Genomic DNA, 71,687 nt, shown 5'->3' on the forward strand with positions numbered 1-71,687 from the left:
GCAGGTTTCTATAGACTCTTATTCCTGGCTCTGCTGATTGCCACCCAAGTGACCATGGATAGATAACCTGACCCTGCTAAGCCTCTGTTTTATCATCAATAAAATCAAGATTATAATTATAATACCTCTCATATTGTGTTATTGTGAAGATAATTTATGACAAAATATATTAAATGCTTTGTACTATAGCTAGTGTGTAATATGTGCAAACTAAATGGTAGCTAGTGTTTATTCTATTAGACTGTAAATCCCTCCAGGATGGGAAGTATGACTTACTTATTTTTGCTTCCACAGAATCTAGCACAATGCTTGACTCATAAGTACTCAATAAAAGGAAAACATTTGTTGAATGAAGGGAAGGATAAATGGATAGATGGTGGGATGAATTTTTTTAAAATGAACTATGGGCTTTGGTGACATGGAAGGGTGTCATGGAGAGCAAGAGGTGAATCTAACCATGCATGGAGAAGAGAGGAGGGCATTGCAGTGGGAGAGGGCAGGAACCAAAGCACAGAGGCAGGAAGGCACCTGGGATTGAGTATTGGGATTCGGCTGTGGAGGGAGTGGCCTGCCAGGCTGGGGAGTGTGTATCTTACCAGTGGATAGTGGGAGCCAATGAAGATTCGTGAGGAGGAGAATGGCATGAGGAGGGAACTTTTCAGAGGGTTAGCCTGGTGCTGGTGCGGAAAGGAAGGGGGCAATCCATACTAAGTGAGAAGTGGTCAAGTCCCTGACCAGAGTGACAACTATGGAAATAGAGACAAAAGACTGATTGAGGAGAGGTCAGAGGTCCCACATCTCAATTCTTTTGGAATTGGTAAGGTCGTCACTTAAACCATCTACCAACACGCCTGCTGACTCTTGAAAGGCCACATTTTTGGCTGGGCGCGGTGGCGCATGCCTGTAATCCCAGCACTTTGGAAGGCCAAGGTGGGCGGATCACCTGAGGTGAAGAGTTCAAGACCAGCCTGGCCAACATGGTGAAAGCTTGTCTCTACTAAAAATACAAAAATTAGCTGGGCGTAGTGGCATATGCCTGTAATCCCGGGAAGATGTACTCAGGAGGCTGAGGCAGGAGAATCGCTTGAACCTGGGAGTTGGAGGTTGCTGTGAGCCGAGATCATGTCATTGCACTCTGGCCTGGGCAACAAGAACAAAACTCTGTTTCAAAAAAAAAAGAAAAGAAAAAGAAAGAAAGAAAGACCACATTTTTAAAAAGCACTGTGGGTGAGTACTGAGTTAGAGAAGAGACATTGGAGGGATGGATTGACAAGGAGTGTGGAGCCTGCTGCATGAACTGAGTCAAGGAAGGGTGATTGAAGGGTAGGCTTTTTTTTGGTTGTTTTTTTTTTTTAGAGACTTGGGAAGATCAACAGCAGTGAGTGTCAGAATGGGCAATGGAGAGGGAATAATCTATAAACGTGGAACTGAACTCGGGGCTAAACTGCCAATGACGGAGACTCACTTGCCTGAACAAAAGGGAACTGGAAGTCCAGCAACAGGGGCAGAGTCTGATGGCTCTGCTTGTGGTGAGGCCAAGGGCACAGGTGAAGCCTGGTGGTTGGAGCCAGACTGGGCCACTCCCCTTCCCTGAGGAGGAAGCAGAGTTGTGGTCACCTCCCTTCCCTCTCCACCCTCCACGGAGATCTCCCCTCCCTCCTCCACATTCCACGGATACTTCCCTTCCCCTCCACATCCCACGGAGACCTCCCCTGCCCCCTTCAATTTCACTTGACTAGGAAGACACAATGGAGCTAGTGCAGGTGGCCTGCTTCTTTTATGTTCTTGGTAAAGCTGTCTGTCTCTCTGGAGGAAGTTATTTTTTCTTAGATAAAGGGACTATCTCTGGGGGGGGAAATGATTCCAAAAAAAGAAATAAAGAACAAAGAAAAATAAGGATTCTCCTTTCTCCTACCTTGGGGGGAATTCACTCATTCATTACCACATTTAATTGAATTGAAAAAATAGCCACTTTCTTCTTCCAGTAACTACTATTGTCAGTGACTACTTGACGTTGTCTTCTGTTAACCACATGACATCCTCTGTCTGTGAGTTTGTGGAGCACCAGGGAAGAGATAAGAACACCCAACTCAGTACTGCTTTTCCGTGACACAGAAAGATGCTGTTAGGACTAGGTATTCTTGGGTTCTTAAAAACTCTTTGGAGAATTAGATCAATCCAAGAAGACTGAGAAAAATCACATGTAGTATTTCCCCAAAGAACTTTACAAAGGGTAAGATGCTCTGGCTCGGAACTAGAACTTTAGCATAAATCTGGTCTGAAACCTTGGTTAAGGATGTAACAGTTTATATTGGGGAATCTGTATGTGGATCCGAAAAGCAGGCAGCTTTCTAGATTTCTTACACACAACTGGTGCAGATATAAAGTGCTGCCACCATCTGAGATGACACTTTGGCCTTTCTGTGTGTGAAAACTGACTTACTCTATGTGAAAATTCATATATTCTATAGTCTAACCTTCCATCCTTGGGTATACCAACAAGAAAAACCAGGAGACATATCTAAAGATGTTCAGAGCAGACCTTTTTGTAATAGCAAAAATGTATAAATCAACCAACTGTCCATCAACAGCAGAAAAGATAAATCCAATGTAATACGTTCATACAATGGAAAGTTATTAAATCATTAAATGGCAGATGGTCTTATAGTGACACGCAACAAAGTGGATAAATCTGAATAACATAATAGTGAGAAAGTTAAAGCAGGGTGCAGTGGCTCATGCCTGTAATCCACTTTGGGAGACCGAGGCAGGCAGATCACTCGAGGTCAGGAGTTTGAGACCAGCCTGGCCAACATAATTAAACCTGACTCTACTAAAAATACAGAAATTAGCTGAATGTGGTGGCGGGCACCTGTAATCCCAGCTACTCAGGAGGTTGAGGCACGAGAATCACTTGAACCCAGGAGGTAGAGGTTGCAGTGAGCTGAGATCACACCATTACACTCCAGCCTGGGTGAGAGAGCAAGACCCTATCTCAAAAACAAAACAAAAACAAAACAAAACAAAAAAAGCAAGTGAAGTCCAAGAATTACACACGACATTAAGCTCCCTTCACAATGTTAAAAACAACTAAAACGAAACAACAAAGTTTTCCAGAATAGGTATATTTATGATAAAACTATAAAACACACATATACTTAACAGGAAGGGAATAGAAAGCCAAAAACTCAGTATCCAGGAGAGTTCACTCAGGTGAGCAGATGGATGTAAATTACACTCATTTCGGGTGGTGAGCTGGTAGATGTTCTTTATCTTGTTTTACAAATAGAGTGATGGGGAATGCAGGGACTGGTGATGAGTGTGTCATGAGCCATGACATATGATTAATCCAGTTCTGCACATCTGAGTGGGGTAGGGGTTGTGGGAAACCGTCACAGGTCTTGTGGGACACAGACAGACCTGATGACTTTTCAGATAGAATTGCAGGCTGAGTAGGCAGAGGAATGGAGTAGATATATTATTAGAGTTTGTCATCCAGGGCCTGGCAGGATAATCAGTGTCATGAAGGACAGCACTCCTGCCTGGGGGAGTTTTCAGCTTATTCCAGACAAAACAACCATGGAGACATTGAGTCTGAGTTAAACATCACGGCCATGGAGTCTCCTGTTTTCATTTTTCTAATGATAAAGGTATTGTAACTCAAATGTCTTTATTTTATTTTTTCTGTCAAGAAAGTTATTGCAGAGACAAAAATTTGGAAAATAAAGAAAAGGATAAAAAAGAAAATATTATTCCAATACCCAGAGATCATCACTGTCAACCTTTTGGTGCGTTTGCCTCCTGTGGACTGTGATTGATAAGAACCACTAACTACCTGCCCGTTGTATATTTTCTGACCGAGGCAACCTAGCAAAACTGTTCAGAGCTTAGTTCTTTGGAGTAAGAAGAACTGAATTTGAATCCCAGCTTTGCACTTACCAGCTCATGGCAAGTCAATAGCCTTCCGTAAACCCCAGCTGGGTCATGGCACTAGTGGGATTTGTTTTGAGGATTAACCAAGAGGCAACGTGGTGCAATTAGCATTTAGAGTGTCTCGCCCACAGTCAGCCTTCAATGAGAGTTGTGAGTTATTATTAAGATGATGTGCCTGGTTTGGGGCAGTGAGGTTCATTTAGTTAAAAGATGGGGAACTCCAAAAAACACCCAAACAGCGGAAGGGATCCTAGGGTTGTGAAGGTGGAAAGGGCTATGTTATGTGTGATTTGAAGACAGCCTGATGGGTGACTTCCAATATGTGAAGAATGAAGCCTGTCTCAGAGGATTTGAGAGCCCAGAAATAAGCTTAATCCTGCTCTTTCATCATAATAGAAAGTTGATTTATCCTCCTCCAGTGAGAAAAAAAAAATACCTTCAACATGAGAAGAGGAAAGGGCAGTGGGGGAAATGACAGGGACAAGCAGTATCATCTTTGGAGCCTTTGTCTTGGCCACGGCAACTCTCTGAGAATAACAACATGCTCTATTTCTCCTGCACTGAGGGCTGAACAAGAGGGGTATCTGGGTTGAACCCCTCCAAATTTATGTTCTAAAAGTGATGGAACATCCTGACCACTGAAGGTTTTATAAAATGTACAAAGTACCAGAGTGGCTTTGGGCTTCTCAAGAGCAACTCTGCAAACAGCAGATAATGGAGCAATACTTCCAACGCTCTGAGGGGCCATTATTTCCAAACTTAAATTTGATATCTGACCAGGTGATCAATGAAGTTTGCAGTGGAATAAAGACACTTTCAAACACACAGTTTCTCGAAAACTTTACCTCCCGTGTCAGTGGAAGATGTGTGCCACCCCAATGAAGGAGTAAACCAAGAAAGCAAAAGACATTGGACCCAGAAAAGAGAGGATCCAACCAACACGCAGCAGTCAGAGGGGATGATGGTGAAGGAGACCAGGAGATTACAGGTGTGTGCCATCGCGCCTAGCTGGAAGTTAGTGTTTAATGGGGACAGTTTCTATTTGAGATGATGAAAAAGTTCTAGAAATGGATCGTGGTGATGATTACACAACAATGTGAATGTACTTAAGATCACTGAACTGTACACTTAAAAATGATTAAAAAGATAAATTTTATGTTATTTATATTTTATTGCAATAAAATATCTGTGAAGAAAACCCCAGAACACCCTGTAAGGTGCTGTACAAATGAATTGAATTACAATTATTTTTCTCATAGTGATATCAGATTTTAAAGACTCAGTTATTAGTGAGATCCCAATGCCTCACTTTGGTAAGGAAGAGGAAATTACCTTTTCCCAATAAAATCACATATCTCTATTTTTAAAACCTATGATTCAAAAGGCTTACCCTAACAAATAATCCTGTATATCCATCTTCCAGTGATAACCCCTATGCCTCAAGATCACTTTATCTGTGTCTTCTAACATATAATTTTCAGTGTAAAAAAGTCTGACTATGCTACATATATGGTTTAAAAATTGCTTTTTAAACAACTTTACAATATATTTTGCCTTCTTTCCACATCTATGTTTATACAAACACACTCATTTTTGTAACTTATTTTTAATAACTCTGGGATCAAGATATATTTTATATTAATGTAAGTCCCGCTTCTAAAGACAAGTCCCTCTGTAGTTAGAGGTTTTCAAAAGCCTCCCTTTTATATTTTCTACTGTCTCAGAGACACATGAAATAAAAATATTGATTTTTGTTTTAAGAACACAGAAATTCCAATTTTAGATCATGAGATTATTTTTTCCTTTTTCAGTAAAGCAAAATAAAAACTTGTTTAGAGATGAGGTGACGTTTCTTCTGCTGCCTTGGTGGTGGGAAAGGACTCCGAGTTGCTTTGTTCATTTCCACCCGAAGCCAAACTGCTAAGCAGTTAAAACTCAAGGAGCCGTCGGACAGGTTTAACGAGAGTGAAGTGTGCCGCTCCACACCCACCTTTGCAAGACAGAACTGCTTCATGGGTTTGTTGAAACTGCTGTGGAACTGTGCTATAACGTCTTCCTATATTGGAAATGTTTCTGTCTCAAATCGGCATGGTTTAAATGTTTCAGATTAAAATTCTGCAAATCAATAAAAAATGCACACATTGAATCAGGTTAAATCTGCTGTCATGTATATTAACTTATTACTGGAGAAGAAACAATCCCTGGGGCTGTTCTCCTGATTTGCACGACTTTTTCTTGAATCCAGCTCTTGCTGAAGGGAAGCTTTCTCATTTGGAGGTTAATTTATTAAATGGTGAGGAGCTGGTTAAAGAAAGTAGAAGTATGGCGGTTTTCTTAGCGTTTCCTAAGTATGAATGGCTGGTGAATTTCTCAGAGTTTATGGGGGTGAACTCTCCTGTTTCTGACGTTTGCAACCCGCCCTGAGGCTGGGAAGAGTCTACAAGGAATTGTCTGCACCCCACAGGGCTGGATTGTTTTCCTAAACACCATTTGGTGGTGGTTGTAACTCCCACCACTGAGTGATTGCCACTGCCTCACCCCTTCTGTTTCCCATCCATAGCGAATGCTATTTGCCATTGATGGGAAAAGTTCTAGAACAAGCATGGGTCACCCGCATGGAAAGCTCCAGGACTGGCTGGGTGTGGTGGCTCATGCCTGTAGTTCCAGCACTTAGGTGGTATCCTGAGCTCAGGAGTTTGAGACCAGTCTGGACAACATGGCAAAACCCTGTCCCAGAAAAGCTCTAGGATCTGTACCTTGTCACTTTCAGAGCCTTTTTAAAAAATCAAATGCCACCAGAAAATATTATGCACCTTTAAAAGCAATGCTAACAAGACATTTACACGAGGTTGGAAAATGCTCATGATATTATGATGAATTAAGAAGCTGAGGCCGGGCGTGGTGGCTCACACCTGTAATCCCAGCACTTTGGGAGGCTGAGGCAGGTGGATCACCTGAGGTCAGGAGTTCGAGACCAGCCGGGCCAACATAGTGAAACCCTGTCTCTACTAAAAATACAAAAATTAGCCAGGCATGGTGGCGGGAGCCTGTAGTCCCAGCCACTAGGGAGGCTGAGGCAGAAGAATTGCTTGAACCTGGGAGGCAGAAGACATCCAGCCTGGGGACAGAGGGAGATCCGTGTCACAAAAAAAAAAAAGAAGCTGAATACAAATTTGTATATAACCTGACATTGTTGTTAAAATTCTTGGAAAAAATAGAAGAACCTTTCCCTTGTCTGGTTGATAATTTTCTTTGCTTTTCTTTGCTTCTCTCCATTCCCTTCTGCCTTTTCTGAGTATTTTACAGCAAATACGTAGACTTTTATAAGCAGGAGGAAAAAAAATCCTAACTTCGGGTACATCCTTCTAAGCAAGCCTCTTAATTGATTTGCTGAGTGAGCTCTCAGCTCCAATCTGGGCTTTGCCCTGTACAGACTTGGGCCTTGGCAAGTAATGCAGGTTCTTTCTCATGGCCTCACTTTTCTTAGCCAGTGTAGGACAAGATGAGGAGTTTGAATAGGGTTTCTGCTCTGTGATCTGTGATCTTACCAAGCTTCTGACAAAAAACAAAAACAAAAACAAACAAAAAAACAAAACAACCATAAAAACAAAAACAAACAAAAAACCCCAAACTTTTTGGGACCCTAGCTGAGGTGAGTCAGTTGAAACTTGAAACTAAAGATGAACTTCCCCCAGCTCCTGCTCTATTTAAATGATCACTTTCTTTCTTTCTTTCTTTTTTCTTTTCTTTTCTTTGAGACAGGGTCTTGCTCTGATGCCAAGGATGGAGTGCAGTGGTGAGCTCAGCTCACTGCAGCCGCTGCCTCCCAGGCTCAGGTGATCCTCCTGAGTAGCTGGGACCACAGGTGTGCCCCACCATGCTAGCTAATTTTTGTATTTTTTGTAGAGATGAAGTCTCGCTATGTTGTCTAGGTTGCTGTCAAACTTCTGTTCTCAAGTGATCTGCCTGCCTTGGCCTCCCAGTGTTGGGATTATAGGCATGAGCCACCACACCTGGCCTAGATGTTCATTTTCTGTGTGTTGCTATTATGACCAGTGGGTTGTTTGATATTTTGTCTCCTGCTTTAAATGTTAAGATCAGTGAAGACAGAAATCTGGACGTTTTTCTTATTCTTTAGTCTCCCGTATACCTACACCTCTATCTGTAGCAGGGAAACAATGTATGTGCGATAACTAGTTCATGATGATAAGATGCAAATGGTTTATGAAATTTGTTGTTGCTGATGTCTAAGATTTTGAAAGGTGGTCACTTTGGAAATCAGGTTACATTTCGTTGGCATTACAATCATCCAAAGTCAGTATGGCTTAGTGTCCATTTTGATTTCATGTTGTTTAGTATATGAATCTCCAGTTTCATTTTTTCTAAACAATGGAAGCTACAGTCAAACAAAACAAAACAAAACAAATACATGTACTGTGATTTGAGGACACCAAGAGAATCACCACAGCTTTAGAAATACAACTTGAAAAGAAAAGAGTAGCTGGATGTGGGAAGATCACTTGAGCCCAGGAGTTTGAAGCCAGTGTAGGCAACATAGTGAGATCTATAAAAAAAGATAATAAATAAATAAATTCATTAATTCAATAATAAGTGTAATACATTTTGGTGTGACTTCTGCAAAGCAGGCTTATTACTCTAGTGGAGGGAAATAACAATTGAGGTCGGGTGTAGTGGCTCCTGCTTGTAAACTCAGCACTTTGGGAGGCTGAGGCAGGCGGATCACTTGAGGCCAGGAGTTCAAGACCCACTTGGGCAACGTAGTGAGACCTCACCTCTACCAATAATAAAAAAATTAGCTGGGTGTGGTGGCACATGTCTGTGGTCCCACCTACTCAGGAGGTTAGGTGGGGGAGTCGCTTGAGCCTAGACAGTTAGGGTGTGGTGAATCCTGATTGCCCCACTGAACTCCAGCCTGGGCAACAGAGCAAGACCCTGTCTCCAGAAAAAAAGAAAGAAAATGACAATTGATGGGATAGTTTCTTGGTTTCAAGTTGATACCAAATCATTGTTCAGAAATGTGTTCTTTCATGACTGATGGGACAGGAATTTTGACATAATGGAAAGGGCATGAGACTAGAAACAGATGGAATTCTGCTATTTTAGGTATCAAGTAACTCACGGATGTTTCTTAACTTCTCCAGGACTCACTATTTTCTGTTTATTAAAAGGTGGGTTCTGGTTTATATAGTGCTTATGTTGGGAACGTGCTTTCCTGGCCAGAGCACGTGTGGTCCAGGTGCAGTGGGTGGGAAGTGTCCTATAACCAGTCTGGCACCACCATGATCTGTTTCCACTAGTGGCTGTCCTCAGGGGGTTTCATTTGGAGAAAGAGTTCTGAGGCTTTACAAGTTTTTAAATAACTGGTGCAAAAATGTTTTAAGCAAGCTTTTGTTTCTGAAATTCTCTATGGAATATAAATATTGAGTGCCTTCAGTAAAGGATGATTAGCTATTCAAAAGTTTCTTCACGTAACCATTACCACATTATATCTCCATGTGGTGTTTGCTGATAACTGGGTTTACTAGCAATAATCTGCATCTTGCCTTTATATATATCTAAGTTTGAGTAAGTGTTCCAATCCTAGCATGTTCTATAGATTGACAGTCCCTCACAATCATGATAAGCTTAGAAAATTACTTCCGAAGTATTTTCAAAAGGTAAACTTACTTGGCTGTTGTATTATATTTATTGACTGTGTGGCTTACCCATTAAAGTGGGAGTTATTGTTTAGCTTAAGATGTCACTTGGCCATGGGTGTGGGTGGCTCCTGTGTGGTCCATAGCGGTACTTGCTCTCACTGGGAAGTTTAACCTCCAGCCTTGCATCTTGCAAATCTGGGTGCTACATGAAAACAGGACCAGGCAGGAAAGTATGGATGAATCCCCAATATCCATGCTATCCAATGAAAGGCAGTCAAAAACATACTCTATTTTTTTTCTTTTTGGAGACAGGGTTTCACTCTGTCACCCAGGCTGGAGTGCAATCGCTCAATCTTGGCTCACCGCAGCCTCGACCTCCTAGGCTCAAGCGATCTTCCCACCCTGGTCTCCCGAGTAGCTGGTGTATACTACCATGCCAGGCTAATTTTTGTATTTTCTATTTTTGTAGGAAGGGGGTCTAACTATATTGCCCAGGCTGGTCTCAAACTCCTGGGCTCAAGATATCCTCCTGCCTCCGCTTCCCCAAGTGCCGAGCTTACAGGCATGAGCCACTGTGCCCGGCCGAAAAAACATATTCTTAAAGCACAATGGATAGCACAATTTATAAGATACCACCTGTGCAAAACCCAAACCAAATGGCAACAACAACAACAATAAAAATTCATCACTTCAGTGAGAAAAGAATGAGAAGTTCCTCTGAGCTATTTAATTTCCACAAAGTTAAGTACCCTCCCCCAGCAAAAATGAAAAATCACTGCAAACAGAAAATCTCCTCTGTTCCTGAAGGACACTTAAATCAAATAAACCAAAGATAGTTTGGGGTTAATGTATATATTTTACAAACATTTTCCTATTTTTGAAATGGGCTTTGTCAAAGAGCTTTCTTCAATGAAAGCTTTAAATCATTTCAACAATTTTAACTAGGAGAGATCAATCTTATTTTTGTGATAATTCAGATCCTAGATTCATTATTTCTGGAGGATTCTAATTTATTCAGACAAATGGAAGAGAAAAGAAAGAGTAAAATATACGTATCCATTTTATTATTAAGATTTTAATTGTCTGCCATTTTAATAGGCATTTTCTCTTCCTTCACATTATGGTTCCAATCCTAGCTTCTGCCTGTAATTTTGATTTATTAAGATACTACTCCTTGGCCGGACACTGTGGCTCATGCCTGTAATCCCAGCACTTTGGGAGGCCAAGGTGGGTGGATTGCTCGAGCCCAGGAGTTCCAAACCAGCTTGGGCAACAAGGTGAAATCCTATATCTACAAAAAATACAAAAACTAGTCCAGTGTGGTGGTGTGCGCCTATAGTCTCAGCTACTGGGGAGGCTGAGGCAGGAGGATCACTTGAGCTCAGAAGGCAGAGGTTGTAGTGAGGCAAGATCGTGCCACTGCACTCCAGCCTGGGCGACAGAGTGAGACTCTGTCTCAAACAAAACAAAACAAAACAAAACAAAAACCCCAAAACTACTCCTCTATTAGGCAGAACAGTTATTTTAACTCATGGGCTATAAATCTTCTCGTAACGAAGAGATATCATTTACCAACACAAAGATATAGAGAGTTCCCATGGGATTTTGAGCAAGTAAATGATGCTTCTTAATCTCACTGAAATCAAAGTGTCTGCTTTCTTTTAAAAATCTGCTCTGAATATGACTGATTCCTCTTTCCTAACTGCAAGGTCATTTCTAAGGTCAGCCAGAGAGAAAGTTGCCTGTCAGTGATCTGTTTCTATCAGCACAAGGGGAGCTATCTACGAGTGGCAGGGAAAAAATAGCTGACCTTAGGTCAGCCAATGAAGACTCTGCCAGACTTTGGATTCTGATTTTTTAAACCAAGTTGTAGGAAAACAAGCTACTTTTAAACCTCTTTGCTGTGCTTCCAAAATTCTATAAATATACCTTCATTATAGCGTAATGTTGTATTGTAATTATGTTTTACTACTGCAGACTTTGATATCCTGCAGAAAAAGAGTCATGCCTTATTCATCTTCATGTGTCTAGCATTGAATCTGTTGTGTAACATCGTAGATGTTCAATAACTGCTTTCTAAATGAATGCATCTTAAATGTCTCCAAGAGGGAGGTTTACTGATTTACATGTAGTATAAAGACAGGAACATTAATGGTTAAAATTTCACATCCAGCAAAGAACTTTTGGCTTAACAGGCGGTACCTTAAGCTTTATATGTTTCACAGTGTTCAAGAGTGTTCACGTATTTTATCTCATTTGACCCTCACTGTGGATTTGGAAGGTTGGCAGAGCAAGTGTTATTTCCATTATACACACGAAGAAATTGAGCTCTTGCCTAAGTAAATTGTAGCACTAAGATTATAACTATGGGCAAGTTATCCTCGCTCTTCATTGCGTGATGAGCCAACCTAGACAACTGATGTGTATGCGTGTATGTGCGTGTGTGTTGAGGTGGGGCGGGTTCCATCTGTCGGGTGTGTCAATCTGTTTGTTTTATCCTCTTATCTTTCTTTATCACCCTTGGAGAAAGATAAATGAAAGCCACTGTCTTCCTAGAGCAGGCATGTTTGGTAGCTGGAAGCCATTCGTGTTCTTGGGGTTGCCTGGAGAAGCCCAGGAAGCAGTAAGATGGGCGAGGAAGCAACGCAGCCAGATGTGTGATTGATGGCTCTTCGTCTCCTCCTGTTTTGCCTGCAGATTGAACAGTTTTGTGAGTCTGGGTGGTGTTTGGGTCTGTGTGGAGCCTGGTTCCTATGACCCTAAGGGGACCCTTGGCTAAGAAGAGCTTTTGTTACCACTGGGGGGTGGTTAATAGATATGTGGGTTTTTTTTTTTTAAAGGATAATTCTACCATGCAATTGTGTGGCCTTTTTATTACACATTAGAGAAGAATAATCCCTGATTTTTTTTTCTTTTTTTTTGAGACAGAGTCTTGCTCCGTTGCCCAGGCTGGAGTGCAATGATACGATCTCTGCTCAATATAATCTCCACCTCCTGGATTCAAGCAATACTCGTGCCTTTGCCTCCCAAACAGCTAGAATTACAGGCGCCTGCCACCACACCCAGCTAATTTTTGTATTTTTAGTAGAGATGGGGTTTCAACATGTTGGCCAGGCTGGTCTTGAACTCCTGACCTCAAGTGATCCACCCGCCTCGGCCTCCCAAAGTGCTGGGATTACAGGCGTGAGCCACTGCACAGACCCCTGAATTTCTTAAATCAAAGTTTTACTATATTTAAGGGCAGCGACTGGACCCTATTTATCTTTGTATGTTGCAGAGTATTTCCATATCCTAGGTTATAATTATTTGCTGAACAAATGAGATGCATAGAGGGAAAACATCCTAAATGAAATTTTGTACATTATGCACTGACATCTTCCCTCCATGCATGTCTTTCTCTCCTCCACCAATGGATATTATGGGCTGTTTGTGCAGAGGCTGACTTCCAGCCATTGATTCTGTTTGAGAAGAACCACTGTCTTGTCTATACATCAGTGTTTGTACAGGTTGAGCATCCCTAATCTGAAAATCTGAAATCCAAAATGCTCCCAAATCCAAACCTTCTGAGCACCGACATGATGACCACAAGTGGCGAATTCCACACCTGACCTCATGTGATGACTTGCAGTCAAAATGCAGTCAAAACTTTGTTTCATGCACAAAATTATCTAAAATATTGTATAAAATTACCTTCAGGCTATGTGTATAAGGCATATAGAAAACATAAATCAATTTCATGTTTAGGCTTGAGTTCCATCCCCAAAGATCTCTCGTTACGTCTATGCAAATATTGCAAAATCCAAGAAAATCCAGAATCCAAAATATTTCTGGTCCCAAGCATTTTGGATAAGGGGTACTCAATCTGTATAATCATTTAAACACTTGACCACTTTGGTTTTATTAAAGATTCGAGGAAATTGAGACTACGGTGCAAATTATTGGTTGTGCTAACAGTGATAAACTTTTATCTCATTATATGTGTTTACTGCTTGAATTTAAGACGTTCAGCTGTAAAACGAAAAAGAACAAGACATTTTGTCAAAAATTACGCCTAAAGGGTCAAGTTGTCATGAGAAGTGCTATAATATGACAAATTTTAGAAAGTCCCCCCCACTCTCTTTACAACATAAAAATGTAGTTTTTTATTTTTGTTTTCAGTTCATAAACATTTTGGAAACGCACTGTATCAGAAGGTAATTAGCGGCATTGTTTGGAAAGATGAAAAATTTATTAGATCTTTAAATGGCTTTTACTAAAGCGTCATTTAACAATTTTCCATATTATAGAAACAGCTTTTCATGGATGGTGTGACTGGGTCTGTATCCAAACCCGGTTCTGTTCCTGGAACCTACGGTGTAGTTAACACAGCCTCTGAACTGGGAGTGGCCCTGGAGCAAGTTGCTGGAATGTTCAAGCTCCGCGTCACTCATCCCTACCAAGTAGATGATCTCTGCCTAGGGTTCTTTGTCACCCTCAGGCTCAAGTCCCAGGAGGCCTCCTCCGCTGACTTGGGCGAACAGCTCTGAGTTCCGGAGAGGGTTGGGTCTGCGGAGAAGGGCGCGAGAGACAAGCATCTGCAAGGTTCTGGTACAAAATTTGGAAACTGGACTTGGCGTTGAAATCTTTACTCCTCGTTTAAAAAGACCATCGAAAGGGAAAAAATGAAATTGCAACTTATATTTTTATGTTATCCCATGAAAAATTAGCTGTAGTGTTTTCCTCTTTATGCCAAAGAGATTAATATTTACGGTGAAGACTTTTCCAGGAAGTCGTGGTTTTCTGTAAAAAAAAGGTGTTACACATCAGAAATCGCACTTCTGAGGCAATTTCCTGAATTCCCGGAATAAAACTAAACAAAACAAGTCCCCAGACAAAACTCTATCATCTAAAGCGTTCCCTCCTCACTGTGGTTCTAGTCAATGCGTGGTAGGTAGCGTTTCCAGTGATCAACAAAAGTAAATATTTGACCAGTAACTCTCCAATCGAGAGGCCCCTCCATGCCAGCTATTTCCGCCCGGGGACCGAGGAAATCCTCAAAAGCCGGGCCACGCATTCCCAGCCCGAGAGGCCCCAGCGCAGAGCGCAGCGGCCCCCGCGAGCGCACGTCCTCCCCGCGGTGGCTTCGCCCAGGGCGCTCGGGTCTCGGGGACCCCGCCCCGCCCGGTGTTACTCAGGCCTCGGTGGCGCAGGGCGGAGCCGCGGGCGGCGGGCGCAGGTGGGGAGGGGCGGCCGGAGCGCGTCGGCGACACCCGCGGGGGGGCGGGGAAGGCGCGGCGGCCGCACCCCGCCCTGGGAAGAAACCGGCCAGGTGTGGCCTCGGCGCCCGGTGCCAGCGGGGAGGAGACTCGCTCCGCCACCGACCAACACCAACACCCAGCTCCGACGCAGCTCCTCTGCGCCCTTGCCGCCCTTCGAGCCACAGCTCTTCCTCCCGCTCCTGCCCCCGGCCCGTCGCCGTCTCCGCGCTCGCCGCGGCCTCGGGAGGGCCCAGGTGGCGAGCAGCGACCTCGCGAGCCCTCCGCACTCCCGCCCGGTTCCCCGGCCGTCCGCCTATCCTTGGCCCCCTCCGCTTTCTCCGCGCCGGCCCGCCTCGCTTATGCCTCGGCGCTGAGCCGCTCTCCCGATTGCCCGCCGACATGAGCTGCAACGGAGGCTCCCACCCGCGGATCAACACTCTGGGCCGCATGACCCGCGCCGAGTCTGGCCCAGACCTGCGCTACGAGGTGACCAGCGGCGGCGGGGGCACCAGCAGGATGTACTACTCGCGGCGCGGCGTGATCACCGACCAGAACTCGGACGGCTACTGGTGGGTACCTGCCCGGACAGCGCGGGCTGCGGGGCTCGCGGGACAGGGAGGGACCGTCCTCCTCTGGGCGACTGGGAGACTCGAGTCCCGAAGGTGGAAAGGTTTTTTGCCCCAGGTCCCGAAAGAACTTCCCGGCCGCGCTGGGAGCAGGACCCGGGTGTCCTGACCCGTGTGGGGACAGGTTGGCCCCTGTCCTGCGAGCAGGGACTCGGTCCTACCTTTCTCCCCTCCCGCGAGCCCGGGCGGGTGGTCAGAGGGGGCGTCGGGCCAGCACGGGGCTGTCCCCTGCCTGCTGGACACGGCTGCAGTCGCCTTTGTCCCAGCCCGCGAATGGGAGGTCAGGCGAGGTGGGGCTGCGACCACAAAACCCAACCTCTCCAACCGTAATCAAAGTAAAAGAGGAAAAGAGCGGGGCCCCGGTCCTGTCTGGTGGCCGAGTGGTGCTCGGGGCTCCGCAGTCTCTACCGGCTCACCCCCAATCCCCAGTAACCCCGAGACCACGACTGCAGCGACTCCTGGACTCCTCGGCCACCTGAGGACGTTTGTATCAAGGCGGCGCGGGGTCCTGTCCCGAGGAGGCGCTTTGGCTTCCCCTGTCCGGCAAACGAAACTTCCCCGCCGGGGTGGCTACCCGGCCCCGGGCTCGAAGTTCGGCCGGGACGTTGCCTGTTCCCCTCGGTCGTCCGCGCTGCAGCCCCAGCGGGCGAGCGCACCTGGGGCCCTGCCTCTGAGCCTTTTGTTTCCTCCTTTTTAAAAACACCGGATGAAAGACCCCTGTGTGCCTTGGATCGCAGAGCGCCGGCCGCGTGTCTGCTTTGATCCAGAATGTGTGGGCAGGGGAGTGGGGGAGTGGGGGAGGACGACGCTGGGGGCGCGCCCTGGCCTAGGTGCCCCGGGAAGACCCCCCCGGTGAGAGGGTCAGCTTCTCCGGATCCTCGCGGAAACAGACCGAGGGCGTCATTTGGGTGGGTGGGTGGGGGGGGAGAGACCCTGTCCCTGCTTTGACCGGGTCTCGGGAGCTGGACTCTAGATGCCAACGTGAGCCGTGCGCGTTTTGCAGCCCGCCCCACCTCCCCGCTCCTTGCTAGTTCTTCCCATGTCGGGCTTTTGGGAAAGAGGCCCTGAGCGCCGGGACGTTATTTACCAGGCGTTGTGGCCCTAGGCCTGGGAGGAGCAACCTGAATGAGCTCCAGGGAGTTTTGTTTTGCAAGCAGTTTTGAAGGCAGGGACTACTCGAGTTGTAACCTGTTTTCTGCTTAGATTCATTTATTTATTTCTGGAGCATCTTGAAAATCTATTTTCGTTTTGTTTTTTTTTTTTTTTTTTTTTTTTTTTTTTGAGTTAGCAAAGAATTGTCTCAATCTTGGAGTTCTTTGTTTCCTGAACAAAATGTGTCTGGGGATTTCCAGGGAAAATGTGCCAAGCAATAGGAGGAATGAAAACTTGGGTTTTCATTACATTTGTTTTAAAATTTTGCCAGCCATTTAAATCTGAAATTTAAATTTTCTCTCGCAGTCCTCCAGGATTTGAGATGCACGTCCTTTAAATGTGTGGGTTACACACAGTTTAAATCCAAGTCAGAATAGAATGGGAAGGACTCTTTAGTAGCTCTTTTTGGCGTTTTCATGAACCAAGTATTTATTTTGATTATTATTTATAACTATGCTTTTGCTAGCCTGGATTTCTTATCTTTTAAATAGACAATAATCAGTACTATTAATCGAATATTTCACTCCCTTGGCTTCTTATACCTTTTGTAGAGAAGTAAAACTTTAATAAATTAATTGGTTAATGAACTGCATCAAGATACATGTTTTATTAGGATTCCCCACTGAAACATTTCATTTTGGGCAGGCTCCATGTTTTTTCATTGTGTAGTATCATTTCTCGTGTTCTGTTTTTCCAACTTAAAGCCTACTTATAAATTTGTCAAGTCTCACATCTCTGGGAAGGGGAAAGAGACCCAAGTGAAAAATTACCTGACTTTGAGGAAGGATATGTTTTCTCCTCACTAATGTTGCTCTGCCCGGCAGCAGGGCGTCAAGCTCAGGGCTTGAGTCGCGAGGCGGTCATTCTTTCCGGGGACCCTGACAATGGAGTTTCCTCCCTAGCCTGTCCCAGTCTGCATTGGTGCTACTGACTACAAAATAACCCACAAATGCTGACTTCTGCGTCTGCGTTTTCAAATAATAGCGACTGACTGAAGACAGGGCATGTAGCAGTTTTTCTGGTGGCATTCTGGTTTTATGTGGAGGGAGATGTTTGGCTGTGGCATGCACTTTGTAGAAGTAGGGTGCCCTCTGTGCCCAAGGGAGCCACTGCTCTCTGCTAAGTGAATGGTGATTAAGAATTTCATAAGTATTTTTCCGACCCAGAGGTTTTCTAAATAAACGTTTTTGTGGTTTTCTTTTCTTTCTTCTTCTTTTTTTTTTTTTTAGCACAAAAACTAGTATAAAAACTATTGGTTGACTTTAAACTCATTTATTTCAAAAACTGCTACTTTATGGCTGAATTATTAATAGACTGGTGATTTTTGAGCTGAGTGTTTTGTATTTAGCCCTTCCCTAAATAAAGTAATTTGAATGTGTGGAGGGCCCAACTCTTAGTTTTCCTCTGAAAATGACTTTAAAACATCTCTCTCTGTGTCCTTTCCACGAACAGCACTTACCATTTTTAGGACATTATTTTTAGGACAATACTAGATCTCATTGTATCGTAATCCCCTCTTTTTCCCCTACCACCTGCCTGTTCTTTGTGTCTTTATTTTAGATTCAATAGAATCTGCAACTACTTAATTTTGTTAACATTTGGTAAATGTTACAACCTTGACAATGAAATAATAGACATGTACATGTCTTGAAATGTAAATTTTGGATTCTTCTTGGATAGGATGTTATATTAATACTGTTTTCAATTACAGCAAAATTACTCTAGTCTTATTCCTGTCATTAAAACAAATTACAAATCAGTAGTGAAATTTGTTACCAAAGTAACAAAGTCCCACAGTTAGATCTTTCACCCATCAAAGGGTGAATTTGTAGGAGGATTAAAAGCAGAAAATAGTCATTAAGCTTCAGAAATATGTGTTTATAATATTAATGCTTATTTTTCTTCAGATCTCATGATTTCAAAACTGAGATACATGTGATCATTATTTCATATATATTTTAAAGTTAGTCTTAAATTAGGTTTTAAGAGAAGCTTATTTCTTACCATGAGACAAACAGGTCCGTTTGCCTGAATATTAGAGCAGGGGGGACCCCCTAAGGATCACTTAGCCTATAGGCAGAAACCCCACATGCATACTTCAGAGGTAGGAAGCTGAGGACATGCCCAAGATCCCAGAATCCACTTATGGCTGGGTTGGCCTGAGGACCCAAGGACCCTCACCTTGGTTTTCCCTGTGCCTTCACAGCCTGACTTTTAGAATGGACAGGCCTGTAATTATACCATGAAAGTATGTCAAATTCCATTAATTCCTTCATTCAGCAAGTATTTACCGAGCATCGGCTGCATTCTGTGTTAAGTGTCAGGGGAGATCAAGGCAGAAATCTATAGCCTTGAAAGGAGTGTAGGCTCTTCCAAGGAAGATAAGTACACGAAGACTAGCACGCAAAAGCGGAATGCACAGGAGGGGTGTACGTGACTTCAGAGACTTCACAAGGAGGTGAGAGAATATCTGTCGTGGGGGCACTGGGAAGACTTTATAAAGGAAGTGGTGTCGAACTAGACTTTGGAGTATTTCAGCTGTGTCAAGATGGGTGGGCAGAGAGCCTTCCAGGGGGAGAGAAGAGCATGAGAAAAGTCTGCGAAGCCTATGGAGTGATCTCCTTTTTGAGCATTCCCTCTGAGCAGAGAGGCAGTAAGATGAAAGGAGGAAGCATCCTTTTTTGACCAAGGCATTGGAGACCTTGAATGCCCTGGAGAGGGATTTGGATAGGCAGAGGGAAGCCGGTGCAGGTTTTCATTGAAGCCATTGAAAGTCTCCTCCATTGGAGGAGCGGGGAAGTGAGACAATCATAACTGACCTTCTGGACTGTTTAGGCGTTGGCTTAAGGAAGCCATTGCACCAGTGAAGGAGGGAGGGAATGAAAGTCTGAACCAGGGTGAGGGTGGTGGATGGGAAAGTAGGTATTGCCAAGGTGGAGTGACAGCTTCAGCTAAGAATTGGATGTGAGAGGCAGGGGAGAGTCTGAGAAAACAGGCCCAGAGCTCAAGTGACTCATAGCGTAGATAGTCTAAACACTTTTCTGGGAAACGATTGCAAAGCAAGATTTAGTTTAGCTTAATATATGGCAGGTAACATTTACATGGTTATTAAATTTAACTTGTATATTTTATAAAAATATCAGGTCTGTGGTTAATAATAGTTACCATTACCCGGCAAACACCTGCGATGTGACTTGTATAGGATGTTTGTTATCTCAAGCCTCATAACAAACTTCCCAGTTTACAGATGGGAATCTGAGGTTAAAATATTTAAATGGCTTGCCTAAGGTCACACAGCTAGTTAAGTGGTTAAGCTAGATTTGAATCCAGTATAGTACAATGACCCAAGAGAAGATTAAACCTGTAGTGTGAGAATTCACCTTTTCTACTTGTAAACCCTTTTCTATCTGAGTTATTACTTATTTTTAGTCTGTTGAATTCCTCAGTCTGCATTCCTGTGAAATATTTCATAATCATTGTATTCTTTCATTAATACTCTTGTGGAGTTTCTATCTGCTTAGGAAAAAAGAAACTCAATTTGATTCTGCATTAAGCCAACTGTTAGTCAGATCTATTTAATGGGACAATACGGCTTTCTTTTTTTTTTTTTTTTTTGAGACGGAGTCTCGCTCTGTCACCCAGGCTGGAGTGCAGTGGCGCGATCTCGGCTCACTGCAAGCTCCACCTCCCAGGTTCACGCCATTCTCCTGCCTCAGCCTCTCCGAGTAGCTGCGACTACAGGCGCCCGCCACCACGCCCGGCTAATTTTTTGTATTTTTAGTAGAGACGGGGTTTCACCCTGGTCTCCATCTCCTGACCTCGTGATCCGCCCGCCTCGGCCTCCCAAAGTGCTGGGATTACAAGCGTGAGCCACCGCGCCCGGCCGACAATACGGCTTTCAACAGTCATTTTTTTCTCTAAATATGGGCATAATTTCATTGTTCAGGTAATGGAAATGTCTTGGAAAGGGAGAAACTGCTGATGCCCCTCATGCCTCAGTGCTGACTTCTTAGGGTGGAGCAAGGAGGGCTTGGGTGTGAGACTTGGAGAGTGTGTCTTGACTCTCAGCTAACCAGTCTTTCCAGACCAGGAGGTTCTAGAAGGAGTGGTTTCAGTCTGGAGGCCTTGTTGCTGCAGCTGGGAGCAGTGCCCCACCCCTTGATTTTCTCCATCTCCCTCCCGCTGGGCTGGTCCTAGTGGCCCTGCCGCTTGAAAACGTTCGGGTGTGGTTCTGATTTTGAAGTCACGGCCCCACAGATCCTAAGACTCAGACATGAGCTGCTCATTTGAGGTGACATCTTGTAAAATACTAGTGCAGTCCAATAATTTATGCCTCACCACCGACACCTTGGGCTGGAAGAGCTCATAAATGTGAAATCTACATTTCATGAAAATGAAGACAGTTTAGTGAGAAGCTGCAGCAAACAGATCTAAGGTTCTGCTTGGAATTACATTTTGTTTGTTTGTTTTGAGATGGGGTCTTGCTCTTTGGGTCAGGCTGGAGTGCAGTGGCATGATCATAGCTCACTGCAGTCTTGACCACTCAGGCTTAAGTGACTCTCCCACCTCAGCCTCTGGAGTAGCTGGGACCACAGGCGTGCGCCACCATACCCAACTAATTAAAAAAAATTTTTTTTTTGTAGAGACAAGGTCTCGCTATCTTGCCCAGGCTGGTCTTGAACTCTTGGGCTCAAGTGATCCTCCCACCTTGGCCTTCCAAAGTGCTAGAATTACAGGCAAGAGCCAGTGCACCTGGCCTTTGAATTTTCTTACCCTCAATAAGTTTCTTTCATGCTGTTAAAGTGTATCACTCTCTATGAATTGTCTCAGTTATTTTTGAGTCTTGTAGGGAACCTTAGGAACTCCTGAAATGCCTCACACTTAATACCCAATCCATTTCTTCCTTCTCCTCTTTCTCTTTTTTTTCTCATCACCCCGACTCCATTTTGCTGCAGGACATCCTTAAAGTTATGGACTAGGGCAAAGACAAAACACAAAAATGAAATTTCAGCCGGGCGTGGTGGCTCATGCCTGTAATCAAAGCACTTTGTGAGGCCGAGGTGGGCGGATCACGAGGTCAGGAGTTCCAGACCAGCCTAGCCAATATGGTGAAACCCTGTCTCTACTAAAAATACAAAAATTAGCTGGGCATGGTGGTGGGCACCTGTAGTCCCAACTGCTCGGGAGGCTGAGGCAGAAGAATCGCTTGAACCCGGGAGGCAGAGGTTGCAGCAAGCTGAGATCATGCCACTGCACTCCAGCCTGGGCAACAGAGTGAGACTCCATGAAAAAAAAAAAAGAAAGAAATTTCAGAACCATAACAACAGCAGCAGCCTCCACAAGTAAGAGCTATCGCTAAGTGAGGTCTCCGCCTCTGCAGTGTCCCTCTGAGCCTCACCTCAGCCCCAGGAGGGGGTGTTCTACCTGTCATAGAGGCAGAAGCTCCAGGCACTGCCAGTGGATGTCACTTTAAGTTGCTCAAGGTCACAGGCTGTATAACTGGAAGTGGCTGAGCTGGGCGTGGACTCCAACTGTGCCCTACTTCAAAGTCCTTCTGAAGTTAATGATATGTGATCAGTTTTCCACTATCCCGCAAACACAATCTGCCAAACACACAGTGTGAAAATCGAGAAAACCGCATGGAAAAGAAGCAGAACTTTTATTAGAGTAGTGTTTCTGTAGCTCCTGGGCGAAGACAAAACGCAGGATCAAAAGAGGCTGTTTTTCTAAAATCTGTAGAGAAAAAAAATCCATCATGTTTGCTCACTGCTGGAGTGGGAATGGGGAGGGGACAGCTGTGCTCTCTGGTTGAGCTTTTGAAATCAGAGTAATGAGATGAGCCATAATATCCTCAGATCAGTCTTTTGTTTGCCTTTGTTTTTCTTCCACTTTACTAAGCCAAACAAACATGCATTAAGTATCTTCTGTGTGCAGAACCTTATTTATGTTGTTAGGTTAAGTGTTTGTAGGAGTCCAAGATGACTAAGACATGGGACTTTGCTCTCCAGGAGCAGGTAGCCAGGTGTGTTTAAACTAATGCAAGAGAGGAGAGGATGCAGAGGTGTGATATGGAAAGCTCCTTGCAGAAGGCTGTAACTTTTGAAGTTTTGAACTTTTGAAGGATGGCTAACACGGCATTTCAGCTGATGTATATAGAGGGTGTTTAATGAATTTTTTTCTCTTTTTTTTTTTTTTGAGATGGAGTTTCGTTCTTGTTGCCTAGGCTGGAGGGCAGTGGCGGGATCTCGGCTCACTGCAACCTCCGCCTCCCAGGTTCAAGCGATTCTCCTGCTTCAGCGTCCTGAGTAGCTGGGATTACAGGCATGCGCCGCCACGCCTGGCTAATTTTGTATTTTTAGTAGAGACAGGGTTTCTCCACGTTGGTCAGGCTGGTCTCGAATTCCCGACCTCAGGTGATCCTCCCGCCTCAGCCTTCCGAAGTGTTGGGATTACAGGCGTGAGCCACCACACCCGGCTAGTGAATCTTAGAGGTAAAGTATCATCCTTAAATGAAGTATTAAAAATATATTTTTCTTTTTATGCAAGATCCTTTCAAGAAACTCAGACAAAATAGTATGTGTGAAAAATGCTTTGAAAACTATAAAGAGCTAAGCAAATAGGCCTTACGGTCAATATTAATGCATTACATAACTATCATAATTCCTAATACACATTTCCTGAGTTTTTTCTAGGCAATTATTCTGTGAACCTGAAAACAGAGAGACATATGAGTCTTTCTGACATATGTACAAGAGCCTGTGTTGACTGAATGAACAAAAGAAGAGGAGAGAGGGAGGAAGGGAGAGATGGAAAGAGGAAGGAAGGAAAGGAGTCCAGTTGGAGAGAAAATATATAAACAGAAAGAAATGCAAAGTTAGGGGGCATGGTCCAAGTGTCTAATGAGCAGTATAGGTTATTATAAAAGTATTTTTATAAAACAAAGAGAGTAACTCTTCATTTAAAAACTTTTTTTTTTGCCTATAATGTCCCTCTTTGAAATATTTGTCTTGTATTTTTTTGTTTTTTTCTTTATCTTTCTGAAAGTGTGAACTTTTTTTCCTTTATCTTTCTGAATATTTTTATTTTTTTAAGACAAAGTCTTGTTCTTTTGCCCAGGCTGGAGTGCAGTGGTGCAATCTCGGCTCACTGCACCTCTGCCTCCCAGGTTCAACCATCTCATCTCAACCTCCCGTCTCAGCCTCCCGAGTAGCTGGGACTTACAGGCGTGTGCCATCACACCCAGCTAAGTTTTGTATTTTTTTTCTGTAGAGACGGGGTTTCGCCACGTTACCCAGGCTGATCTTAAACTCCTGGGTTCGAGCAATCTGGCGGCCTCTGCCTCCCAGCTGGGATTACAAATACAGACATGAGCCACGGCGCCCAACCTTGTCTTGTATTTTTAAAAATAATATTTTTGGCAACACATGTAAAGCTAATGCCTTAGGACAGCCAGTTTTGGAGTCCTATTTTTAAAGAAAAATGTTTTTTTGAAGGCAGTAAAATAAAACCTTGAAATCTTGGTAATATTGTTCACACATTCATGTGGTCCATCTTTGGATTAGAATCCAGAACTTGTTTTTTTTTTTTTTTAACCACCGATGAAGGGCTCTCTGTGCAAATATTTGGAACTCTTACTTGTTTAAACAAGTTTTAGGATGAACTTAAAAAAAAGTATATGCAGGTAGGTTCTTTGTAGTATGACTCATTTATCTCTCAGAAGAGTTAAAAACTTTTAAGGATGAGTTATTTTTTTCAAGGGCACCTATTAATTTTGGTTTAGAAGTCAATATTCTTTTGATAAATTTGACCCAAATGAGTTGTTTTCTTTTTCTTTTTCTTTTTTTTTTTAAAAAAGCACATCACATCTGCCATCTTCTCTGCCACTGAAATGGGATTTAAAAATTGAACTTCATGGCTTGTTAATTTAATTCCTAACATGATTTGAAAATCTCTCAACCCCTAACACCCATATGTAGCAGTATTAAAAATTTCTTTGAGGCTAGGGATTTAAAAAAATTTGTATAAACTTGTTAGTAAGTACATCATTTTAAAATTATTTCTTTATACATTATAGAATTTTGCATTTTCCCAAACTGCACTATATGAATTAAATTTAATTCAATTACCATGAATAAATTTATTTACCATGAACTTAACATAGACATTTATATTATTTTCAGTAAGGAAGAATGAGTTTAGTGGTTTCCTAAAATTGAGTTACAGAATGAATGAGGTGAATCTTACATACCATTTAGCCCAACAGATGGAAATAGAAATTTCTGAGATTAAAAAAAAAAATCTAAAATTATGTGGTGAATAAAATATATATATACATATATATAATCTGACTTAGAAAGGTTTGAATTACAGCTTTTAAAAAAATGCGTGTTTCCTGGCCGGGAGTGGTGGCTCACATCTGTAATCCCAGCACTTTGGGAGGCCAAGGTGGGTGGATCACTTGAGGTCAGGAGTTTGAGACCAGGCTGGCCAAAATTTGGTGAAACCCTGTCTCTACTAAAAATACAAAAATTAGCTTTGCGTGGTGGCGGTGTGCCTGTAATCCCAGCTACTTGGGAGGCTGAGGCAGAAGAATCACTTGAACCCAGGAGGTGGAGATTGGAATGAGCTGAGATTGTGCCACTGCACTCCAGCCTGGGCGACAGAGTGACTCCTTCTCAAAAAAAAAGAAGAAAAAGAAAAAAGCATGTTTCCTGAAGCAAGCTTTCCTGGCTGTCGTGCTGAAGAATCCAGTGCTACACATACAGCTGGTGTATGTCTGACATCAGACTGACCTGATGGGTCAAAATCCTTTCTGCTGAACTTCCTCCCTGATTAAGTACAGCGAGTTCTGTGTGGATTCTTCATTGGGCTGAGACAAGCAAACTGACCTGCCAAGGTGGCTTCCCTATACCTTAGTTGGCCTGAATGTCCCTCTGTCTTGTTTTGATGGACTGAGCCATTCACAAGGTGTATACCTAGTTCCTTTTCTCGCCTTGGTCTGTTTCCAAAGGGAATTCTCGGCCACACCTAAGACTGAAGTTGGATTCTTACAGATGAAAGATAGAAGTAGACCCTGTTTTAAGGATCAGACATGGTCTTGAAAAGTTGTGTGTGTGATGAAATTTGGTTAATCAGATCACACTTCCCAATAGACAAATAATGATATAAAAGATTCTTTATTTCATTGTTCCAACACTTAAGCTTTTTATTTTTTCAACCCTTTAAAGGATTAGATTTCTGTGCATTCCCCATTCCTATACAGTTGTTAATTTATTTACTAACATGCCATGCAAAGCATATAAGTGTTTTAGTGGATATCAGGAACATATGAGACAGGGCGCGGTGGCTCACGCCTGTAATCCTAACACTTTGGGAGGCCGAGGTGGGCAGATCATTTGAGGTCAGGAGTTTGAGACCAGCCTGACCAACATGGTGAAACCCCATCTCTACTAAAAATACAAAAAAAAAAAAAAAAATAGCTGGACGTGATGGTGCATGCCTGTAATCCCAGCTACTTGGGAGGGTGAGGCAGGAGAATCACTTGAACCTGGGAAGCAGAGGTTGCAGTGAGCCAAGATTGTGCCGCTGCACTCCAGCCTGGGCGACAGAGCAAGACTCCATCTCAGAAAAAAAAAAAAAAAAAAGAAGAAGAAGAACATATGGAAATCCTTTAGAAAAGCATGAAGAATTTATTCGGTGTTATTAGCAGCATATGATGTTAGCTGTTTTGTTTTTTTTTTTAAGTTCGAATATGGGTAGGCAAGGGGAGGCAGGTAAGGTGTCTTCTCTTTATAGGATGTCAACTGATCTCTAGAGAAATAGGAATGTCTTCTGAAACTAGGGGGAGGGAATTAAAAAATAGAGCAAACCCACCAATGTTTTAAGGCAATGTGTGGTTGCCTTACCTCCTTTATCCTGGATGTAATTCGTTTCTAACTGTGGTATAACTAACCAGTCTACTTCTTGGGTAAAAAGAAATTGGCAAGTTTTATATTTTGTGGTCAAATGAATTTGGTCTCATAAATTCACTTTAAAAAATGTGTATGTACACTTTGGTGCGTTCATTCACAATTGTGTTTGTCCTCCCTGTCTCTGTTTTTTAATACATTTTAATTCTAGAATAGTTTTAGATTTGCAGAAAAGTTACAAAATAGTACAAAGTTTGTGTATACCCTCACCCAGTTTCCCATGCCTCCATCATTTTATTTTTTTTTAACAGCTGGGTTTTATGCTGTGTTGCCCAGGCTAGTCTTGAACTCCTGAGCTCAAGCAATCCTTTTGCCTTGGCCTCCCAAAGTGCTGGGATTACAGGCGTGCCCCATCCTCATCTTATAGCTCAGTTTGTGATCATTTTTACAGCGGCACACATTATTAAATCATTTAGGAAACTCTGTCTTTCCATTGTGCTAAGAGACAACTCTTTTCATTTATCTGCTTGGGACTGGCATTCTTTGACCGGAGCCAAATTGCTGAACAGAATTTCTTTAATGTTTCAGAATAAAGGTATTCCTGTATCCCTTCAATAAAGAAAATAAAAATAATGACACAGGACCTTCCTAATTTTTTAATTCATCCTAGGGTTCTAAGTGAGGTTGCTGGGTTTCTTAACGTTTTCCTTTGTCTCTTGAATTTCTTTACTCTGTTTTATAACAGGTACGTTTTGGAAGGTGTTCTAAGTCAGTTGGAATTCTGCACAAGTTAGGACAACAAATATAATCTTGCTTATATCTCAGCAGTATGAGAAACGGACCTCATTTCCTGTATAATTCGGAGTGGAAGACAGAGACTGGTTTCATTGGTGGTGGGTGGGGGCAGTCCTGGTTTTGAGAGCTGGATGGCTCTGGCACCACCTCCCCTGAGCCTGCCTGGAGGAGCCTGTGTCTTCTTCTGGGAGTAGTTCCCAGGGAGGTCTGGGCTCCTCACCCACATTCATCTAGTCCTGGCTTGTTGGGGAGCCTTGCCTGCAGGGAGGAACCCCAAATGGGTGGCCAAACAAGAAAGTGCTTTCCTATGGTGAGACAGTGCAGCCAGGTGCCACGGGAGAATTCCCACATTACTGTGATCTTATCCCATCTATGCATAATGCAACCATTGTTTGTCAAACATTTTTTTTAAAACAGTGAAATTCTTTCTTTAAAACACACACACACACACACACACACACACACACACACACACACACACAAATATCCAGTTGGTTAGACAGGTATCAGATAAAAGCAGGCTCAAGCTGGCCCTGGCTGAAGGTAGGAAGAGCCAACTTCTTGTAGCACATCTGTGAGGACTTTTCACAGACGTTAAATAATCACTTGGTCTGCTTTAAATCTCTCTGAAACCAGACTACAGTAGGCTATGCTGTGGCATAATATATCTTGGTAAATTTAAAAGCCAGACTTTGGTTATACCTTGCTTGAAGAGCAAATGAAACTCTGTCATCTCTTTCTTTAAGGTACAGACCATCTGCAACATTTTCCGCCAACACCACCGTTGTTTTAAGGTTTCTGCTAGGTGTCTTCCAGAAAAGTGCCTCATTTGAAATGTACATTGAATGAGCTTCATTGTAGAGAAAAATAGGTATTCTAGGAACATCTTGGAAGGAGAATGGGTTTGTTTTGCAATAAAGATAATGTATTTAAATTTTCCATCACTTCACACCATGATTTTTAAAAAAACGTTTTCTTTTACAGGAATTACAGAAAATATATATGTATTTTTTACAGACAGGGTCTCACTCTGTCACCTAGGCAAGAGTGCAGTGGTGTGATCGTAGCTCATTGCAGCCTCCAACTCGTGGGCTCAAGTGATCCTCCCAGCTCAGCTGCCTGAGTAGCTAGAGCTACAGGCACGCATCACCATGTTTGGCTAATTTAAAAACAATCTATTTTTTTTTGTAAGACAGGGTCTTGCTATGTTGCTCAGGCTGGTCTCTAGCTCCTGGACTTAATCAGTCCTCCTGCCTTGGCTTCCCAAAGCACTGGGATTACAGGCATGAACCACTGTGTCCGGCCAATAGTTTTGTAGAGGAAGCTTTTTTCTCCTCTCCTACCTTTCCTTCAGCCAGACTTGCCAGTGAAATCTTCATGCTCTGTGTCTGACACCGTGAGGTCTTCCTGCAGAGGGACTTGTGGTGTTGGGGACTGTCATTAGGGACTGCTGTGGGATGAAGCAGGAGTGAAGCTGAAATAGCTCTGTGTCATTGTCATTGCCAGAAGTGTGTTTTTATAACTCAGAGAGATATATTTCTGGATTGGATCCTGGACCTGGGAGGGGAAAACTTGCTGTGAAGGACATTATTGGGCTAATTGGTGAAATCTGAACAAGTTCTATAAATTAGAAAATCGTTTGTGTCAATTGTAAATTTTCTGATTTTGATCATTGTATTGTGGTTATATGTAAGTGAATGTTTTTATTCTTAGGAATGATATGCTGAGATATTTGGGGGTTAAAAAGCCATGTTTATTCTCAAATGATTCAGAAAAAAATAATATGTATACATAGATAAATATATGCTGAAATATTTGGGGGTGGAAGGGCATGGCTATTCTCAAATGATTCAGAAAAAAATAATATATACACATAGATAAATACACACACATCTATGGAGAGGGGAGAAGGGGGATAAAGGAAACACAACAAAATGTTAACAATTGGGATTCCGGGTAAAGGGTCTCACAAGAGTGGTTTTGTCCCGTTTTTGCAACTTTTGCAAGTTTGAAATTATTTCAGAATTGAAATAAGTTATTTGATGTCTGGTTTCTCTGTGTTTGCCTCCTTAGTCAAACCGGCACGATGTCCAGGCACCAGAACCAAAACACCATCCAGGAGCTGCTGCAGAACTGCTCCGACTGCTTGATGCGAGCAGAGCTCATCGTGCAGCCTGTAAGCTTTCTCCGTTCCCATCGCTTCTCCCAAAGCCTTGGCCACGCCCAGCTGTGCTCTGGTTAGCTTCTGCTGGCCGGGGCCTATTCACCGACCTCTTTCACGTAGTGTTTAGAGATGCTCTTTTTCAGAACAGACTACAGAGAGATGTGTGTCTTCTTAACCTATTTGTAATGTTGGTTTAACAATGGGAACCAGCTTTGAAACAGTTCCCCGTCCCCCTCCCAACAAATGTTTACACTACAGATTGCCACCTTTTTGGAAATAAAGCAATTTATGATTTACATGACTTTTTGATACTTTCCCTTCTGAGAAACGCAACCTGGCATGTTTCTGTTCCTGGGTTGGGATGGATCTTCATGTGCACCATCAATTTAGTATGATTTTTTTTTTTTTCAGGGAAAATGACTAAATTGAGATAACAATTCTATCTGAGAAACAGAAAAATGGGGAAAAATAGGCAATGGAAAATTGAGGAGAAATGGTAACATTTGTGAGAACCTTGCGATGTTTCTTAAGATAACTGAGACATCCTAGGATCTCATCGAATCCGGATTAGAAGTCATGGAGTTCATGGTATTTGCTGTGTGAAGTCTTCATTTTAAAACACTAGCATTCACGTTTGCTCTGGGTTTGCTAAAAACAGAATAGAGAATGGTGGGGCCGTAACCATCTTTTCTATCCCTTTCCTGAGTTACTGAATTTTTTCAGCAAAGTCTCCCTAATGCTGACATTGGTATCAAGGTTACATCTGGAATCTGCCTCTTCACAAAGTACCCCTTTTAAATAGCCTATATTTGAAACAGATTTTAACCAAATGATTTTACAGGCTCTGCTTAGATAATATTTTCATGTTCTAATTTCTTAATTTAGATATCGTGTGGGTTCTAGTTCTGAGTTTCTTCATCCAATTAAAAAAAAATCACTTTAGTCCATGTTCAGATATATTAGGCGCTCAGCAAACTAGCTTGGCGCCAGTTCTAGTTGTTTCGAGTGTCTGATTTGAAACATACTCCTTGAAATGTTCCTCACAGTGGCCCGATTCCTTTACACAAAACAAAATAGCAGACACCAGTGACTTAATAGTGAACATACACACACACCAGTCATTTGTAGTGACTATGGATACGTTTTACGTGTAGCTCTGAAAATTTGCATGGCCTCATGTTCTCAGTTTATTTTTACTTATATGCATCAACGTGCAATAAAAACAGGTTAGGGAAATAGTGTCATATTTGCTAACATTTCTGTTTAGAGAAATGAGGTTCATTTGACTAAAGCCAGGTAAAAGCAGCAAATATAAAATTCCAGAGAAAGATCAGTAGGTGGCATTGAAGCAGAGGAGGAAGCTTTCTGTTTTTGTTTTACTAAATACAAAACCCTTTTCAAATTCTGAAGTAGTTATAGACTCACAAGAAGTTGCAAAAATAGTACAGAGGGGTCTCTACCCAGCACCCAGCTTTGCCCAGAAGTGACATCTTATATGATTATAGTGCAACATCAAAACCAGGACATTGATTGGCCCAATACAGTTAACCAGGCAGAAGCCTTCTTTTTAAGAACCAAAACGTTGGCCAAGTGTGGTGGCTCATGCTTGTAATCCCAGCACTTTGGGAGGCTGAGGCGGGTGTATCACTTGAGGTCAGGAGTTCAAGACCAGCCTGGCCAACATGGTGAAACCCCGTCTCTATTAAAAATACAAAAATTAGCCTGGCGTGGTGGCACATGCCTGCAGTCCCAGCTACTCGGGAGCCTGAGGCAGGAGAATCGCTTGAACCCAGGAGGCAGAGGTTGCAGTGAGCTGAGATCGTGCCACTGCACTCCAGCCTGGGCAACAGAGCAAGGCTCTGACTCAAAAAAAAAAAAAGAACTAAAACGTTATGTTCTCATAAGGTATAGGAAAAACTCTGTGCGTAAGAGGCCCCGTCTGGCATAACGGTACAGTGTCCTTATCACAGTGAAATTCCCATTAGATAAGAGTTGTGTGTAAATATGAAAGATCAGCATTTAACATATTGAAGCAAGGGGAAGGTTAGCATTCTGCAAATGTGACTTTAAAAGCCAAGTGCAAATTTAAAAGACAGTCCGCAAACTTTGGTTCATGAATCTCCCTCTGTTTACCTTCTTATCTCAATAAGATAATTTTCACTGGGGAAACTTAAAGTTTTTGTCATGTTTACAGTGGAAGCTCTTGCTTCCATTAATGCACATGAAGGTTTTCTTCCTGGTAGTATGTGTTTTCCTTCATGTGAATGCTTTCTTTCAGGAATTGAAGTATGGAGATGGAATACAGCTGACTCGGAGTCGAGAATTGGATGAGTGTTTTGCCCAGGCCAATGACCAGATGGAAATCCTCGACAGCTTGATCAGAGAGATGCGGCAGATGGGCCAGCCCTGCGATGCCTATCAGAAAAGGTATTGTCCACAGAGCATGGATCGGGCAGTCCCCGTGAAAAAGAACACCACATACCCAGTTACACTCAATTCCATGACCCAGGTCTTCCTTTGAAGGCAGCACAAATGTTCCCAAGGAAAGGCTTGCTTACTTGGTATTTTGCAGCTTTATTATGTATCTCTAATACAAAGTGACCATTTCATTATAGATGTTAACTGTACCTCCCTTTAGAGGACAGAAAGGCCTTTGGCATGGCATTTGACTTTTTTTTTTTTGAGACAGGGTCTCCTTTTTTTTCTTTTTTAAGACGGAGTCTCGCTCTGTCACCCAGGCTGGAGTGCAGTGGCACAAATGTGGCTCGCCGCAGCCTCAACCTCCTGGGCTCAAGCAATCCTCCCATTTCATCCTATCAAGTAGCTGGGCTATAGGCATGTGCCACACCTGGCAAAGTAAAAAAAAATTTTTTGTGGAGACAGGGTTTTGCCATGTTGCTTAGGCTGATCTCGAACTCCTAGGCTCAAGCAATCCTCTGTCTTGCGCTTTCCAAAGTGCTGGGATTACAGGTGTGAGTCACTTAAGAGTCTAATATCAAGTCAGGCTTAGTTTAATAAATACAAAAATGAGACCCTTAGAGTTGGAAACAAAGACTATAAGGCAGAAAAATGTAATCTGAATTTGTTCTACTACTACCTGGGGCCCAGGGTACTAGGAAAACTCCCAGGACAAAACGCATGAGAAAATGAAAGTTGCTCCCAGGTCAGGCAAAGGCAGTGACCCTTTCTATGCTGTTTCGCGCTTTGAACCTCTTCCTAAGATTTAATTTTTTGTATGTGATTAAGACTTAAGTCCTGGGGTAAAGAAAAAAAAAATCTTCAAATACCATAAAACATTTATAGCCTCTCTATTGATACAAAAGACTCAGAAAGGGGAAATTTGCCCACAATGGGTTTTCATAGGCTGTTTTCCTGCAGTGGTTTAAAGGTTTTTTTCTTTTCAGGCTTCTTCAGCTCCAAGAGCAAATGCGAGCCCTTTATAAAGCCATCAGTGTCCCTCGAGTCCGCAGGGCCAGCTCCAAGGGTGGTGGAGGCTACACTTGTCAGAGTGGCTCTGGCTGGGATGAGTTCACCAAGCATGTAACCAGTGAATGTTTGGGGTGGATGAGGCAGCAAAGGGTAAGCAGCCTCTTGAACAGCCCAAACCTGTGCAGGCCAGACGTTCCAGCACGATGGGGTCAGAACCATGTGTTTGTGTGACAAAGAGTCTTCTAGACCTCAGGTGGCGGCAGCAGCTTGCTGTTTGCAGGATTTTCCTCCTATCCAATTTAAAAAGTGGTCTTCTATTTTGGAATGAATGAGATTTCAGTGTGGCTTGGGGAATCAGCCTTATTGCTTTATAGTCATCCTTTATCACACAGGTCATATTTAACATGTGTAATTTAGTTAGTAGACTTTGAACATCCAGTTCTTATATTGACCACCGGAAAAATCTGTTGTGGGAGTTTATGTGCTAAATAACTTCATTGTTCTGTGTGAGTGGCAACTGACCTCATCCGTTTTACTCATAGGTACTTGAAAAAAAGCCCATTGTGGTGGTTCATTTAAAATGTTCACAGATTGGAGGAGCTGGAAACAGTGAAACTGGCCATTCTGGTTTAGGCTCATTGGTTGCTTACCTTAGACTTTTGAAGTCTCAGTTGTCTCATTGTGCAACCGTCACGCCACCAGTGTGGGAGTGAAGTAAAATAATGTTGGAAGGATATGCCAATCCTTTCCCTAGAACTGGAGTTTCTGCAAAGTATTTTTCAAGACTAATGATTGTTGTGTTGTTTCATGTAGTCATTATGTCCTATAATGAACAGGTGGTGGTAGAAATATGCCACAATCATGTCGATGGGAATTTTATAATGAAAACCGACTCTCAACCCTTCCCTTGAGAACATGGATGTGTTAGAGTGATAAGTTGTGGAGAGATTGTTATGCAATGTAGATGTGGTTGTAAGAAAGCTTGGTTTGATAAGTTGTTAGACTAATTCAGCAGTTGTTCTAAAATTTCTCAACTCCTTTAAAATTTTTGTGTATTCTTTCCTAAGTAGTGAGGACTTCAGTGACTAAACATTCATTCATTCACTCAGTACCTTTTTCTCCCATTTATTATAAAGAATATAAGCTATTACAGAAGGTAAGGCTTAGAAAGAACAAAGTCAGTTAAAATATCAGAAACCTAAATACGAATCTATTTGTATGTTTTTCAAATTTTCTTCTAATCTTCGAGCACATTTCTTGAGGATTTTATATGTATTGGCACCCAAGGGTACAAAGATTATGGTCCCTAGTCCTGAAAATGAATGTTATTGAAGAAAACAAGATGCATACACTCAAATGCCAAATTTCTGTCTAGATCAGCTATAATACATTCTTGCTTAGTCGGGAATAGAGGGGAGGGTGGCCAGCTCCTGTGGAGTGGAGCAGTCAAAGGAAGACATGGCGGAGCTGATGGGGCTTAACTACATCTTAAGGATCCACAATGATGGGCAAAACAGCCTTCCAATTAAATTAGTTATGAAACGTCATATCTCCTAACGTTTTCTTAGTATGACAGTTATTAAAAAAGACAACCTGTAATTTGTCATTGTTTTGTATTTATGTTGGGTGTAGCTTAAGAATGTAGTAAATGCTCAATGTTTTTAAATTTTGGAAAAGTATTACCACATGAATTCAGCTTTTTTTTTTTTTTTTTTTTGAGAGGGAGTCTCACTCTGTTGCCCAGGCTGGAGTGCAGTGGCATGATCTCGGCTCACTGCAACCTCCGTCTCCTGGGTTCAAGCAATTCTCCTGCTTCAGCCTCCCGAGTATCTGGGACTACAGGCGTGTGCCACCATGCCCGGCTAATTTTTTGTATTTTTAGTAGAGATGGGGGTTTCATCATATTGGTCAGGCTGATCTCGAACTCCTGACCTTGTGATCCGCCCGCCTTGGCCTCCCAAAGTATTGGGTTTACAGGTGTGAGCCACTGCGCCCGGCCAGTTTTATGTCGTTTTCTAAAAGAAGCAATTGATAAGCGATGCTTTCCAGATTAGGCAGGCAGCCCTCATGGTCGCAAACAAACTAAAAGCTGTTTGATTGCTTACTGCAGGTTCGCTCTGGGATTTGCTCTGGCTCCTTTCCTCTTATCCCTTGTTCCCCTGCATGCTTTACCTCGTTCCCAGGAGACTGAGCTGCAGGGCCCAGCTGATAAGGGAACTGTTGCCCCAGCAGCCAATCAGGAGGCAGGCATTCCTGAGCCAGGATTTTGTTTTGCTTTCCCGATTTGTGTTTGCCGATGGACAGGTCAGATACTATACACCCGGCTGGTAATGAGAGGCGTGAGCTGGAGCCTGGTCACGTTGCTAATGTCCCACTGCATGCACCTGGCTGTCTCTGGTTTAAAGCCGAGACAGCTGTGGGAGAGAAGGGTCAAAGTCCCGGGTAACCTTCTGTTGTCTGACTCTGAAATGGCTCCCCTTTCTGAAGCCTTGCCAAGTGTATTAGAACATGGATGTGGCTTAGAACAATGTGTTTTATGTTCTTGCTGCAATCCCAGATTGGAATGTTTGCCCTTGGCATGTCCAAGAGATGACACAGGTGATTTGGAAATTTACATGTACTCATGCAAAAGAAGGGTGAGATAATGGACTTGCCCCAGTGTGAAACTGGTGGAACAATGTGTGTGATTCTTATTGTGAAACATTCTTAAATTTGAGGCTCAAATAATAAATTTAGTCAGATTTAATTTTTTAAAAAAGATAACAAGTCCACAATCCTAATATTGCCAACACTTATGGAAATGAATCCTTGAGCAGATATAGCGACTTCCTTTTGAAATGGGCCATAGGGAGTTTTGCATCCTAAAAGAGAATGGTATTTCCTGGATTTTAAAAAGCCAATAATTACATCCATCAAGACAATATAAAGAAACAATGAAAGATGGTTTTAGGTCGACTATTTAGTTTGGGGAACAGTGTATGATTGCATTTATTTAATGATTTTTGATGCACATTTAAGAATGATTGAGTATTTTATAACATATCATACATATATATGCATACATATGTTCTGTGCACATGCTTGCCTGCCTGTGCACAGGTAGTTTTTTTTTTTTTTTTTCAGAAGACATGATCTTGGTTTTCAGGTTCCCATTTCTAAATTTCCTCCTCTGCCCATCTTGAGCTGGGGTCAAGCAAGTTGAGAGAAGTATTTGGCAATCCTGCATTAGCCATTTGGGAACCTTTAAAAAATATTCTGGCTTCAAAAATACTCCATATTTACATCTTTGGTTCTATCTGAAGTAAAGCCGTGATGCTATACAGAAGTGAAACAGGTGCAAAGGTGCAAAAACAAAGGGTGCCTCTCTTTGTCTTTCTGTCGCAGGCGGAGATGGACATGGTGGCCTGGGGAGTAGACCTCGCCTCAGTGGAGCAGCACATCAACAGCCACCGGAGCATCCACAACTCCATCGGCGACTATCGCTGGCAGCTGGACAAAATTAAAGCCGACCTGGTACTTTTCTGTGTTTCATTTTAGAGTCTTCAAAATATCTACCGAAGGATCGTGTAATTACTCGATCCCAGGAAGTTTCTTCTGAAACATTGCTATTATTTCTTTCCCAAAAGACTGGAAATTTTTAGAAATCCCACTTCTTAAATGGGGAAGTGGAATCAGTAGCCCTATTAGAGATTATGTTAACACTTGAGGAGGAGTTAAACCAGAGACTGAGGGTGTGCAAACACTCATTTGCAGTTTGTGAATAAGTCTCTTTAGGGGTGGCAGTTTGTTTCTGCAGTAAGCAGAACATCTTTTTGAATAGAGGAATGCAACAATCATATACAGTAGTTTGTGTCATTGGTGAATCCTTTCTTAGGTGGTAATTAAAACATTATTTCTCCTGAGCAAAGCCCTATCTCATCCCGACACCCACTCCCATGCTGAAGAAGTCAGACTTGAAACTGGGTTGAGAATTACAGCATAAAATCGTAACTGATCTTAAGTGCTTAGTTTCCCCCAGGTCTCTACACTTGTAAGTCACTAAACTTTTTTTTTTACCTGAGACCAAAACTTCTCATCCTCATTTCTTCTTCTGGCTTTTTGGGGGCTTACTTTTGTCCACCTGAGCACCTGACCAACTTTCTCCTTCATTTCTCTAAGACCTAGGGAACCCTAAATGATGTCTTTAAACTTTAAGACAATTTTCTAACAAGTGAGTCTTTAAGTGACCCTGATCTGGGCTTTCCTTTGTGGAGATGGTGCTGCCAGGTCAGCAAGGGTTTGCTTTCCAACCGCCTAGGAAAAAGTCCCCATGGGTGAAATATTTCATAGAGCTAGTACTTCTTTCTTTCTATGGAGGGATCTGAGGCCAGTATCTGATGAAAAGGAGGCTTAGAAGGGCCACTCTTTTCTATACAATCCACAAGGGGATTTATATCTACCTGCTTTTTGTTGTCTTCTAGCGTGAGAAATCTGCGATCTACCAGTTGGAGGAGGAGTATGAAAACCTGCTGGTAAGCTGATTTATTTCTCAAGTGCATAGACTTTCTGTTGTTTCTGATTCAATTCAGTTTGAGAAATACCAAGCACATCCTGGCGGGGAGGCGCCTGCTCATCGATGCTAATGTTGTTGCTGCTGCCGAGTTTCCTTTAGAAGTGAACTTTAAAAGTTGTTTTCTTTTCTTTTTTTCTGTTAAGTAGAGACAGGGTTTCACCATGTTCACCATGTTAGCCAGGGTGGTCTCAGACTCCTGCCCTCAAGTGATCTGCCCGCCTCGGCCTTCCAAAGTGCTGGGATTACAGGTGTGAGCCACTGCGCCCAGCATAAAAGTTGTTTTCAGAAGTCAGTGCCTACTGCTGTTCTGTTTTCAAGTTGTGTCACATAAATGGCACTTGTTAAATACTTGCAGTTGAAGCAAGAAAACGTTGCCACTTGTGAATTGTGGTCTTTTTTATGAAGTGTAAGCAAAAATAAAAGTTATTTTTCTCAAGATAGAGGTCTACCAGATCGTCATCACAATTTTATGACACTGTCATGTCAGTTACTTGGTTCATAAGAGGAGAGATTTCCGTTCTTCTGCCTATTTGTGTCATCGTATCTTTTTAATGTTTCCTTATTGACAGTGATACTTTTTAAATAATGTCACTCGTGGTGACACAGTGATTTTCCTATTGGGCTGGGGTGTGACTTATGGCACTTTGAATTTTTGGGGAGAAGGTAGGAAAAGCTTGATTTCTCTAAGAGTCCATTTTCCCCCTTATAGTCCAAAACTAATTATTGATGGGTACAAAAATACAGTTAGATGGAATAAGTTCTAATATTTGATAGTACAATACGGATATTATAGTTAATGATAATTTATTGTATATTTCAAAATAGGTGGAAGAAAATATTTGTAATGTTCCCAACACAGAGAAAAGATAAATGTTCGAGGTGATGGATATCCCAGTTATCCTGATTTGATCATTATACATTGTATACATGTGTCCAGATATCATGTGTACCCCCAAATATGTACAACTATATCAGTAAAAAATACCAAAAAAAATACCTTATTTAGAAGAATAAAAAAAATTTAAGGCCAGGTGCGGTGGCTCACGCCCATAATTCCAGCACTTTGGGAGGCCGAGGCGGGTGGATCATCTGAGATTGGGAGTTTGAGACCAGCCTGGCCAACTGGTGAAACCCCGTCTCTACTAAAAATACAAAAATTAGCTGGACGTGGTGGTGCATGTCTGTAATCCCAGCTACTCGGGAAGCTGAGGCAGGAGAATCGCTCAAACCCTGGAGGGGGCAGTGAACCGAGATCGCTCGCGCCACTGTACTCCAGCCTAGGAGACAAAGCAACACTCTGTCTCAAAAAAAGAAAAAAAAGTTACTGCCTTCTCGTTCACTGCAAATTTGGATGAGTCTTTTCCCATACCAGGTGGTCAGTGAATGCACAAGGTTAACATTTTTCCTATCCGTGTGATTTTTTTTTTTTTAAGGGACCACGGGGTTAATCTTTAAACCTGCAGAGAAGACCAGTCACTGCATATTGTTATTTTAATGCTGCCTTTGAACTTCCTGTGCAGAAAGCGTCCTTTGAGAGGATGGATCACCTGCGACAGCTGCAGAACATCATCCAGGCCACGTCCCGGGAGATCATGTGGATCAATGACTGCGAGGAGGAGGAGCTGCTGTACGACTGGAGCGACAGAAACACCAACATCGCCCAGAAACAGGAGGCCTTCTCCGTAAGCTCACCCCACGCGGCTGTACACGCTTGTCTTGAGCCTGTTGCCTTGAAGAGCTGGGGGCTCAGGGAATGAATGGTCTATTAATAATTTAATCAGCCACTTGCAATTCAGCCTCCTTTGAAATGGTCATGAAAAATCCTTCCTTCCTGAAAACTTCTCCGTGTGGAGGCCATTATCCTTAGCAAACTTAAGCGGGAACAGAAAACCAAATACTGTATGTTCTCACTTAAGAGTGGGAACTAAATGATGAGAACACATGGATACATCGAGGGCAACAACACACACTGGGGCCTTTCGGAGGGCAGAGGGTGGAGGTGGAAGGAGGGAGAGGATCAGGCAAGATAACTAATGGGTACTAGGCTTAATCTGTGGGTGATGAAATAACCTGTACAACAAATCCCTATGATACAAGTTTACCTATGTAACAAACCTGCACATGTATCCCTGAACTTAAAAGTTAAAAAGAAAAAGAGGGGCAATACCTTGTTTAATATCCCAGAAGACCGTAGTTTGTTTAAAGAGGGTAAGAACTGGTACGTTCAGATAACCCAGGGTGTGTGTGTGGCACTGCAGGAGGGTGGGTGGAAGCCTGGGATTAGAAAACTTCAGGATGATTGTAGCTCTTCTTTCTTCCTGTGTCATCTTGAGTAAGCCTCCGCCACATCCTCTCCTGTAGCAAACATCCTTTTCAGCCTTAAAAATGCTGTGATTCTTGAGGAAAACAGCATGATTCTTTGGCATCGTTCATTTCCAAAATGCAGTTTTGTATTTCACTTTTAAAAAGTACTGTGGGGGTGATGGACATTTGATGATGACTTGCTGCAAAGGATTTCTTATGTCTTCATTCACAGATACGCATGAGTCAACTAGAAGTTAAAGAAAAAGAGCTCAATAAGCTGAAACAAGAAAGTGACCAACTTGTCCTCAATCAGCATCCAGCTTCAGACAAAATTGAGGTAGGTTTCATGAGGTTTATATTTTTGTTAAAAAAAAAAAACTTTTCATAAAGTAAGATTAACCAAATGAGTAATTCTTATACAACTTAAAGCCATGCCAACTTTATTTTCTATTTTGGGATCAATACCCTATGCCAGGGGTTGGCAAACTCTTTCAGGAAAGGACCAGACAATCAGTATTTTAGACTTTCAGGCCATTTGGTCTCTGTTACAATTACTTAACTCTGCTATTATAGTGCAGAAGGAGGCATAGACACCGTGTAAATGAATGAGTGTGGCTGTATTCCAGTAAAACTTTATTTACAAATACAAGTGGGCCAGATGTGGCCCTTGAGCTATAGTTTGCTGACCGCTGCCCTAGACTGCCATCTTTGGGCCACGCTCAAGGCTGACATTAGCTGGTACCACTGGTATGGCCACACTGCTTGTTAAAAAACACAGAAACTTCCATATCAGTTGGTAAGAATCCCTGTCTTGAGCCCCCTAAGCCCTTTGCTTGGATGCCTCGAACCTCCCCATGATTCAGCAATCCTCCAGGAACAAGGCTTGGTGTGGCAAAGGGACGCCACTCCAGTGCTAGCCCCAGCGATGGTTCTGATTGGTCGGTATCTCTGCTATTCGGGTGATACATATTTTGACTAAGACTCCTCATGGTGTCTATTTGTGAAAGCTGATTTTAAAATTTAGTTTAGTTTTGACCATACCAAGAGATATATGGTGAGAAATTCTCCTTCCAACTTTTAGAAAAATATCTGCTTGACTTAGAATGAGATAAAAACTGCTTACTAGCTTTCATGCAGGTTCACATATCTCTTGGTGTTCATGCATCTATACAACTGAGCTAGGCTAAGACAGCTGACATTTTCTTGTTTCAGGCCTATATGGACACTCTGCAGACGCAGTGGAGTTGGATTCTTCAGATCACCAAGTGCATTGATGTTCATCTGAAAGAAAATGCTGCCTACTTTCAGGTTTTTATATTTAGTGATAATTTCGTTGTTATTTAGGTCTTAATACCTAATCTTTTGAGTGTGTTTTATAAAGCACTGAAAATAATCTTCAAAATGTTGCATAAATCCTCTTCATTGATTTTGAGTGCAGAGGAGCATAGATTTGTAACCTTGCCATCAGTCCCACAAATAGTTTCCCGCTGTCACATACCTAAATACTTTCTGCTCGAATTTTTTCCTTTAGCCACCTGTCAAAGAGAGGCTTAGGGATGACAGTCCTTGAAACAGAACTACTAGACGAAATTGCTTATTGAGTTGCTGTTCATTCACTGATCACTCTCATCCTTCACAGTTTTTTGAAGAGGCGCAGTCGACTGAAGCGTACCTGAAGGGGCTTCAGGACTCCATCAGGAAGAAGTACCCCTGCGACAAGAACATGCCCCTGCAGCACCTGCTGGAACAGATCAAGGAGCTGGAGGTATCGTCTCAGACCCAGAACCTCAGCAGCTGTGCCTGGTCAGGGAGATAAAACACACGCCTTGGATGCAGCTGGCTCTGATTAGTATTATTGTACAATGCATGCGCAGAGCCAAGCAAGCATTTTCTTCAGCTTCCAGTGGCTTTTCTCAAAATTAACTTCTTTACATGCCCAACTACTCTTGACAGTTACTTTTGCTTCAGTCTGGGAAATTTGTTGAAAATAAGAACAGAGAGAACATTACTTCACATACAATTCCTTTGGGAACGCATACTTCAAATTTTATCAACATAGCCCTTTCACACAAGGATGTTCTTCCCTGCCGCTTAATTCCTGCCTGTGTAGCTTCTGGAGAGTGTTATCATGAAAGGTTCTCATGTTTCCTGCTGACGAATTTGTGATTTTTTACAGTTAATGCAACTGCAGTGATACTCATTGTGTCATGTAGCTACATAAATGCAGTTTGAAAATCTCCTGTAAAACTCACAGGATATCTATGTTAAAGTATGATTTTATTCACAATTGCAGAAAGAACGAGAGAAAATCCTTGAATACAAGCGTCAGGTGCAGAACTTGGTAAACAAGTCTAAGAAGATTGTACAGCTGAAGCCTCGTAACCCAGACTACAGAAGCAATAAACCCATTATTCTCAGAGCTCTCTGTGACTACAAACAAGATCAGGTGTGTACTCATTTAGAGTGATACAAAAATTTTCCCTGTCTTTACACACAAATTTTTGTCCATCAAGAAAGCAACATTTAATCTAGAGTTCAATAATCACCATAGTCAATGTCTTTGATCTATGAAAGCAGCAGCTATGGAACAAAAGCAGCAGCTCTGTTCTGAATCATATGGTAGTTGTCAATAATAAGGACAATAGTTATTTTTAGAACTTTTAAAAATTCGTAAGGCTTAATACTTTTCTTCTAGTATGTAAAACTTGTCTGTGATCACTCTCATCTTTAAATTTCTGATAAAAGAAATGAGAAATGATGCTTTTATGTTGCATGTAAAGTGAATGTCACTCACCATGGGTGACACAGTGAGACCAAATAAATAAATAAAATGTAGCTCACTTCATGTATACCTTTTAGGCTCACATGTATTATTTAAAGCATCAGTATCGTTGGGTTGTATGATGATCAGCTTCATTTGAGGGGAAAAAAGTAAGGTAAAAGCTTTAATAATTTGCATGTATTCATCTCTGTTTCTATCTTTGAGGAAAAAAAAATAAAAACACATACTTGTGAATAAGGCCAAACCCTGGGGCTGCTTGCCTTACAGAAAATCGTGCATAAGGGGGATGAGTGTATCCTGAAGGACAACAATGAGCGCAGCAAGTGGTACGTGACGGGCCCGGGAGGCGTTGACATGCTCGTTCCCTCCGTGGGGCTGATCATCCCTCCTCCGAACCCACTGGCCGTGGACCTCTCTTGCAAGTAAGTCATCCACGTTCCCAAAGCCACGCATGCACGCATGAATGCGAGGGCAGAGGAAGAGGGCAGGTGCTTATACCTGAAGCTTAGACACATGATGCCTTGCCATAATAACCACCTTTAAAAAAAGGAACCTTGTGAAGGTCACCTTCACTTTGTCTTACAATTTTATGTTGAATAGACAGTCGTTATTGAAGGATAAAAGGGAATATCCGGCCGGGTGTGGTGGCTTAACGCCTGTAATCCCAGCACTTGGGGAGACCGAGGTAGGCGGATCACCTGAGGTCAGGAGTTTGAGACAGCCTGACCAACATGGAGAAACCCTATCTCTACTAAAAATATGAAATTAGCCAGGTGTGGTGGCACATGCCTGTAAGCCCAACTACTCAGGAGGTTGAGGCAGGAGATTTGCTTGAACCCAGGAGGGGGAGGTTGCAGTGAGCTGAGATCGTGCCATTGCACTGCAGCCTGGGCAACAAGAGCAAAACTCCATCTCAAAAAAAAAAAAAAAAAAAAAAAGGAATGTCTGACTGTAGGGGGGTCAGAGTGAATAATACTTGTCATGCACTTCAAAGGCATCATTTGAAGGTTCTCCTTTTCTTAGAAAATCAGTCGTTTTACATGTAGCCACAAACATAAAATGCCTTTAATATCAATATTCACTCATTGTAGGAAGAACATTCATTTAACAGATTGTCCATGGCAGATTCCTTTAAACCATTTAGTATGGAAATCTTCAACCACACACAGAATAGAGAGAGTAGTGTAGTAAGCTGCCGTGTGCTCATGACCAAGCTTTGGGTCACTGGCATCCAATGCACCTTGCCATCCTGCCTTAGACCTCTGTCAATTACAAAGTTGCCGAAAAACAAGACAACAACAAAAAGTTGTAGTATATATGTCAGCCAATAATGTAGATAATTCAGAATGTACTTTTGGGGAGTAAGTAAATCCAAATCCGTGGACTGTTTTCAAAGTTATACCTCTACCTGTTACTTTATCAGTGACTGTTGTAGGTGTTTGTGCAGTGGTGTGAGCGTGTCCAGGTTTCCCATTTGGGATGAAGTGTGAGAGCCTGCCTCTAGCATGTTTTCCCTTTGTGCCTCTTAGGATTGAGCAGTACTACGAAGCCATCTTAGCTCTGTGGAACCAGCTTTACATCAACATGAAGAGCTTGGTGTCCTGGCACTACTGCATGATTGACATAGAGAAGATCAGGGCCATGACGATCGCCAAGGTATGTCCTCAGGGCCACTTAGGCTGCCTGGAGGGAGGGCCGTGCTGCCCCCCGCAGTGCCTGTGTCCAACAGTTCAACCTTCTTGCTGTGTAGCAGTGCTTTTGTGTCTCGTCGAGCAAGTCAGCTCAGCCCTCCTTAGAGGTTCTGGTCTGTCCAATAGAGAATGGGAAGGATTAGCATACGGCTGATTATGAGAGAAAGAAGCAATACTAATTCAGGTGGCCTGACAAGCAAGCCAGAAGTGCCTGTGGAAAAGCCACACACTCCTGTAAGATTCTGGACCCTATGCTCCTTTGATGTAATGGAAAGTTAGGTCATAAAGGATTAACTGGGTATCACAGAAGTAAAAGGTGGGATAGAATTCTTGGAAGAGCACCCAAAGCGTTAGTTACTCTAAATCAGATCATGGTCTGAAGAATCCTAGCAGGGGAGGGAGATCCTTTAGCAGTGACAGGGATGGAAGTGAGGAGAGGGGCACAGAAAGTACCTTTTTGGGTCCCCCGAGCCCTTTTTCTCTTTTTAGTTGGAGCAGCTTTGCTGGGCTCTGCTTTACATTTAGAGCTTCTGAATAATATTTCATTTGAAGAAAAATATTCTGTAGGCCAAAAAAAAAAAAAATTAGCAACCCATTCCTGTGGTTCTTGGGAACAATGTCTAAACCCTAAAAGACCTTTTATATCTTAATGAGCCTGTGATGAGTGTTGCTTTGAGTCCCATCTAGTGGGTGGCATTTTTTGGCCAGCTCTTCTTGATTGCATTGTGGGGCAGTCATAAATCCCAAATCACTTCTGCCTGTTTCCTTCCAGCTGAAAACAATGCGGCAGGAAGATTACACGAAGACGATAGCTGACCTTGAGTTACATTACCAAGAGTTCATCAGAAATAGCCAAGGCTCAGAGATGTTTGGAGATGATGACAAGCGGAAAATACAGTCTCAGTTCACCGATGCCCAGAAGCATTACCAGACTCTGGTCATTCAGCTCCCTGGCTATCCCCAGCACCAGACAGGTCAGCTTGGAACATCTTTCTCTTTATATCAACCATCCATACCATTTTAAAAAGAAAGGAGTTTGCATAAAACTGGTTTCAGAACCATTTCTCTGAATGCTATATAGCCAGTGTTCTTCATGCACTAAATTTTCAGAATTGATTCTGAAATTCAAAGGAAGAAGGTATCCTTTTAGGTAGTATGGATGTTTTTTGAGGCCTAGCACCTTGATACCTAGGTATTCTCTGATTTTTGTGGCCCTAACTTCTTTTTACAGTGACCACAACTGAAATCACTCATCATGGAACCTGCCAAGATGTCAACCATAATAAAGTAATTGAAACCAACAGAGAAAATGACAAGCAAGAAACATGGATGCTGATGGAGCTGCAGAAGATTCGCAGGCAGATAGAACACTGCGAGGGCAGGATGACTCTCAAAAACCTCCCTCTAGCAGACCAGGGGTCTTCACACCACATCACAGTGAAAATTAATGAGCTTAAGGTAGGTATCTGCTAGTATTTTGCCCGATTTCCCTGTATATTTTTATTACCTGCAAATGAATAAAAAAAATCCTGGTTTAAATGTTTGTAAGCAAAAATACTAATTTTCAAGAAAACAGGCTTCTGGCAGGATTTCCTTATTTCCAAATTTGTAGACGGTTATCAGGCTGGGGGTTAAACTGTTCATTTGTGTGTTGTTGAATCAGGCTACAGTCCATCTCAAAAGTTTTCACAAGCATTAATTTGGCTTCTTCTAGAGAACAGCCTATGATATGGGTTAGACAGGGGGAATGATCTTTATTTGTAGACACGACACTGACATGAAGAGATTTGGTTGGTGAGATACGATCTCAAAGCCATAGACAGAGTGTGACTATGGCCCAGGTGTGTCAGCTTCTAACTCAGTGATGTTTTCTGCTCAACCAAGCCTGGGCACACTGCATTGGAAGGCCAAAATACAGATATTCTAAGAGGATCACATTTACAGTGTTAATGAGGCCATACTCAAGAAAGACATAGAAGGTCAACTGCTCTCTCTTTCTTGAATCCTTTACTTTTAGTGGACTTTCTAAGGGCAAAAATGATCATAAGATTGACACAGCTACAATGCAGAGTCCTAACCTCTGTGTGATCAGTATGCCAAAACTGTGGAATGTAGTTGTGTTGCTTAATGACAGGGGTACATTCTAAGAAATGCATGGTTAGGCGATTTTGTCATGCAAGCGTCATAGAGCATACTTACACAAACCTAGATGGTACAGCCTACTATATACCTAGGCTACAAACCTGTACGGCATGTTACTGTACTAAATACTGTAGGCAATTGTGACACAATGTTAAGTATTTGTGTATCTAAATATATCTAAACGTTGAAAAGATACAATAAAAATACAGTATTATAATCTTATGGGGGCTGGATGCAGTGGCACATGCCTGTAATCCCAGCTACTTGCTTGAGCTCAGGAGTTGGAGGCTGCAGGGAGCTATGATTGTACCACTGTACTCCAGTCTGGGCAAGACAGCAAGACCCTTCTCTTTAAAAAAAAATGTGTGCGTGTGTGTGTGTGTGTGTGTGTGTGTTTATATGTATGTATATATGTGTGTGTGTGTGTATATCTTAAGGGACCACCATTGTGTATGCAGTTCATCATTGACCAAAGCATCATTATTAGACACATGACTATACACACACACAGTGGAGTACTGTTTACCTTTAAAAAAGAAAGAGATCCTGGGGCCAGGTGCAGTGGCTCATGCCTGTAATCCCAGCACTTTGGGAGGCCGAGGCGGGTGGATCACAAGGTCAGGAGTTCAAGACCAGCATGACCAACATGGTGAAACCCCATCTCTACTAAAAATACAAAAATTAGCCGGGTGTGGTGGCGTGTGCCTGTAATCTCAGCTACTCAGGAGGCTGAGGCAGGAGAATCGCTTGAACCCAGGAGGTGGAGGTTGCAGTGAACCAAGATCACACCATTGCACTCCAGCCTGGGCGACAGAGCGAAACTCTGTCTCAAAAAAAAAAAAAAAAAAAGAGATCTTGCCATTTGCAAAAGCATGGATGAACGTGGAGGACATTATGCTAAGTGAAATACACCAGACACAAATACTGCTTGATTTCACTTATGTGTAAATTCTAAGAAAAAAGTTGAATGCATAGAAACAGAGAGTAGGATGGTGGTTACCAGGGGTAGGGAGGGAGGAGGAAATGGGCAGATGTAAAGGATACAAACTTGAATTTGTGTGGGATGAATAAATCTAGAGATCTAAATTCAGCAGAAGACTACAGGTAGTAATCTTGTAGTGTATATTGAAATTTTGCTGAGAGTAGATTTTAGGTGCTCTTACCACACATATAAAAAAAGATAAGGGCTGGGCATGGTGGCTCACGCCTGTAATCCCAGCACTTTGGGAGGCCGAGGTGGGCAGATCACCTGAGGTCAGGAGTTCGAGACCAGCCTCAACATGGAGAAACCCCGTGTCTACTAAAAATACAAAATTAGCCGGGCGTGGTGGCGCATGCCTGTAATCCCAGCTACTCGGGAGGCTGAGGTAGGAGAATCGCTTGAACCTGGGAGGCGGAGGTTGCGGTGAGCCGAGATCGCGCCATTGCACCCCAGCCTGGGCAACGACAGCGAAACTCCGTCTCCAAAAAAAAAGATAACCATGGAAGTTGACTGATATGTTAATTTACTTACCTGATGTAATTATTTCACTGTGTCTATGTGTATTAAAACAGCATATTGTACACCTTAAATATATACGGTAATAAAAAGAATCAGCTAAATCAAAAGAGCTTTCCTTCATTTTTGGCAGAGTGTGCAGAATGATTCGCAAGCGATTGCCGAGGTTCTCAACCAGCTTAAAGATATGCTTGCCAGCTTCAGAGGGTCTGAAAAGTACTGCTATTTACAGAATGAAGTGTTTGGACTATTTCAGAAACTGGAAAATATCAATGGTGTTACAGATGGCTACTTAAATAGGTAAACTCAGCTAACACTAACCTCACATTTTCCTTTTCTCAAGCTTCTTTTTGTCAGACTTCATTTGCTTCAGATGCTTGCCTTACAGTTTCTCTGTTACTAGAGATTTACTTACATCCTTCTGTGGTTTGGAGAGCATGTTAATTCCGCTAGCCTCGCTTGTTAATTCCACTATTCTGAACTATAATGTTATCTTAGAACTAAGTTATGCTCTAAGGGCCAGAACTTGAGAATTCTTCAGTGAATACACAATGTTGGTCTGAATCACAATAGATAAAAAATATACAAAATAAATTTTTATCTGCTTTGACATTGTTCTCTTTCATTACTAGCTGTGAGAGGCAAATCTTCACAGACTAATTATGTCATTGGCAATTTTATCTGCTTCTTTTGCTCTTTCCAGCTTATGCACAGTAAGGGCACTGCTCCAGGCTATTCTCCAAACAGAAGACATGTTAAAGGTTTATGAAGCCAGGCTCACTGAGGAGGAAACTGTCTGCCTGGACCTGGATAAAGTGGAAGCTTACCGCTGTGGACTGAAGGTAACTTGAAAGCTTGTAACAGTGGCCCAATCTACAGGAACTGATTCAGAACTGAGCTCCCAATTATAAAGCCTCACTAGGTTGTCATGAGTTTTGAGGATTATTGGGTTTCAGTGGCCACACAGGTTGACATCAGTTGTCATCTCTGTAACTCTGTTTTCCAGAGTGTGTTAGCAGCAACTATATAAGAAAGTAATTCGTGATGGGATTAGTTTTGGGGAATGCTGAGTTAAACTGGTTTCTTTACTGTGGGACTTCTTAGAAACTTTAATATGTTCATATACTTTATTATTATAACAGGATAGCACAAGGAACTAGATTATTGGAACAAATACTGGGAAATGCAATTCAGTAAATATATTTCCCTGGATTGACTGTTAGCACTTTAAATTATGAATATTCTAAGGTGTTTTATAAACTTTGCCCCCTGATTTGGTGACTTGTAGTGTAGCATACAATGGGAGAAGGGATTAATTTGCAATCTTTTTTTTTTCATCTTGCAGAAAATAAAAAATGACTTGAACTTGAAGAAGTCATTGTTGGCCACTATGAAGACAGAACTACAGAAAGCCCAGCAGATCCACTCTCAGACTTCACAGCAGTATCCACTTTATGATCTGGACTTGGGCAAGTTCGGTGAAAAAGTCACACAGCTGACAGACCGCTGGCAAAGGATAGATAAACAGATCGACTTTAGGTATGCTAGCCTCCTCCTGCTCCTTCCCCATCTTCTCCCCTTTTGGTTGTTCACAAGATAATGTCACTTGAAGGGAGCCACTGTAGAAAACAGAGGTTTTGTTTTTTAAAAATGTAAGTTAAGCATAACAGATGCTCTTTTCATGGACTGCCTGTATGCAGCTTTGTTAGAAATGGAAGGAGAATGCATCACAATAGCCAACCCCGTGCAGGCCAGGTACCAGGCCAGGGTCTTAAAGAAATGGCAGAAGCCCTTTAGCCAGCTCTTTTGTGTCCTATAAACTCTTGTTATGACTCTTGGAAGGAGTAGCTGCCTTGAGTTAGCATTCTTCAAAAGTTTATGAAAATTAAATCTTAGGAAAAAAAATTCCTTTCTGCAAATAAGAGTTTAAAAAAATCTCTGGAATATGAATTTGCCTATTCTGGAAATTTTATATAACTGGATTCATACAATATGTAGTCCATTGTGACTGGATTCTTTCACTCAGTATCGTGCTTTCAAAGTTCATCTGTGTTGTAGCATGTTTCAGTACATCATTTTCCATTTTTTTCATGTGTTTTTACGATTGAATAATATTCCATTGTTTGGCAGTACCACATTTTGTTGATCCTTTCATCAGTTGATACCTGAGTTGTTTCCAGTTTTTGGCTGTGATAAAAAGTGCTGCTATGAACATTCATGTATAAGTTTTTATGTGGGAATATGATCAGTTTTCTTGGGTATATACCTAGTGAATTTCTGGGTGACTCTATGTTACATATTTTAGGAACTAATAAGATATTTATTGTATCTATTTCCCCCCAGATTATGGGACCTGGAGAAACAAATCAAGCAATTGAGGAATTATCGTGATAACTATCAGGCTTTCTGCAAGTGGCTCTATGATGCTAAACGCCGCCAGGATTCCTTAGAATCCATGAAATTTGGAGATTCCAACACAGTCGTGCGGTTTTTGAATGAGCAGAAGGTATAAGCCAACTTCTTGTTCCGTAGCTGTTTTGAGATTAATTGGGTGTAATTCATGTTTTCCTCTGGTTTTTGCATCAGTGCCTAGGTTTGAAATGATGAATATTTAATATTACTAATCCATTTTGTGAAGGCTTAAAGAATGCCCAGAGGAAAAGCAACTGAGATGTTTACAAGGAAATGCAAATTATGAACATAGAAATAACATAATATTGTTCTCTTCATGTTATCATAAATTATCTTTATAAATTGAGGGGATAGGCCCAGAAAACAGGCTGACTAGAAAGTAACCTCTTAAAGATAGTAAGTTAAAGAGCTTGCTTCTCTTTTCTGAATGGAAAAAATGCTTATCTCCTAAGCTGTAACTATAAGAATATGAGACAAGTACATGTCATAATAAACTGAAAAAAAGGTACAAATAACAGTGGTAAAAGAGTGAAATCACATTTAATTAAAAATATTTGTATGCATTAACATTGGTAAATATTTTACTTTTTGTATAGAACTTGCATAATGAAATATCTGGCAAACGAGACAAATCAGAGGAAGTACAAAAAATTGCTGAACTTTGCGGAAATTCAATTAAGGTATGTTGGTTTCATAAAGAATGTTGGTGTTTCACCAAGATTATTATTAACTGCATGACTTGCTGATTTGTTGTAAAGAGTATACATTTCCTGAGGATAGCAATTACGGTCTGTATATATTCTTTTCTGAACAAACCATAAAAATTAAAACTCTATTAGCTTGAATTCATTCCACATTGGCAGTATCCATTTGAATGGCTGGTTTCTATTCTTTGACTGGTGGTAGGTGCTGCATTCTCCATTTAGCATACAAAGATGTACTGCTTGGTTTAATAATGGTTTTTTGTTTGTTTGTTTGTTTTGACAGAGTTTCCCTCTTGTTGCCCAGGCTGGAGTGCAGTGGTGTGATCTCGGCTCACCGCAACCTCTGCCTCCTGGGTTCAAGTGGTTCTCCCGCCTCAGCTTCCTGAGTAGCTGGGATTACAGGCATGCACCACCATGCCCGGCTAATTTTGTATTTTTAGTAGAGACAGGGTTTCTCCGTGTTGGTCAGGCTGGTTTTGAACTCCGGATCTCAGGGGATCTGCCCACCTTGGCCTCCCAAAGTGCTGGGATTACGGGCGTGAGCCACTGCGCTAATGTAGTATTAGCTGCTTGGCCACTAGTGGCACATTGTCTTTGGAGTGGGCAATTAGACATGCAGCCCAATGATTTAAAACTGTGGAACTGTAGCTGTTAGTGATGCTTTTTAAGTCTATGAAGGACACTTTTCTTAAACTTCATTATGCTGCAGGATTATGAGCTCCAGCTGGCCTCATACACCTCAGGACTGGAAACTCTGCTGAACATACCTATCAAGAGGACCATGATTCAGTCCCCTTCTGGGGTGATTCTGCAAGAGGTATATATGTCATCACATATCTCTTAAAACCTGCTCCTCCTTCTGCTTCTTCCCTTTTCCCTGTCTCCTGCCTGTCTTCCTTACCATCACTGATTTCATCCCGTTATAGGGTACCACTTTAAGAGGTTTAATAGCAGGTTATGTGCCTTCCAGTGTGAGTCATTGATGTATGATACATTTTCAGAAATGATCAGGAATCTGTTATTTACAGTCTTTGTAGAAATCAGGCTTAAATTTCTGGGTTTGATGAGAGAGACTTCTAAAAAGTGGAAAATACAGAAATTTCTAAAAGACAGCTTCTTCTCAAAGATGTCAGAGACTATCGTACCTGTCAGATGGTTTAGGGGAAACAGCCTGGAGAGATGAGAATGGGATACATTTTTGGCCCTTTGTTTTGCTGTACTTTCTTTTGCTGATTTTGGAATGAACACACTAAAGAAGAGAATTCACTCTATAATTTCACTATTTTAGAAAACAAAATTGGTCAAATTACATAGGACTTTTTTTTTTTAATACAATATCTTTTTCTTTCTTTCCTTCCTTTTCTCCAAGGCTGCAGATGTTCATGCTCGATACATTGAACTACTTACAAGATCTGGAGACTATTACAGGTTCTTAAGTGAGATGCTGAAGAGTTTGGAAGATCTGAAGGTAATTTACTACTATCTTTCCTTGGAGCATCAAAAAAGAAAATAGAATAGAACCTTATTATTACTTCCACATTACAACGTGGATTTGGACACATCCTGGTGAACCTGTATTTCCTCTAAAGGTTTAGTGTAATACTGCTTGTTTGTAAGTCTGGGGTTACTTCCATGCTCCAATACACTGCTTTAAATGAACTTAAGTAATAGTCGTAATATTGCAACAACTTTGCCAAACAAAAGTCATTTGATTTAATGTTTGGTTAAGGAATTTGCTTTATTTCTCTGTGTTAAAGATAACATGTTGGACTAGGTATATTTGAATTTTTTATATTCAGTGATTGTTCCCTTTATTCCTCATTTATGATACTTAAATTGAGTTTATATGTAAACTTACTTTAATGTAAACTTGAAATAAAGGGAACATTATTTATGAAATCATGAGCTTTTGATCTTGAAAGAAATTCCCTCATTTTACAGATGAGGTAGCTCAGACTCAAAGAGAATATATCATTTGCTAAGATCATATGAGCAGTTGGTGCAAGAATTATGATGAGAATCCAGATTTCTTGAATTTTTGTCTAGTCACTCTTTACATGTGTGTCTGTGTGTGTAAAGAGAAATGAGAATGCACATTGCTCTGGGAGGGGAAAAGTACTGCTTCTTTCTTGGAATGTGAGGTGTTTTTCTTTTGACATAATTTCTGATTTCATTCCACAGCTGAAAAATACCAAGATCGAAGTTTTGGAAGAGGAGCTCAGACTGGCCCGAGATGCCAACTCGGAAAACTGTAATAAGAACAAATTCCTGGATCAGAACCTGCAGAAATACCAGGCAGAGTGTTCCCAGTTCAAAGCGAAGCTTGCGAGCCTGGAGGAGCTGAAGAGACAGGCTGAGCTGGATGGGAAGTCGGCTAAGCAAAATCTAGACAAGTGCTATGGCCAAATAAAAGAACTCAATGAGAAGATCACCCGACTGACTTATGAGATTGAAGATGAAAAGAGAAGAAGAAAATCTGTGGAAGACAGATTTGACCAACAGAAGAATGACTATGACCAACTGCAGAAAGCAAGGCAATGTGAAAAGGAGAACCTTGGTTGGCAGAAATTAGAGTCTGAGAAAGCCATCAAGGAGAAGGAGTACGAGATTGAAAGGTTGAGGGTTCTTCTGCAGGAAGAAGGTGCCCGGAAGAGAGAATATGAAAATGAGCTGGCAAAGGTAAGAAACCACTATAATGAGGAGATGAGTAATTTAAGGAACAAGTATGAAACAGAGATTAACATTACGAAGACCACCATCAAGGAGATATCCATGCAAAAAGAGGATGATTCCAAAAATCTTAGAAACCAGCTTGATAGACTCTCAAGGGAAAATCGAGATCTGAAGGATGAAATTGTCAGGCTCAATGACAGCATCTTGCAGGCCACTGAGCAACGAAGGCGAGCTGAAGAAAATGCCCTTCAGCAAAAGGCCTGTGGCTCTGAGATAATGCAGAAGAAGCAGCATCTGGAGATAGAACTGAAGCAGGTCATGCAGCAGCGCTCTGAGGACAATGCCCGGCACAAGCAGTCCCTGGAGGAGGCTGCCAAGACCATTCAGGACAAAAACAAGGAGATCGAGAGACTCAAAGCTGAGTTTCAGGAGGAGGCCAAGCGCCGCTGGGAATATGAAAATGAACTGAGTAAGGTAAGAAACAATTATGATGAGGAGATCATTAGCTTAAAAAATCAGTTTGAGACCGAGATCAACATCACCAAGACCACCATCCACCAGCTCACCATGCAGAAGGAAGAGGATACCAGTGGCTACCGGGCTCAGATAGAGAATCTCACCCGAGAAAACAGGAGCTTATCTGAAGAAATAAAGAGGCTGAAGAACACTCTAACCCAGACTACAGAGAATCTCAGGAGGGTAGAAGAAGACGTCCAACAGCAAAAGGCCACTGGCTCTGAGGTGTCTCAGAGGAAACAGCAGCTGGAGGTTGAGCTGAGACAAGTCACTCAGATGCGAACAGAGGAGAGCGTAAGATATAAGCAATCTCTTGATGATGCTGCCAAAACCATCCAGGATAAAAACAAGGAGATAGAAAGGTTAAAACAACTGATCGACAAAGAAACAAATGACCGGAAATGCCTGGAAGATGAAAACGCGAGATTACAAAAGGTCCAGTATGACCTGCAGAAAGCAAACAGTAGTGCGACGGAGACAATAAACAAACTGAAGGTTCAGGAGCAAGAACTGACACGCCTGAGAATCGACTATGAAAGGGTTTCCCAGGAGAGGACTGTGAAGGACCAGGATATCACGCGGTTCCAGAGCTCTCTGAAAGAGCTGCAGCTGCAGAAGCAGAAGGTGGAAGAGGAGCTGAATCGGCTGAAGAGGACGGCGTCAGAAGACTCCTGCAAGAGGAAGAAGCTGGAGGAAGAGCTGGAAGGCATGAGGAGGTCGCTGAAGGAGCAAGCCATCAAAATCACCAACCTGACCCAGCAGCTGGAGCAGGCATCCATTGTTAAGAAGAGGAGTGAGGATGACCTCCGGCAGCAGAGGGACGTGCTGGATGGCCACCTGAGGGAAAAGCAGAGGACCCAGGAAGAGCTGAGGAGGCTCTCTTCTGAGGTCGAGGCCCTGAGGCGGCAGTTACTTCAGGAACAGGAAAGTGTCAAACAAGCTCACTTGAGGAATGAGCATTTCCAGAAGGCGATAGAAGATAAAAGCAGAAGCTTAAATGAAAGCAAAATAGAAATTGAGAGGTTGCAGTCTCTCACAGAGAACCTGACCAAGGAGCACTTGATGTTAGAAGAAGAACTGCGGAAACTGAGGCTGGAGTACGACGACCTGAGGAGAGGACGAAGCGAAGCGGACAGTGATAAAAATGCAACCATCTTGGAACTAAGGAGCCAGCTGCAGATCAGCAACAACCGGACCCTGGAACTGCAGGGGCTGATTAATGATTTACAGAGAGAGAGGGAAAATTTGAGACAGGAAATTGAGAAATTCCAAAAGCAGGCTTTAGAGGTATTCACAAATATTTGATCACAGCTTCACTGTTTCTCAAATTATTTGTCACATTATTATCTCATCTGAACTGTGCTCTTGCTGCTTAATAGATACTTATAGAAAATCTAATTTTTCTCTTTATTGCTCTACTACTTCCTGTCATAATCCAGATAACTGCTTTAAAATAATTTCAGTGCTGTGTGCCCTGCTATTTAATTGCATCAAATGCTGATCTCTGGGTAGCCTGTCTTTGGCCCTGCTTTTAAGAACACTAATACATGTGTAACTTCCTCCGAATGTTCCATTCTACTTCTTAGAAGTTAGCTCTTATTTAGTGAGCTATGACATACATTTGTAATGAAAATTTTCTTAAATAGAAGCCATACTAAAGTGTTTCCCTATGCAATTTTTAAAACACTTTTTCTTTTGCCTGCTTAGATGATTTTTTTGCATGGATTATTTGGTGTTCGCTTTTAATCATGGCCCTAGTGTGTCTCCTTTTGTTTGACTTTCCTTCTCCTAACCCTTAAAAATAACTTCTTTAACTTCTAATACATTTAACTTCTACAGGCGATATTTGTGTGTGGCTGGGTTGGTGTGTATGTGTGTGTGTACATATATATCTATATATTATATATAAAATTATATAATTACATAATATATTTATCTATAATATATATTTTATATATATTATATATACCTTCATATATTTGTATTGCTTCATTAAGTATGTTCATCTAGCTGTAACAGGTGAGATGTAGGTGTAGCAGGTATGATAACCTGAAGCAAAACTCCCCACATTTTTTCAAAGCATAATTATTGTTAAGAGTAAGACAGGTCTACAACTTACAGTTCCTTCTATAGAAAAAAATAGTAAGTATGAAGCCATTTATTGAAGGGCAACGTACATCTACAGCATTTTTCCCACAAATTTGTAAAATAACAAGCTCACAGTGTATCCAGGGACAATATAGAAAGAGAAAATAAGCAAGGCTTTTTTTTTTTTTTTTAAAGATAGATACACAAAAGGAAGTTAAGTCGTGATAGTAATATGATATGATTCAAAACATTATTTTTTCCCATTTCTTTTTCAATTCCAGGCATCTAATAGGATTCAGGAATCAAAGAATCAGTGCACTCAGGTGGTGCAGGAAAGAGAGAGCCTTCTGGTGAAAATCAAAGTCCTGGAGCAAGACAAGGCAAGGCTGCAGAGGCTGGAGGATGAGCTGAATCGTGCAAAAGCAACTCTAGAGGCAGAAACCAGGGTGAAACAGCGCCTGGAGTGTGAGAAACAGCAAATTCAGAATGACCTGAATCAGTGGAAGACTCAATATTCCCGCAAGGAGGAGGCTATTAGGAAGATAGAATCAGAAAGAGAAAAGAGTGAGAGAGAGAAGAACAGTCTTAGGAGTGAGATCGAAAGACTCCAAGCAGAGATCAAGAGAATTGAAGAGAGGTGCAGGCGTAAGCTGGAGGATTCTACCAGGGAGACACAGTCACAGTTAGAAACAGAACGCTCCCGATATCAGAGGGAGATCGATAAACTCAGACAGCGCCCATATGGGTCCCATCGGGAGACCCAGACTGAGTGTGAGTGGACTGTTGACACCTCCAAGCTGGTGTTTGATGGGCTGAGGAAGAAGGTGACAGCAATGCAGCTCTATGAGTGTCAGCTGATCGACAAAACAACCTTGGATAAACTATTGAAGGGGAAGAAGTCAGTGGAAGAAGTTGCTTCTGAAATCCAGCCATTCCTTCGGGGTGCAGGATCTATCGCTGGAGCATCTGCTTCTCCTAAGGAAAAATACTCTTTGGTAGAGGCCAAGAGAAAGAAATTAATCAGCCCAGAATCCACAGTCATGCTTCTGGAGGCCCAGGCAGCTACAGGTGGTATAATTGATCCCCATCGGAATGAGAAGCTGACTGTCGACAGTGCTATAGCTCGGGACCTCATTGACTTCGATGACCGTCAGCAGATATATACAGCAGAAAAAGCTATCACTGGTTTTGATGATCCATTTTCAGGCAAGACAGTATCTGTTTCAGAAGCCATCAAGAAAAATTTGATTGATAGAGAAACCGGAATGCGCCTGCTGGAAGCCCAGATTGCTTCAGGGGGTGTAGTAGACCCTGTGAACAGTGTCTTTTTGCCAAAAGATGTCGCCTTGGCCCGGGGGCTGATTGATAGAGATTTGTATCGATCCCTGAATGATCCCCGAGATAGTCAGAAAAACTTTGTAGATCCAGTCACCAAAAAGAAGGTCAGTTACGTGCAGCTGAAGGAACGGTGCAGAATCGAACCACATACTGGTCTGCTCTTGCTTTCAGTACAGAAGAGAAGCATGTCCTTCCAAGGAATCAGACAACCTGTGACCGTCACTGAGCTAGTAGATTCTGGTATATTGAGACCGTCCACTGTCAATGAACTGGAATCTGGTCAGATTTCTTATGATGAGGTTGGTGAGAGAATTAAGGACTTCCTCCAGGGTTCAAGCTGCATAGCAGGCATATACAATGAGACCACAAAACAGAAGCTTGGCATTTATGAGGCCATGAAAATTGGCTTAGTCCGACCTGGTACTGCTCTGGAGTTGCTGGAAGCCCAAGCAGCTACTGGCTTTATAGTGGATCCTGTTAGCAACTTGAGGTTACCAGTGGAGGAAGCCTACAAGAGAGGTCTGGTGGGCATTGAGTTCAAAGAGAAGCTCCTGTCTGCAGAACGAGCTGTCACTGGGTATAATGATCCTGAAACAGGAAACATCATCTCTTTGTTCCAAGCCATGAATAAGGAACTCATCGAAAAGGGCCATGGTATTCGCTTATTAGAAGCACAGATCGCAACCGGGGGCATCATTGACCCAAAGGAGAGCCATCGTTTACCAGTTGACATAGCATATAAGAGGGGCTATTTCAATGAGGAACTCAGTGAGATTCTCTCAGATCCAAGTGATGATACCAAAGGATTTTTTGACCCCAACACTGAAGAAAACCTTACCTATCTGCAACTAAAAGAAAGATGCATTAAGGATGAGGAAACAGGGCTTTGTCTTCTGCCTCTGAAAGAAAAGAAGAAACAGGTGCAAACATCACAAAAGAATACCCTCAGGAAGCGTAGAGTGGTCATAGTTGACCCAGAAACCAATAAAGAAATGTCTGTTCAGGAGGCCTACAAGAAGGGCCTAATTGATTATGAAACCTTCAAAGAACTGTGTGAGCAGGAATGTGAATGGGAAGAAATAACCATCACGGGATCAGATGGCTCCACTAGGGTGGTCCTGGTAGATAGAAAGACAGGCAGTCAGTATGACATTCAAGATGCTGTTGACAAAGGCCTTGTTGACAGGAAGTTCTTTGATCAGTACCGATCCGGCAGCCTCAGCCTCACTCAATTTGCTGACATGATCTCCTTGAAAAATGGTGTCGGCACCAGCAGCAGCATGGGCAGTGGTGTCAGCGATGATGTTTTTAGCAGCTCCCGACATGAATCAGTAAGTAAGATTTCCACCGTATCCAGCGTCAGGAATTTAACCATAAGGAGCAGCTCTTTTTCAGACACCCTGGAAGAATCGAGCCCCATTGCAGCCATCTTTGACACAGAAAACCTGGAGAAAATCTCCATTACAGAAGGTATAGAGCGGGGCATCGTTGACAGCATCACGGGTCAGAGGCTTTTGGAGGCTCAGGCCTGCACAGGTGGCATCATCCACCCAACCACGGGCCAGAAGCTGTCACTTCAGGACGCAGTCTCCCAGGGTGTGATTGACCAAGACATGGCCACCAGGCTGAAGCCTGCTCAGAAAGCCTTCATAGGCTTCGAGGGTGTGAAGGGAAAGAAGAAGATGTCAGCGGCAGAGGCAGTGAAAGAAAAATGGCTCCCGTATGAGGCTGGCCAGCGCTTCCTGGAGTTCCAGTACCTCACGGGAGGTCTCGTTGACCCGGAAGTGCATGGGAGGATAAGCACCGAAGAAGCCATCCGGAAGGGGTTCATCGATGGCCGCGCGGCACAGAGGCTGCAAGACACCAGCACCTATGCCAAAATCCTGACCTGCCCCAAAACCAAATTAAAAATATCCTATAAGGATGCCATAAATCGCTCCATGGTAGAAGATATCACTGGGCTGCGCCTTCTGGAAGCCGCCTCCGTGTCGTCCAAGGGCTTACCCAGCCCTTACAACATGTCTTCCGCTCCGGGCTCCCGCTCCGGCTCCCGCTCGGGGTCTCGCTCAGGATCTCGCTCCGGGTCCCGCAGTGGGTCCCGGAGAGGAAGCTTTGACGCCACAGGGAATTCTTCCTACTCTTATTCCTACTCATTTAGCAGTAGTTCTATTGGGCACTAGTAGTCAGTGGGAGTGGTTGCTATACCTTGACTTCATTTATATGAATTTCCACTTTATTAAATAATAAAAAAGAAAATCCCGGTGCTTGCAGTAGGGTGATAGGACATTCTGTGCTTACAGGAAATATAGCCATGACTGAAATCAAATAGTAAAGGCTGTTCTGGCTTTTTATCTTCTTAGCTCATCTTAAGTAAGTAGTACACTTGGATGCAGTGCGTCTGAAGTGCTAATCAGTTGTAACAATAGCACAAATCGAACTTAGGATTTGTTTCTTCTGTGCTTCGATTTCTGATCAATTCTTTAATTTTGGAAGCCTATAATACAGTTTTCTATTCTTGGAGATAAAAATTAAATGTATCACTGATATTTTAGTCATTCTGCTTCTCATCTAAATGTTTCCATATTCTGTATTAGGAGAAAATTACCCTCCCAGCACCAGCCCCCCTCTCAAGCCCCCAACCCAAAACCAAGCATTTTGGAATGACTCTCCTTTAGTTTTAGAGTGTGGATTGTATAACCCATATACTCTTTGATGTACTTGTTTGGTTTGGTATTAATTTGACTGTATGTGCATGACAGCAGCAATCTTTGCTTTTCTTTGGTCAAAGTTTTCTGTTTATTTTGCTTGTAATTTTCGATGTACTTTAAAAAGGTGTCTTTATGAAGTTTGCTATTCTGGCAATAAACTTTTAGACTTTTGAAGTTTTTGTGTTTTAATATGTTTATAAGCATGTATAAACATTTAGCATATTTTTATCATAGGTCTAAAAATATTTGTTTACTAAATACCTATGAAGAAATACCATTAAAAAACTATTTGGTTCTGAATTCTTATTAGAAGGTAGTCTTTTGAAATTAGTCCTTTCAGTACTTCTCAGATGCCTGTCATGTACCCGATGGAGTCCTTGGAAAGAAGGCCTGTGTAAAGAGGCCAGCCTGGAGGTCAATACCCTGTTCTAGTCTATTCTGGACATTGAGTGCCAAGTAGCATTGGCAAAAGTCACCATCATAGCACTGAAAAAACATGAAGTTGCTAAGATGCTTTTTGGGTATCCTCAAAATAGTGTTTCACTTTGTCCCTTAAGAGGAAAGAATTGTCCTGGAACCCATTAAAATGATTTCTGAAGAGTTCTTGGCTCCCTGTTGAAGGACAAGGAAGTATAAGCCTGTTCCTTTGGATCAAAGAGAAACTACTGAAATTCACACATTGGTCATTAGATTAACATGACTTCACTGAATACCTACCATGTCTAGTATTGGGTTAGGTACTATGAAGACTGAGTAGAATTTACAAGCCCCCTGACAACAAAGCATTGGCAATGTGGGTGGGGACAGAAACAGATAAAGCAATCAGTGGGACAACTTTCAAATGTCAACAGTATAAATACAAATTTTATAGTACAGATTGAAAATAGGAAAACATGCTAATTGTATAGAACAAAAATCATTAAGATTAGATAGGCTGGGCGCGGTGGCTCACGCTTGTAATCCCAGCACTTTGGGAGGCCGAGGCGGGCGGATCACGAGGTCAGGAGATCGAGACCACAGTGAAACCCCGTCTCTACTAAGAAAATACAAAAAATTAGCCGGGCGTGGTGGCGGGCGCCTGTAGTCCCAGCTACTCGGAGAGGCTGAGGCAGGAGAATGGCGTGAACCCGGGAGGCGGAGCTTGCAGTGAGCCAAGATTGCGCCACTGCACTCCAGCCTGGGCGACAGAGCGAGACTCCATCTTAAAAAAAAAAAAAAAAAAAAAAAGATTAGATAAATTATTGGGGGCTTTTAGTACTTAGAGTGAAAGTCACTTCCATTCTCACTGCATGGGCTATTTTTCCTCCACAGCACTCCTTCCTTATTTCACCTCTTCTTCCTCTTACTCCCTCTAATTTGGAGGAGTTGAAATTAATTTTGTGCATTAAATACTGAGTTTGTGTGCCATGCATTGTGCCAGAAGCCATGGAGTCTGTGCTAGAAATACATGGTGCAAAAATAGCCCTCATAATCCAAAAGGAAGAAGAAAATGTGGTAAATGCTGTACTGGGAAAAGTGAAGGAAATTCCTTATGCTAGAGCTGGGAGACTATATTAGTCACCTTACCCTGCCATAACAAGATGCCACAGACTGTGAGCGGCTTAAACGGAAGTGTATTTTCTCACAGTTCTGGAAGCTAAAAGTACAAGCTCAAGATGCAGGCAGGGCTGGTTTCTAGTGAGACCTGGCTCATGGGTGGCTATCAGTCTTATCTGATTAGAGTACCCCTCTCCTTTATGACCTCATTTAACCTTAATTACCTCTTACGGCCCTGTCTCCTTATACAGTCATATTGTGGGTTAGTACTTAAACATAGGCATTTTTGAGGAACCCAATCCAATCAATAACAGAGGCCTAACCTAGAACAGGAGTCTGGAGACCACTCCAGGAAAGTGATATCAAAACAGGTCAGCAGCATCAGTGTAGAGCAGTTCCTCGGGCTGAAACAGTAACTAGAGAGTACAGTCAATTGACAAATTTTTTCTACTCCCTCCAGGCTTCTGCCAATGTTGTCATGAAGCTCTGAGATGACATGGGGCTATATCCTGAAGAGAGGATATGTTTGACGTGGGCTGTTTTAATTTGGTTCACATATACAAACAGGGAAATATACACTAGAACTTTTTATCAGGAGTCATGTCACATCAGAAATAGTCTCACATTTTTCCAGACCAACCAGCTAACTATGGACATGCAAATAAAAAGTAAGGATGCCAGGTTGGGCATGGTGGCTCACGTCTGTAATCCCAGCACTTTGGGAGGCCGAGGCGGGCGGATCACAATGTCAGGAGTTCAAGACCAGCCTGGCCAATATGGTGAAACCCCCATCTCTATTAAAAATATAAAAATTAGCAGGGTGTGGTGGCATGTGCCTGTAGTCCCAGCTACTCGGGAGGCTGTGGCAGAAGAATTGCTTGAACCCAGGAAATGGAGGTTGCAGTGAGCTGAGATTGTGCCACTGCACTCCAGCCTGGGCGACAGAGCCAGACTCCGTCTCAGAAAAAAAAAAAAAAAAAAAAAAGGATACCATAGGCAGAGTATGAATACATTAACTTCATACTCCTCTCTTACCAGCTTCTAGCCACTTCTGTATTTTATGGTGCTGCCTATTTATAGTCTTATGACCATTTTTTAAAGTGAGAACCGTGCTATTTGCCTTTAGAAATAATTGTTCACCAAAAAATTCCCCCACAGTTCCTTCACAGGGGTAAACAAAGTGCAAAAGGAAACCAAGGTTTGACACTCGGGCTTGAAAAAGTTTAAAAAAGTAATATAAAATGGGTTAGATTCTGGGAGTTAAAACCATTTGGGGAAACTACAAGGGCTAATGCCAGGTGTTGGGTAGGAAATGTACAAAGTTAAGCTTGTGTTATCAAAGCAAGAAAGCATTCAAAGACTATTAGGGATACATGAAAGACACAGATGGCTTAATGTGGCTTCCACTGGCCACATTTGGGACAATTTGAGCATCAACAAGAATTATGATGTTAAAGGAGTGTATTAGATTGAATTAAAAAAAAAACCTTAAATCAATAACTTTAAAAACACCTTGATTTCCATAGTGAAGCAAACACTAAAATGGAGGTGTGGAAAGAATGCCAGTTAATAAACATAAAAGGCATGATACTATTACGGAATCATTTGTAACTCCTAATGTAACAACAGATTCAGTGAAGGACTGTTATCAAGTAGTTGGGGAACAGGGTATTCTCATGGACTCAAGGTATAATCCACAGATTGCTTACCAATTCCTAAGAGGAAAATGTACTATTAGAATGAAGAGATGTAGCCACCACCTTTACTAAGTGATCAAATTTAGCATTACTAATATAATTGAGTTATGTGTCCCTGTGAGTTGGCAACATCTCTTAGGTAGTATTCTTGCAAAAGTGCTCAAACTGAATCTAATCATGAGGGAAACAAAATCTGACAAATCCAGAATGAGGGATATTCTACAAGACAACTGGCCTAGGCTCATCACAACACGTAATGATTTAATTTACAAAGGAGGGTGAAGGAGGCTGGTCTGGATTAAAAGAGACAATAATTATAGCTTATGGGTTGAAAAAATAAAACTGCTATAGAAATAATTTTGGGAACAATGGGGAAATTTGAATATGAACTGTATAATAAATGATTTTATGGACTTACTAATTTTCTTGGGTTTAAGCATGTATTGCGGAAAATGTTCTTATTCTTAGAACACAGGAAAATGTTCTTATTCTTAGAACATGCAAATGAGAACACAGGAAAATGTTCTTATTCTTAGAACATGCATGCTAACATATTTGGGGGTGAAGAATCTGCAACTTTCAAAGAATTCAGCAAAAATCATTGGGTGGGGCTGTGAATGTGGAGAGAAGAGACGGAGAGAAATCAAACCTGGCAAAATGTTAACAATGAGCTGAAGGACGGCTAAACGAAAGCTCACTGTGCTATTTTTAAAACTTTTCTGTAGCTATAAGCCGTTTTTACTGAGGAAGTCGAGGAAAGGGAATGTCTTTCAGGAAAGGCCAGAGCAAATGCACGCAAGAGCAGAGAAAAGATTGGAAAACGCCTCTCAAAATAACAGTCCCGCCCTTCCCGGGACGCTTCCCTATAGGCTGTTCAAGTCACGTGGTGGCTGTGACCCCGCCCACAGCTCCCAGAGGCCCGCGCGCGCCGTCTGCAGTTCGGCTGCTACCTCTTGGCGGGTGGGCTGCAGCTATGGAGGGCGAGCCTCCACCTGTGGAGGAGCGGCGGCGGCTGCAGGAAGAGCTGAACGAGTTCGTGGAAAGCTGCTGCCGGACGCTGCAGGAGGTGACGGCGTCCCTGGGCTGGGACCTAGATAGTCTGGATCCCGGGGAAGAGGAGGCGGCGGAGGTGAGGGGCGCGGCCGCGGGGCCGTTTCGGGGACTATCGGCCCGCAGTCTTCTCTGGAAGAAGGGAGATCCGCTTTGGCAGCCGCGGAGGGAAGGGCGAGGAGTCCTTGTCCGTGTGCAGAGCGGCGATGGGCGCCCGGGACCCGACGGGCGCCGCGGGCCGTGGAGTAACCCTGATGTCCCTGGGTCCCGGGCTGGGGCGCGCGAGGGACTCCCGAAGGCTCCACATCGACCTGCAGTGCGGCCCTCCTCCCGCGAAACTTCGAGTTTAAAGGAAACGGGGGCTCGGGCGCGGTGGCGCACGCCTGTAATCCTAGCACTTTGAGAGGCCAAGGCGGGAGGATCCCTTGAGCCCAAGAGTTCGAGACTAGCCTGGGCAACATGGTGAAACCTCTTCTCTACCAAAAATACAAAAATTAGCCGGGTGTGGTGGTGCGAGCCTGTGGCCCCAGCTATTTGGGAGGCTGAGGTGGGAGGATCGCTTGAGCCCAGGAGGTCGAGGCTGCAGTGAGCCGAGATCCCTCCACTGCATTCCAGCCTGGGTGACAAAGCAAGACCCTGTCTCAAAAAACAAACAAACTGCAGGAAGATGTGTTGAGTGAGGAGGGAATGGCAGATTTGGTATTTATTTAGAAAGTAAGTGAATGTGTCTCAGAGCGCTGCAGAGGGATTGGCGGTTTGCATTGTCATCTGTCATATGGATTCCGCAGTTGCACCAGATTCGGTGTCAGGAGAGCTGGGAGTTTGCCAGTTCGCCTTTCTATGCCTTAAAATTGGACACTTCTGACTGGGACAGCACCAATTCTAGGATTATTAGAGGTTGTCACCAAGAGATGGTAACTGGCAACTCCCGTGGACATTAGAATTGCTTTTTTAAAAATGTAGGCAAGTGTATTTAGAGTGAACAATCGTGATTTTTGTTTTTTTGTGGGGTATTTTTGGTGGAATGAGAGGAAGGGAAGTGCTCCAATGTGGGGTAATTCATTATCTTTAAAATTACTTCTGGGTTTACCATGCTGTGATAATTTCTCCTGGGTTTAAGTTACATGACTGATTCCTCAGAGACATTTAAAATATATTTGATTTCTGTATATACCATTCATTATTTATTGTATTAAAAGCACAGAGGAAATTGAAAAATCTTTAATGTTCATTTAGAGGGGTATTTGAAGCTGGGAATTCCATTGAGTGGGGCTTACCGGACCCTTCCATAAGTTGTTTACTCAGCATTGCAGTAACATTGGATTCCTTGTATTAACATTTAAATAGCACTTTGTTTGTGCCACTTACATTACTTCATTTAATACTCAAAATAACCCTATGAGGTAGGTATTTTTGGCCACATTTTATAGACGAAGAAAGGGACACAGAGGTGATAATTTGTTGAAGGATACACTGCTAGTAAATGGCAGTTAGGATTTCCACCGGTGTTTTAGTACTGAAATTTAGTGAACAACAGTTACAGTTCCTGGTCCTCACAGAGCTTATTGTCTGGTGGTGGTGAGGGGGAATACGGATAACTCAACCATTATATTATCATGGGTCTATGATGGGTGGGGTTGGAATTGCTATAGTACGGTTTATTATAGGCTGTGGTGGACAAAGTGGTGGTCAACAAAGGCTTCCTGGACAAAGTGAATTCTAAGCTGATAAATAAGAGTTGAATTAGCTAGGGGGTTGGGGGGTGAGGGGAAGAAGCATCAACAGCATGTGTAGAAGTTCAGAGACGAGGGAGTGACCAGATCAGGAAGCCTCAAGTAGTTAAGGATAGCTAGAGCACAGGGTGTAGACTTAGAGTAGAATGATGATAGTGGGTAGAGGTCAGATCTTAAAGGTCCTTGTCAGCCATATTAGAAAGTCTAGATTTTTTTTTTTTTTAATGAAGGCAGTGGGGAGGTATGGAATTATTTTAAGCCAGGGCATATTATAATCACATTTACCTTTTAATAAAATAATAGCATACATTTATTGAATGCTTGCTATGTACCAGGCCCTATTTGAATTCCTTTATGTGTATAAACTTTGGTATACTTTTTTAAATCTTCACAATCACTTTGTGAGAGAGGTCCTGCTATTATTTTCATTTTATATAATAGAAAATGAGGCAAAGAGAGATTAAGTACCTCACCCAGTTTCATGCAGCCAGTAAGTGGCAGAGCTGGAATTCAAACCAGCTACAGGATGGAAACTGAAGGGGAGGGCAGCAAGACTGGAAGCAGAGAGAGAGAGCAAGAGTGAGAGAGAGCGAGCGAGCATAGTCAGGAGATGGTGTTGTATTCCAGGAGAGAGTTGATGATACCCTGAGTTGGGGAAGTGGCAGGGGGGATGGAGGATGTTGAGGGATTTTCAGAAATATTTAGGAGTTAAATTGGCAGGACTAGGTGATTGATTGGATATGGGTGATGTGGGAGAAGAAGTAGTTTCTTGCTTGAGCAAGGGGGACCTTTCACTGAAATAGAAAAGTACAAGAGGAATAGGTTTGAGGGTTGGGAGATGATGAATATAATGAATTTATTTTTGTTTGTGTTGAACTTTTAGTGTCTTTAGTATATGGTACTGGAGAGAAACAAGGTTTAAAGATCTAAATTTTGGGAGTCCTCACTGTATAGTGAGAGTTGTAGCTTTGAGATCTTTCAGTAAGCATATATTAAATAGCAAAAGGTCAGTGGTTATATTAATACTTACATGAAAACCAACATCTAAAGGGGGACAAATAGAGCAAGGAAGACAGATATTTAGAATATTTAGAGGAGACAAAGTAGAAGCCAGAGCGGTAGAAAGAACATGAGGGGTGTGTCAGAATCACAGATGGACAATTGGAGTGTGACCTTCCAAGAGTTCAGATAAGACAAGACAGCGACTTGTTCTTTGGCTTTAGTAGCAAGGTTATTAGTGACCTATTGACTGGTTTCAGTGGGGGTAATGGTGGCAACGAGTGAGGAATCGTTATAGGTGAGGTGAGGTTGTTTAGACAGTGAGTGTAAATACATCTTTCAAAGAGTTAGGCTTTGAAGGAGTGGAGAGAGGATGGGGCATTTAGGGAGTTAGGGGTTGAAGGAGTTTTATTTTTCTTTAATGCACAACCACATGGAGGTTGAGAGAGGCCTGTAGAAGAGGATGCACTATACAGTACTGGTACATAATTAAATGGTAAACATTTAATGGTAATAATTATTTATTTAAATATTATGTACCTATTTTCTTTGTTTCTGTTTGATTTTTATAGGATGAAGTTGTGATATGTCCATACGATTCCAATCATCACATGCCTAAATCATCTTTAGCAAAGCACATGGCATCTTGTAGATTGAGGAAAATGGGCTATACCAAAGAAGAAGAGGTACCATATATTTGCCATATTTTATATATATATATATATATAATATATATATATATGTCATGCATTTTACGCATTAATTCACAATTTTTGGAAGTTACAATGTGAGGTTCACTGACATAAAATAATAGCCCCTACCTGAAGGGTAGAATGGTACTTTCCTAATTGCACAAATTATTCTGAGAAATAATTAAGTGATACTAATCTATTTTTTATGTCAAGTCTTAAAATAGTCAATTATCTGATACTTAAGAACACTAAGATTTTTTTTTTCAGGATGAAATGTATAATCCTGAGTTTTTCTATGAAAATGTGAAGATACCTTCGATTACTTTGAGTAAGTATTAAGTTATTATAATTTTAAAATATCTTAATGTAGATATTGATTTTTCATTTTTGCATTATCAAAAGAATGGATTGTATAAGCATGCTTATGACAAAGAAGGACGTTTAGTACCTTAAGAGAATGTAGACTTAATTAATGTACAAGGCAACTAATTCACATAATCTGAAGTTTAGAGACCAGGCTTGTATTAATAGGCAGTGAAAACCTTACAAAGCTTTGTATAGTAGAGCAGACACCTTCTTTCTCAGTTACAACAAAAATTTGAGCATGTGACACAGATTGAAGGATGAGACTGAAGGTGGACATGTGTTCCAGGGATTCATAGCATATATAGAGGTTACAGTCTTGGGCTCTGGGAAAAGAATGTCCTGATTCAACTCCTGTTTTTATCATGAAAGATGTGACTTTCAGCGAGGTAATTAACCTGTTTGTTGCCTAAATTTCTTTATAAAATGGAGATGGTTATAATAGCACTTTGCAAAGATTAAGTGATATATATAGATAATATTCTTAGAATAGTGTCAGGCACTTAGCTAGAGTCAGCTAGAGGGTCACAGAGTTATGACCACTACAGCACAGGCTTCAAGAATGTTAGCTATTATTGGTCAGTAAAGTTTGTCACTGCCACTGCGGCGTGCCTAATTATAGGCATGAACTGCTTGAAGTCTGATTACTTACTGGGCTGTAGATAAATCTGAAAGGATTCTGTGTTCAGATTTCATAGACAGGGATGTGGATGTTTCTTAAGATTCTGGGCCGGTTGCGGTGGCTCACGCTTGTAATCCCAGCACTTTGGGGGGCCGAGGCGGGCGGATCACGAGGTCAGGAGATCGAGACCACGGTGAAACCCCGTCTCTACTAAAAATACAAAAAATTAGCCGGGCGTGGTGGCGGGCCCTTGTAGTCCCAGCTACTCGGAGAGGCTGAGGCAGGAGAAAGGCGTGAACCCGGGAGGCGGAGCTTGCAGTGAGCCGAGATTGCGCCACTGCACTCCAGCCTGGGCGACAGAGCGAGACTCCGTCTCAAAAAAAAAAGATTCTGGAAGGTTTGTCCACGTGCCCAAAGGGCTTGGATCAGAAACCAGTTAATAATTTAATTGTGGTCACTGATGAGTCATATTGTATTTATGGATTTTTTTTTCTGACAGATAAGGACTCACAATTCCAGATAATTAAACAAGCTAGAACTGCAGTTGGGAAAGACAGTGATTGTTACAATCAAAGTAAGTGGCATTACAGTTTAAGTGAATTAAAGAATCAAATTATTATTATTTTTCTCATAAGCATGTTACTAATTTTCTTCAAGAAAAACCTGTGAAAACTGTTACATTGGAAAGGTAAAGTTTTACATTTAACATTGGGCTAATTTGTTTCGTTTCAACTTCATTTGTTAGATATTTCCTGTTGAGATACACCAGAGTCTCACTAGGACACTATCTTAGCTAGGGGTTCATCCTTTGGAATTACCTGGCGATTTATAGGTGAGATTGTCTTGTGGCTAATTAAAAAAATTATTATTTAGTAAATACAGATGGTCCCAACTTAATGATGATTTATTTAATTTAGGATTTTTTCAATTTTGTGGTGTTGTGAAAACAATACACAATCACAAGGTTTTAGACTTTAAGTACTAGTGATTCTTTTATCAGACACTGGGCTGCGTTTTCAACTTAACGGTATTTTCAGTTTATGATGGGTTTATCGGGATGTAACCCCATGTAAGTCAAGGAACATCTATAAATGCCACTGAGTGAGGCTCTTTTACCCTGAGATTTCCTCTCTTTAGAGTGTTGAAATGCAGTGTAAAGAAAAGGCTTAGGCTAAAAGAGATTAGTTTCCACAGCTACCCTCAGATTGCTACCCAGTAAGTGAGTTGGTTTGAGATGATGAATGCTTGGGATCCCCTTCTCAGAAAAAAAGTACAAACACAAAAGTTTTACATATAATTTCAGAGGATTCATATTAATAGATCCTTTCATGCCGAGCTTTAGAGCTGGGTTAAAGAGTTTCTCCCTGGGAACCTCAGCAGAGAGTAGGTTAAAAGTTTTAAGCATAAGCTTTTAGGAAATTGAAAGAAAACTTAGTCCATCTAAAGCATAGACATAGGCCAGACACGGTGGCTCACGCCTGTCATCCCAGCACTTTGGGAGGCCAAGGCGGATGGATCATCTGAGGTCAGGAGTTCAAGACCACCCTGGCCAACATGGCAAAACCCTGTCTTTACTAAAAAATACAAAAATTGGCCGGGCATGGTGGCAAGCACCTGTAATCCCAGCTACTCAGGAGACCGAGGCAGGAAGAATTGCTTGAACCCAGGAGGCGGAGGTTTCAGTGAGCCAAGATTGCGCCAATGCACTCCAGCCTGGGCAACAGAGCGAGACTCCATCTCAAAAAAAAAAAAACAAAAAAAAAACACACACACACACACATAGACAAACGAGTTAATAAAAGTTTAAATTTCTGATGAATGTAGATATGACATCTAGCCAAAACCTGAACAGCTTCTCTTATAAGGATTTCTGCATTGTCTTCTTTGAACCTTCTGTAGGTAGCTTTCTCTGGACAGCTTACCTTTTTTTCCTCATTCTTTATTCTGGCTGAATTATATTTACCAGGCTGTAGTCATGGCTGGTTTTCTCCCTCATTGAAATTGAGGATCTTTACCAAATACTGTTCTAAGCCAGTATCTGGACTTGATTTCTCAGAGTTGCACTGTGGCTTCAGAAGGAAGACCATCTTATCCTTAGCTGTCTATGTTACATGGGTTCTCTACAACAGCCAGAAGCACATTTCTTGTATTTTTTGTTTTGAAGTTCCCACTTTTGTCCCTGTCAGCGAAATTCCAGGTTTTTTTCTTTGAGGGAGTGAGTTGACTCTCATTTTATTTATTCGGAGAGATTACTGAGCTATGACTAGTCAAGCCTTTTTTGACCTCTGCTGTTGGTTCTACTCATATCCCCTGGTAGTGTACCCATAAAAAAGTTGAGATTTTTGGTTTTTGAAGGGGTTAATAATACTAAAGGACTTTATTTGAGTCTTAAGTGGTTAGATTTACTGAATTTATTTTAGAGCTGAAAGAGAACTTGGAGATCATCTAATCCAGTGTCTGCATTTTACAGATAAGAAAAACTCTATCTGATAGAGACATGATAAAGTTCTAGTGTGTTTGTTCTAAAGGTCCTCCGTATTTTTTTTAAAAGGTTATTTTTTTAAAAGCTCTTTTATGAATTGCATTTCTCTTTCACAACAAACTTGTGATAAGTTGAAAGATATTTTCCCCTCCATAATAGGTGAAGAAACAGGCACAGAAAAGTGAAGTAACTCGCCTCTGC

At 42.1% G+C, this 71,687-nt stretch overlaps 2 protein-coding genes across 5 annotated transcripts in view; both read left to right on the forward strand.

The window, feature by feature from the left end:
* Window positions 1–14,963: 14,963 nt before the first annotated feature.
* DSP (desmoplakin) lies at window positions 14,964–60,414 on the forward strand. Its single transcript, XM_032140349.2, has 24 exons — window positions 14,964–15,399; window positions 29,385–29,487; window positions 31,754–31,902; window positions 32,880–33,054; window positions 36,289–36,417; window positions 37,365–37,415; window positions 38,977–39,138; window positions 39,993–40,097; window positions 40,973–41,068; window positions 41,400–41,525; window positions 42,054–42,206; window positions 42,810–42,964; window positions 44,072–44,198; window positions 45,006–45,207; window positions 45,465–45,691; window positions 48,007–48,173; window positions 48,577–48,715; window positions 49,219–49,412; window positions 50,217–50,379; window positions 50,882–50,965; window positions 51,699–51,806; window positions 52,359–52,457; window positions 53,171–55,465; window positions 56,548–60,414. The coding sequence occupies exons 1-24, from the start codon at window positions 15,230–15,232 to the stop codon at window positions 59,782–59,784; spliced, it is 8,616 nt and encodes a 2,871-aa protein (XP_031996240.1). The 5' UTR covers window positions 14,964–15,229; the 3' UTR covers window positions 59,785–60,414.
* A 4,082-nt stretch (window positions 60,415–64,496) lies between these two features.
* Window positions 64,497–71,687, forward strand: part of SNRNP48 (small nuclear ribonucleoprotein U11/U12 subunit 48) — a 59,214-nt gene continuing 52,023 nt past the window's right edge. For all 4 annotated transcript variants that reach the window (XR_009211385.1, XM_058432612.1, XM_058432613.1 and 1 more), the window contains exons 1-4: window positions 64,497–64,674; window positions 67,900–68,013; window positions 68,287–68,347; window positions 69,504–69,578. Coding sequence is in view for 3 of the 4 variants with exons in the window: in XM_058432612.1 (XP_058288595.1) it covers window positions 64,519–64,674; window positions 67,900–68,013; window positions 68,287–68,347; window positions 69,504–69,578 (406 nt within the window). In the remaining variant the exon portion in view is untranslated. The remainder of the gene's footprint in view (window positions 64,675–67,899; window positions 68,014–68,286; window positions 68,348–69,503; window positions 69,579–71,687) is intronic.

The sequence above is a fragment of the Hylobates moloch genome, unplaced genomic scaffold, assembly GCF_009828535.3.
Source record: "Hylobates moloch isolate HMO894 unplaced genomic scaffold, HMol_V3 SCAFFOLD_20, whole genome shotgun sequence".
Taxonomy (NCBI): domain Eukaryota; kingdom Metazoa; phylum Chordata; class Mammalia; order Primates; family Hylobatidae; genus Hylobates; species Hylobates moloch.

Coding starts and splice junctions, on each gene's coding strand:
- DSP (XM_032140349.2), top strand. CDS start 15,230: ATGAGCTGCAACGGAGGCTCCCACCCGCGGATCAACACTCTGGGCCGC. Junction 29,488..31,753: donor CAGAGCTCATCGTGCAGCCT/GTAAGCTTTCTC, acceptor GCTTTCTTTCAG/GAATTGAAGTATGGAGATGG. Junction 40,098..40,972: donor CAGCTTCAGACAAAATTGAG/GTAGGTTTCATG, acceptor TTCTTGTTTCAG/GCCTATATGGACACTCTGCA.